Genomic DNA, 72,089 nt, shown 5'->3' with positions numbered 1-72,089 from the left:
ATTTTACAGTCTTCTGAACTTTTTACTAGTCAATGTATAATCCATACGTTTTAGCACTCTTACACAAACAATTCTTGACTAAAACAGTTAAAACTTTGCAAATATGTTGTTTTATGTATTGGCTACGACATGCAATTTTATTTTTGCTTAAAATTGTTTAGAAAAAATTTTACAGTCTTCTGAATTTTTTACATTAAAAAACACCTATGCTTGCTTTCGTCAATGTATAATCCATACGTTTTAGCACTCTTACACAAACAATTCTTGACTAAAACAGTTAAAACTTTGCAAATATGTTGTTTAATGTATTGGCTACGACACGCTTTTTTTATTTTTGCTTAAAATCGTTTAGAAAAAATTTAACAGTCTTCTGAACTTTTTACTAGTCAATGTATAATCAATACGTTTTAGCACTCTTACTCAAACAATTCTTGACTAAAACAGTTAAAACTTTGCAAATATGTTGTTAAATGTATTGGCTACGACACGTTTTTTTTATTTTTGCTTAAAATTGTTTAAAAAAAATTTTACGGTCTTCTGAACTTTTTACATTAAAAAACACCTATGCTTGCTTTCGTCAATGTATAATCCATACGTTTTAGCACTCTTACACAAACAATTCTTGACTAAAACAGTTAAAACTTTGCAAATATGTTGTTTAATGTATTGGCTACGACACGCTTTTTTTATTTTTGCTTAAAATTGTTTAGAAAAAATTTTACAGTCTTCTTAACTTTTTACTATTCAATGTATAATCCATACGTTTTAGCACTCTTACACAAACAATTCTTGACTAAAACAGTTAAAACTTTGCAAATATGTTGTTTAATGTATTGGCTACGACACGTTTTTTTATTTTTGCTTAAAATTGTTTAGAAAAAATTTTACAGTATTCTGAACTTTTTACATTAAAAAACACCTATGCTAGCTTTCGTCAATGTATAATCCATACGTTTTAGCACTCTTACACAAACAATTCTTGACTAAAACAGTTAAAACTTTGCAAATATGTTGTTTAATGTATTGGCTACGACACGCATTATTATTTATGCTTAAAATTTTTTAGAAAAAATTTTACAGTCTTTTGAACTTTTTACATTAAAAAACACCTATGCTTGCTTTCGTCAATGTATAATCCAAACGTTTTAGCACTCTTACACAAACAATTCTTGACTAAAACAGTTACAACTTTGCAAATATGTTGTTTAATGTATTGGCTACGACATGCTTTTTTTATTTTTGCTTAAAATTGTTTAGAAAAATTTTACAGTCTTCTGAACTTTTTACTAGTCAATGTATAATCCATACGTTTTAGCACTCTTACACAAACAATTCTTGACTAAAACAGTTAAAACTTTGCAAATATGTTGTTTTATGTATTGGCTACGACACGCTTTTTTTATTTCTGCTTAAAATTGTTTAGAAAAAATTTTACAGTCTTCTGAACTTTTTACATTAAAAAACACCTATGCTTGCTTTCGTCAATGTATAATCCATACGTTTTAGCACTCTTACACAAACAATTCTTGACTAAAACAGTTAAAACTTTGCAAATATGTTGTTTAATGTATTGGCTACGACACGCTTTTTTTATTTTTGCTTAAAATTGTTTGGAAAAAAATTTTACAGTCTTCTGAACTTTTTACTAGGCAATGTATAATCCATACGTTTTAGCACTCTTACACAAACAATTCTTGACTAAAACAGTTAAAACTTTGCAAATATGTTGTTTAATGTATTGGCTACGACATGCTTTTTTTATTTTTGCTTAAAATTGTTTAGAAAAATTTTTACAGTCTTCTGAACTTTTTACATTAAAAAACACCTATGCTTGCTTTCGTCAATGTATAATCCATACGTTTTAGCACTCTTACACAAACAATTCTTGACTAAAACAGTTAAAACTTTGCAAATATGTTGTTTAATGTATTGGCTACGACACGCTTTTTTTATTTTTGCTTAAAATTGTTTAGAAAAAATTTTACAGTCTTCTGAACTTTTTACATTAAAAAACACCTATGCTTGCTTTCGTCAATGTATAATCCATACGTTTTAGCACTCTTACACAAACAATTCTTGACTAAAACAGTTAAAACTTTGCAAATATGTTGTTTAATGTATTGGCTACAACATTTTTTATTTATTTTTGCTTAAAATTGTTTAGAAAAAATTTTACGGTCTTCTGAACTTTTTACATTAAAAAACACCTATGCTTGCTTTCGTCAATTTATAATCCATACGTTTTAGCACTCTTACACAAACAATTCTTGACTAAAACAGTTAAAACTTTGCAAATATGTTGTTTAATGTATTGGCTACGACACACTTTTTTTATTTTTGCTTAAAATTGTTTAGAAAAAATTTTACAGTCTTCTGAACTTTTTACTAGTCAATGTATAATTCATACGTTTTAGCACTCTTACACAAACAATTCTTGACTAAAACAGTTAAAACTTTGCAAATATGTTGTTTAATGTATTGGCTACGACATGCTTTTTTTATTTTTGCTTAAAATTGTTTAGAAAAAATTTTACAGTCTTCTGAACTTTTTACATTAAAAAACACCTATGCTTGCTTTCGTCAATGTATAATCCATACGTTTTAGCACTCTTACACAAACAATTCTTGACTAAAACAGTTAAAACTTTGCAAATATGTTGTTTAATGTATTGGCTACGACACGCTTTTTTTATTTTTGCTTAAAATCGTTTAGAAAAAATTTAACAGTCTTCTGAACTTTTTACTAGTCAATGTATAATCAATACGTTTTAGCACTCTTACTCAAACAATTCTTGACTAAAACAGTTAAAACTTTGCAAATATGTTGTTAAATGTATTGGCTACGACACGTTTTTTTTTATTTTTGCTTAAAATTGTTTAAAAAAAATTTTACGGTCTTCTGAACTTTTTACATTAAAAAACACCTATGCTTGCTTTCGTCAATGTATAATCCATACGTTTTAGCACTCTTACACAAACAATTCTTGACTAAAACAGTTAAAACTTTGCAAATATGTTGTTTAATGTATTGGCTACGACACGCTTTTTTTATTTTTGCTTAAAATTGTTTAGAAAAAATTTTACAGTCTTCTGAACTTTTTACTATTCAATGTATAATCCATACGTTTTAGCACTCTTACACAAACAATTCTTGACTAAAACAGTTAAAACTTTGCAAATATGTTGTTTAATGTATTGGCTACGACACGTTTTTTTATTTTTGCTTAAAATTGTTTAGTAAAAATTTTACAGTATTCTGAACTTTTTACATTAAAAAACACCTATGCTAGCTTTCGTCAATGTATAATCCATACGTTTTAGCACTCTTACACAAACAATTCTTGACTAAAACAGTTAAAACTTTGCAAATATGTTGTTTAATGTATTGGCTACGACACGCTTTTTTTATTTTTGCTTAAAATCGTTTAGAAAAAATTTTACAGTCTTCTGAACTTTTTACTAGTCAATGTATAATCCATACGTTTTAGCACTTTTACACAAACAATTCTTGACTAAAACAGTTAAAACTTTGCAAATATGTTGTTTAATGTATTGGCTACGACATGCTTTTTTTATTTTTGCTTAAAATTGTTTAGAAAAATTTTTACAGTCTTCTGAACTTTTTACATTAAAAAACACCTATGCTTGCTTTCGTCAATGTATAATCCATACGTTTTAGCACTCTTACACAAACAATTCTTGACTAAAACAGTTAAAACTTTGCAAATATGTTGTTTAATGTATTGGCTACGACACGCTTTTTTTATTTTTGCTTAAAATTGTTTAGAAAAAATTTTACGGTCTTCTGAACTTTTTACATTAAAAAACACCTATGCTTGCTTTCGTCAAGGTATAATCCATACGTTTTAGCACTCTTACACAAACAATTCTTGACTAAAACAGTTAAAACTTTGCAAATATGTTGTTTAATGTATTGGCTACGACACGCTTTTTTTATTTTTGCTTAAAATTGTTTAGAAAAAATTTTACAGTCTTCTGAACTTTTTACTAGTCAATGTATAATCCATACGTTTTAGCACTCTTACACAAACAATTCTTGACTAAAACAGTTAAAACTTTGCAAATATGTTGTTTAATGTATTGGCTACGACAGGTTTTTTTTATTTTTGCTTAAAATTGTTTAGAAATAATTTTACGGTCTTCTGAACTTTTTACTAGTCAATGTATAATCCATACGTTTTAGCACTCTTACACAAACAATTCTTGACTAAAACAGTTAAAACTTTGCAAATATGTTGTTTAATGTATTGGCTACGACACGCTTTTTTTATTTTTGCTTAAAATTGTTTAGAAAAAATTTTACGGTCTTCTGAACTTTTTACATTAAACAACACCTATGCTTGCTTTCGTCAATGTATAATCCATACGTTTTAGCACTCTTACACAAACAATTCTTGACTAAAACAGTTAAAACTTTGCAAATATGTTGTTTAATGTATTGGCTACGACACGCTTTTTTTATTTTTGCTTAAAATTGTTTAGAAAAAATTTTACAGTCTTCTGAACTTTTTACATTAAAATACACCTATGCTTGCTTTCGTCAATGTATAATCCATACGTTTTAGCACTCTTACACAAACAATTCTTGACTAAAACAGTTAAAATTTTGCAAATGTGTTGTTTAATGTATTGGCTACGACACGCTTTTTTTATTTTTGCTTAAAATTGTTTAGAAAAAATTTTACAGTCTTCTGAACTTTTTACTAGTCAATGTATAATCCATACGTCTTAGCACTCTTACACAAACAATTCTTGACTAAAACAGTTAAAACTTTGCAAATATGTTGTTTAATGTATTGGCTTCGACACGCTTTTTTTTTATTTTTGCTTAAAATTGTTTAAAAAATTTTTACAGTCTTCTGAACTTTTTACATTAAAAAATACCTATGCATGCTTTCGTCAAAGTATAATCCATACGTTTTAGCACTCTTACACAAACAATTCTTGACTAAAACAGTTAAAACTTTGCAAATATGTTGTTTAATGTATTGGCTACGACACGCTTTTTTTATTTTTGCTTAAAATTGTTTAGAAAAAATTTTACGGTCTTCTGAACTTTTTACATTAAAAAACACCTATGCTTGCTTTCGTCAATGTATAATCCATACGTTTTAGCACTCTTACACAAACAATTCTTGACTAAAACAGTTAAAACTTTGCAAATATGTTGTTTAATGTATTGGCTACGACACGCTTTTTTTATTTTTGCTTAAAATTGTTTAGAAAAAATTTTACAGTCTTCTGAACTTTTTACTAGTCAATGTATAATCCATACGTTTTAGCACTCTTACACAAACAATTCTTGTCTAAAACAGTTAAAACTTTCCAAATATGTTGTTTAATGTATTGGCTACGACACGCTTTTTTTATTTTTGCTTAAAATTGTTTAGAAAAAATTTTACAGTCTTCTGAACTTTTTACATTAAAAAACACCTATGCTTGCTTTCGTCAATGTATAATCCATACGTTTTAGCACTCTTACACAAACAATTCTTGACTAAAACAGTTAAAACTTTGCAAATATGTTGTTTAATGTGATGGCTACGACACGCTTTTTTTATTTTTGCTTAAAATTGTTTAGAAAAAATTTTACGGTCTTCTGAACTTTTTACATTAAAAAACACCTATGCTTGCTTTCGTCAATGTATAATCCATACGTTTTAGCACTCTTACACAAACAATTCTTGTCTAAAACAGTTAAAACTTTCCAAATATGTTGTTTAATGTATTGGCTACGACACGCTTTTTTTATTTTTGCTTAAAATTGTTTAGAAAAAATTTTACAGTCTTCTGAACTTTTTACATTAAAAAACACCTATGCTTGCTTTCGTCAATGTATAATCCATACGTTTTAGCACTCTTACACAAACAATTCTTGACTAAAACAGTTAAAACTTTGCAAATATGTTGTTTAATGTGATGGCTACGACACGCTTTTTTTATTTTTGCTTAAAATTGTTTAGAAAAAATTTTACGGTCTTCTGAACTTTTTACATTAAAAAACACCTATGCTTGCTTTCGTCAATGTATAATCCATACGTTTTAGCACTCTTACACAAACAATTCTTGACTAAAACAGTTAAAACTTTGCAAATATGTTGTTTAATGTATTATCTACGACACGCTTTTTTTTTTTTGCTTAAAATTGTTTAGAAAAAATTTTACGGTCTTCTGAACTTTTTACATTAAATAACACCTATGCTTGCTTTCGTCAATGTATAATCCATACGTTTTAGCACTCTTACACAAACAATTCTTGACTAAAACAGTTAAAACTTTGCAAATATGTTGTTTAATGTATTGGCTACGACACGCTTTTTTTATTTTTGCTTAAAATTGTTTAGAAAAAATTTTACAGTCTTCTGAACTTTTTACATTAAAATACACCTATGCTTGCTTTCGTCAATGTATAATCCATACGTTTTAGCACTCTTACACAAACAATTCTTGACTAAAACAGTTAAAATTTTGCAAATGTGTTGTTTAATGTATTGGCTACGACACGCTTTTTTTATTTTTGCTTAAAATTGTTTAGAAAAAATTTTACAGTCTTCTGAACTTTTTACTAGTCAATGTATAATCCATACGTCTTAGCACTCTTACACAAACAATTCTTGTCTAAAACAGTTAAAACTTTCCAAATATGTTGTTTAATGTATTGGCTACGACACGCTTTTTTTATTTTTGCTTAAAATTGTTTAGAAAAAATTTTACAGTCTTCTGAACTTTTTACATTAAAAAACACCTATGCTTGCTTTCGTCAATGTATAATCCATACGTTTTAGCACTCTTACACAAACAATTCTTGACTAAAACAGTTAAAACTTTGCAAATATGTTGTTTAATGTGATGGCTACGACACGCTTTTTTTATTTTTGCTTAAAATTGTTTAGAAAAAATTTTACGGTCTTCTGAACTTTTTACATTAAAAAACACCTATGCTTGCTTTCGTCAATGTATAATCCATACGTTTTAGCACTCTTACACAAACAATTCTTGACTAAAACAGTTAAAACTTTGCAAATATGTTGTTAAATGTATTATCTACGACACGCTTTTTTTTTTTTGCTTAAAATTGTTTAGAAAAAATTTTACAGTCTTCTGAACTTTTTACATTAAAAAACACCTATGCTTGCTTTCGTCAATGTATAATCCATACGTTTTAGCACTCTTACACAAACAATTCTTGACTAAAACAGTTAAAACTTTGCAAATATGTTGTTTAATGTATTGGCTACGACACGCTTTTTTTATTTTTGCTTAAAATTGTTTAGAAAAAATTTTACGGTCTTCTGAACTTTTTACATTAAAAAACACCTATGCTTGCTTTCGTCAATGTATAATCCATACGTTTTAGCACTCTTACACAAACAATTCTTGACTAAAACAGTTAAAACTTTGCAAATATGTTGTTTAATGTATTGGCTACGACACGCTTTTTTTATTTTTGCTTAAAATTGTTTAGAAAAAATTTTACAGTCTTCTGAACTTTTTACATTAAAATACACCTATGCTTGCTTTCGTCAATGTATAATCCATACGTTTTAGCACTCTTACACAAACAATTCTTGACTAAAACAGTTAAAATTTTGCAAATGTGTTGTTTAATGTATTGGCTACGACACGCTTTTTTTATTTTTGCTTAAAATTGTTTAGAAAAAATTTTACAGTCTTCTGAACTTTTTACTAGTCAATGTATAATCCATACGTCTTAGCACTCTTACACAAACAATTCTTGACTAAAACAGTTAAAACTTTGCAAATATGTTGTTTAATGTATTGGCTTCGACACGCTTTTTTTTTATTTTTGCTTAAAATTGTTTAAAAAATTTTTACAGTCTTCTGAACTTTTTACATTAAAAAATACCTATGCATGCTTTCGTCAAAGTATAATCCATACGTTTTAGCACTCTTACACAAACAATTCTTGACTAAAACAGTTAAAACTTTGCAAATATGTTGTTTAATGTATTGGCTACGACACGCTTTTTTTATTTTTGCTTAAAATTGTTTAGAAAAAATTTTACGGTCTTCTGAACTTTTTACATTAAAAAACACCTATGCTTGCTTTCGTCAATGTATAATCCATACGTTTTAGCACTCTTACGCAAACAATTCTTGACTAAAACAGTTAAAACTTTGCAAATATGTTGTTTAATGTATTGGCTACGACACGCTTTTTTTATTTTTGCTTAAAATTGTTTAGAAAAAATTTTACAGTCTTCTGAACTTTTTACTAGTCAATGTATAATCCATACGTTTTAGCACTCTTACACAAACAATTCTTGTCTAAAACAGTTAAAACTTTCCAAATATGTTGTTTAATGTATTGGCTACGACACGCTTTTTTTATTTTTGCTTAAAATTGTTTAGAAAAAATTTTACAGTCTTCTGAACTTTTTACATTAAAAAACACCTATGCTTGCTTTCGTCAATGTATAATCCATACGTTTTAGCACTCTTACACAAACAATTCTTGACTAAAACAGTTAAAACTTTGCAAATATGTTGTTTAATGTGATGGCTACGACACGCTTTTTTTATTTTTGCTTAAAATTGTTTAGAAAAAATTTTACGGTCTTCTGAACTTTTTACATTAAAAAACACCTATGCTTGCTTTCGTCAATGTATAATCCATACGTTTTAGCACTCTTACACAAACAATTCTTGACTAAAACAGTTAAAACTTTGCAAATATGTTGTTTAATGTATTATCTACGACACGCTTGTTTTTTTTTGCTTAAAATTGTTTAGAAAAAATTTTACAGTCTTCTGAACTTTTTACATTAAAAAACACCTATGCTTGCTTTCGTCAATGTATAATCCATACGTTTTAGCACTCTTACACAAACAATTCTTGACTAAAACAGTTAAAACTTTGCAAATATGTTGTTTAATGTATTGGCTACGACACACTTTATTTATTTTTGCTTAAAATTGTTTAGAAAAAATTTTACGGTCTTCTGAACTTTTTACATTAAAAAACACCTATGCTTGCTTTCGTCAATGTATAATCCATACGTTTTAGCACTCTTACACAAACAATTCTTGACTAAAACAGTTAAAACTTTGCAAATATGTTGTTTAATGTATTGGCTACGACACGCTTTTTTTATTTTTGCTTAAAATTGTTTAGAAAAAATTTTACAGTCTTCTGAACTTTTTACATTAAAATACACCTATGCTTGCTTTCGTCAATGTATAATCCATACGTTTTAGCACTCTTACACAAACAATTCTTGACTAAAACAATTAAAATTTTGCAAATGTGTTGTTTAATGTATTGGCTACGACACGCTTTTTTTATTTTTGCTTAAAATTGTTTAGAAAAAATTTTACAGTCTTCTGAACTTTTTACTAGTCAATGTATAATCCATACGTCTTAGCACTCTTACACAAACAATTCTTGACTAAAACAGTTAAAACTTTGCAAATATGTTGTTTAATGTATTGGCTTCGACACGCTTTTTTTTTATTTTTGCTTAAAATTGTTTAAAAAATTTTTACAGTCTTCTGAACTTTTTACATTAAAAAATACCTATGCATGCTTTCGTCAAAGTATAATCCATACGTTTTAGCACTCTTACACAAACAATTCTTGACTAAAACAGTTAAAACTTTGCAAATATGTTGTTTAATGTATTGGCTACGACACGCTTTTTTTATTTTTGCTTAAAATTGTTTAGAAAAAATTTTACGGTCTTCTGAACTTTTTACATTAAAAAACACCTATGCTTGCTTTCGTCAATGTATAATCCATACGTTTTAGCACTCTTACACAAACAATTCTTGACTAAAACAGTTAAAACTTTGCAAATATGTTGTTTAATGTATTTGCTACGACACGCTTTTTTTATTTTTGCTTAAAATTGTTTAGAAAAAATTTTACAGTCTTCTGAACTTTTTACTAGTCAATGTATAATCCATACGTTTTAGCACTCTTACACAAACAATTCTTGTCTAAAACAGTTAAAACTTTGCAAATATGTTGTTTAATGTATTGGCTATGACACGCTTTTTTTATTTTTGCTTAAAATTGTTTAGAAAAAATTTTACAGTCTTCTGAACTTTTTACATTAAAAAACACCTATGCTTGCTTTCGTCAATGTATAATCCATACGTTTTAGCACTCTTACACAAACAATTCTTGACTAAAACAGTTAAAACTTTGCAAATATGTTGTTTAATGTATTGGCTACGACACGCTTTTTTTATTTTTGCTTAAAATTGTTTAGAAAAAATTTTACAGTCTTCTGAACTTTTTACATTAAAATACACCTATGCTTGCTTTCGTCAATGTATAATCCATACGTTTTAGCACTCTTACACAAACAATTCTTGACTAAAACAGTTAAAATTTTGCAAATGTGTTGTTTAATGTATTGGCTACGACACGCTTTTTTTATTTTTGCTTAAAATTGTTTAGAAAAAATTTTACAGTCTTCTGAACTTTTTACTAGTCAATGTATAATCCATACGTCTTAGCACTCTTACACAAACAATTCTTGACTAAAACAGTTAAAAATTGCAAATATGTTGTTTAATGTATTGGCTTCGACACGCTTTTTTTTATTTTTGCTTAAAATTGTTTAAAAAATTTTTACAGTCTTCTGAACTTTTTACATTAAAAAATACCTATGCATGCTTTCGTCAAAGTATAATCCATACGTTTTAGCACTCTTACACAAACAATTCTTGACTAAAACAGTTAAAACTTTGCAAATATGTTGTTTAATGTATTGGCTACGACACGCTTTTTTTATTTTTGCTTAAAATTGTTTAGAAAAAATTTTACGGTCTTCTGAACTTTTTACATTAAAAAACACCTATGCTTGCTTTCGTCAATGTATAATCCATACGTTTTAGCACTTTTACACAAACAATTCTTGACTAAAACAGTTAAAACTTTGCAAATATGTTGTTTAATGTATTGGCTACGACACGCTTTTTTTATTTTTGCTTAAAATTGTTTAGAAAAAATTTTACAGTCTTCTGAACTTTTTACTAGTCAATGTATAATCCATACGTTTTAGCACTCTTACACAAACAATTCTTGTCTAAAACAGTTAAAACTTTGCAAATATGTTGTTTAATGTATTGGCTACGACACGCTTTTTTTATTTTTGCTTAAAATTGTTTAGAAAAAATTTTACAGTCTTCTGAACTTTTTACATTAAAAAACACCTATGCTTGCTTTCGTCAATGTATAATCCATACGTTTTAGCACTCTTACACAAACAATTCTTGACTAAAACAGTTAAAACTTTGCAAATATGTTGTTTAATGTATTGGCTACGACACGCTTTTTTTATTTTTGCTTAAAATTGTTTAGAAAAAATTTTACGGTCTTCTGAACTTTTTACATTAAAAAACACCTATGCTTGCTTTCGTCAATGTATAATCCATACGTTTTAGCACTCTTACACAAACAATTCTTGACTAAAACAGTTAAAACTTTGCAAATATGTTGTTTAATGTATTGGCTACGACACGCTTTTTTTATTTTTGCTTAAAATTGTTTAGAAAAAATTTTACAGTCTTCTGAACTTTTTACATTAAAATACACCTATGCTTGCTTTCGTCAATGTATAATCCATACGTTTTAGCACTCTTACACAAACAATTCTTGACTAAAACAGTTAAAATTTTGCAAATGTGTTGTTTAATGTATTGGCTACGACACGCTTTTTTTATTTTTGCTTAAAATTGTTTAGAAAAAATTTTACAGTCTTCTGAACTTTTTACTAGTCAATGTATAATCCATACGTCTTAGCACTCTTACACAAACAATTCTTGTCTAAAACAGTTAAAACTTTCCAAATATGTTGTTTAATGTATTGGCTACGACACGCTTTTTTTATTTTTGCTTAAAATTGTTTAGAAAAAATTTTACAGTCTTCTGAACTTTTTACATTAAAAAACACCTATGCTTGCTTTCGTCAATGTATAATCCATACGTTTTAGCACTCTTACACAAACAATTCTTGACTAAAACAGTTAAAACTTTGCAAATATGTTGTTTAATGTGATGGCTACGACACGCTTTTTTTATTTTTGCTTAAAATTGTTTAGAAAAAATTTTACGGTCTTCTGAACTTTTTACATTAAAAAACACCTATGCTTGCTTTCGTCAATGTATAATCCATACGTTTTAGCACTCTTACACAAACAATTCTTGACTAAAACAGTTAAAACTTTGCAAATATGTTGTTAAATGTATTATCTACGACACGCTTTTTTTTTTTTGCTTAAAATTGTTTAGAAAAAATTTTACAGTCTTCTGAACTTTTTACATTAAAAAACACCTATGCTTGCTTTCGTCAATGTATAATCCATACGTTTTAGCACTCTTACACAAACAATTCTTGACTAAAACAGTTAAAACTTTGCAAATATGTTGTTTAATGTATTGGCTACGACACGCTTTTTTTATTTTTGCTTAAAATTGTTTAGAAAAAATTTTACGGTCTTCTGAACTTTTTACATTAAAAAACACCTATGCTTGCATTCGTCAATGTATAATCCATACGTTTTAGCACTCTTACACAAACAATTCTTGACTAAAACAGTTAAAACTTTGCAAATATGTTGTTTAATGTATTGGCTACGACACGCTTTTTTTATTTTTGCTTAAAATTGTTTAGAAAAAATTTTACAGTCTTCTGAACTTTTTACATTAAAATACACCTATGCTTGCTTTCGTCAATGTATAATCCATACGTTTTAGCACTCTTACACAAACAATTCTTGACTAAAACAGTTAAAATTTTGCAAATGTGTTGTTTAATGTATTGGCTACGACACGCTTTTTTTATTTTTGCTTAAAATTGTTTAGAAAAAATTTTACAGTCTTCTGAACTTTTTACTAGTCAATGTATAATCCATACGTCTTAGCACTCTTACACAAACAATTCTTGACTAAAACAGTTAAAACTTTGCAAATATGTTGTTTAATGTATTGGCTTCGACACGCTTTTTTTTTATTTTTGCTTAAAATTGTTTAAAAAATTTTTACAGTCTTCTGAACTTTTTACATTAAAAAATACCTATGCATGCTTTCGTCAAAGTATAATCCATACGTTTTAGCACTCTTACACAAACAATTCTTGACTAAAACAGTTAAAACTTTGCAAATATGTTGTTTAATGTATTGGCTACGACACGCTTTTTTTATTTTTGCTTAAAATTGTTTAGAAAAAATTTTACGGTCTTCTGAACTTTTTACATTAAAAAACACCTATGCTTGCTTTCGTCAATGTATAATCCATACGTTTTAGCACTCTTACACAAACAATTCTTGACTAAAACAGTTAAAACTTTGCAAATATGTTGTTTAATGTATTGGCTACGACACGCTTTTTTTATTTTTGCTTAAAATTGTTTAGAAAAAATTTTACAGTCTTCTGAACTTTTTACTAGTCAATGTATAATCCATACGTTTTAGCACTCTTACACAAACAATTCTTGTCTAAAACAGTTAAAACTTTCCAAATATGTTGTTTAATGTATTGGCTACGACACGCTTTTTTTATTTTTGCTTAAAATTGTTTAGAAAAAATTTTACAGTCTTCTGAACTTTTTACATTAAAAAACACCTATGCTTGCTTTCGTCAATGTATAATCCATACGTTTTAGCACTCTTACACAAACAATTCTTGACTAAAACAGTTAAAACTTTGCAAATATGTTGTTTAATGTGATGGCTACGACACGCTTTTTTTATTTTTGCTTAAAATTGTTTAGAAAAAATTTTACGGTCTTCTGAACTTTTTACATTAAAAAACACCTATGCTTGCTTTCGTCAATGTATAATCCATACGTTTTAGCACTCTTACACAAACAATTCTTGACTAAAACAGTTAAAACTTTGCAAATATGTTGTTTAATGTATTATCTACGACACGCTTTTTTTTTTTTGCTTAAAATTGTTTAGAAAAAATTTTACAGTCTTCTGAACTTTTTACATTAAAAAACACCTATGCTTGCTTTCGTCAATGTATAATCCATACGTTTTAGCACTCTTACACAAACAATTCTTGACTAAAACAGTTAAAACTTTGCAAATATGTTGTTTAATGTATTGGCTACGACACACTTTTTTTATTTTTGCTTAAAATTGTTTAGAAAAAATTTTACGGTCTTCTGAACTTTTTACATTAAAAAACACCTATGCTTGCTTTCGTCAATGTATAATCCATACGTTTTAGCACTCTTACACAAACAATTCTTGACTAAAACAGTTAAAACTTTGCAAATATGTTGTTTAATGTATTGGCTACGACACGCTTTTTTTATTTTTGCTTAAAATTGTTTAGAAAAAATTTTACAGTCTTCTGAACTTTTTACATTAAAATACACCTATGCTTGCTTTCGTCAATGTATAATCCATACGTTTTAGCACTCTTACACAAACAATTCTTGACTAAAACAATTAAAATTTTGCAAATGTGTTGTTTAATGTATTGGCTACGACACGCTTTTTTTATTTTTGCTTAAAATTGTTTAGAAAAAATTTTACAGTCTTCTGAACTTTTTACTAGTCAATGTATAATCCATACGTCTTAGCACTCTTACACAAACAATTCTTGACTAAAACAGTTAAAACTTTGCAAATATGTTGTTTAATGTATTGGCTTCGACACGCTTTTTTTTTATTTTTGCTTAAAATTGTTTAAAAAATTTTTACAGTCTTCTGAACTTTTTACATTAAAAAATACCTATGCATGCTTTCGTCAAAGTATAATCCATACGTTTTAGCACTCTTACACAAACAATTCTTGACTAAAACAGTTAAAACTTTGCAAATATGTTGTTTAATGTATTGGCTACGACACGCTTTTTTTATTTTTGCTTAAAATTGTTTAGAAAAAATTTTACGGTCTTCTGAACTTTTTACATTAAAAAACACCTATGCTTGCTTTCGTCAATGTATAATCCATACGTTTTAGCACTCTTACACAAACAATTCTTGACTAAAACAGTTAAAACTTTGCAAATATGTTGTTTAATGTATTGGCTACGACACGCTTTTTTTATTTTTGCTTAAAATTGTTTAGAAAAAATTTTACAGTCTTCTGAACTTTTTACTAGTCAATGTATAATCCATACGTTTTAGCACTCTTACACAAACAATTCTTGTCTAAAACAGTTAAAACTTTGCAAATATGTTGTTTAATGTATTGGCTACGACACGCTTTTTTTATTTTTGCTTAAAATTGTTTAGAAAAAATTTTACAGTCTTCTGAACTTTTTACATTAAAAAACACCTATGCTTGCTTTCGTCAATGTATAATCCATACGTTTTAGCACTCTTACACAAACAATTCTTGACTAAAACAGTTAAAACTTTGCAAATATGTTGTTTAATGTATTGGCTACGACACGCTTTTTTTATTTTTGCTTAAAATTGTTTAGAAAAAATTTTACAGTCTTCTGAACTTTTTACATTAAAATACACCTATGCTTGCTTTCGTCAATGTATAATCCATACGTTTTAGCACTCTTACACAAACAATTCTTGACTAAAACAGTTAAAATTTTGCAAATGTGTTGTTTAATGTATTGGCTACGACACGCTTTTTTTATTTTTGCTTAAAATTGTTTAGAAAAAATTTTACAGTCTTCTGAACTTTTTACTAGTCAATGTATAATCCATACGTCTTAGCACTCTTACACAAACAATTCTTGACTAAAACAGTTAAAAATTGCAAATATGTTGTTTAATGTATTGGCTTCGACACGCTTTTTTTTATTTTTGCTTAAAATTGTTTAAAAAATTTTTACAGTCTTCTGAACTTTTTACATTAAAAAATACCTATGCATGCTTTCGTCAAAGTATAATCCATACGTTTTAGCACTCTTACACAAACAATTCTTGACTAAAACAGTTAAAACTTTGCAAATATGTTGTTTAATGTATTGGCTACGACACGCTTTTTTTATTTTTGCTTAAAATTGTTTAGAAAAAATTTTACGGTCTTCTGAACTTTTTACATTAAAAAACACCTATGCTTGCTTTCGTCAATGTATAATCCATACGTTTTAGCACTCTTACACAAACAATTCTTGACTAAAACAGTTAAAACTTTGCAAATATGTTGTTTAATGTATTGGCTACGACACGCTTTTTTTATTTTTGCTTAAAATTGTTTAGAAAAAATTTTACAGTCTTCTGAACTTTTTACTAGTCAATGTATAATCCATACGTTTTAGCACTCTTACACAAACAATTCTTGTCTAAAACAGTTAAAACTTTGCAAATATGTTGTTTAATGTATTGGCTACGACACGCTTTTTTTATTTTTGCTTAAAATTGTTTAGAAAAAATTTTACAGTCTTCTGAACTTTTTACATTAAAAAACACCTATGCTTGCTTTCGTCAATGTATAATCCATACGTTTTAGCACTCTTACACAAACAATTCTTGACTAAAACAGTTAAAACTTTGCAAATATGTTGTTTAATGTATTGGCTACGACACGCTTTTTTTATTTTTGCTTAAAATTGTTTAGAAAAAATTTTACGGTCTTCTGAACTTTTTACATTAAAAAACACCTATGCTTGCTTTCGTCAATGTATAATCCATACGTTTTAGCACTCTTACACAAACAATTCTTGACTAAAACAGTTAAAACTTTGCAAATATGTTGTTTAATGTATTGGCTACGACACGCTTTTTTTATTTTTGCTTAAAATTGTTTAGAAAAAATTTTACGGTCTTCTGAACTTTTTACATTAAAAAACACCTATGCTTGCTTTCGTCAATGTATAATCTATACGTTTTAGCACTCTTACACAAACAATTCTTGACTAAAACAGTTAAAACTTTGCAAATATGTTGTTTAATGTATTGGCTACGACACGCTTTTTTTATTTTTGCTTAAAATTGTTTAGAAAAAATTTTACAGTCTTCTGAACTTTTTACATTAAAAAACACCTATGCTTGCTTTCGTCAATGTATAATCTATACGTTTTAGCACTCTTACACAAACAATTCTTGACTAAAACAGTTAAAACTTTGCAAATATGTTGTTTAATGTATTGGCTACGACACGCTTTTTTTATTTTTGCTTAAAATTGTTTAGAAAAAATTTTACAGTCTTCTGAACTTTTTACATTAAAATACACCTATGCTTGCTTTCGTCAATGTATAATCCATACGTTTTAGCACTCTTACACAAACAATTCTTGACTAAAACAGTTAAAATTTTGCAAATGTGTTGTTTAATGTATTGGCTACGACACGCTTTTTTTATTTTTGCTTAAAATTGTTTAGAAAAAATTTTACAGTCTTCTGAACTTTTTACTAGTCAATGTATAATCCATACGTCTTAGCACTCTTACACAAACAATTCTTGACTAAAACAGTTAAAACTTTGCAAATATGTTGTTTAATGTATTGGCTTCGACACGCTTTTTTTTTATTTTTGCTTAAAATTGTTTAAAAAATTTTTACAGTCTTCTGAACTTTTTACATTAAAAAATACCTATGCATGCTTTCGTCAAAGTATAATCCATACGTTTTAGCACTCTTACACAAACAATTCTTGACTAAAACAGTTAAAACTTTGCAAATATGTTGTTTAATGTATTGGCTACGACACGCTTTTTTTATTTTTGCTTAAAATTGTTTAGAAAAAATTTTACGGTCTTCTGAACTTTTTACATTAAAAAACACCTATGCTTGCTTTCGTCAATGTATAATCCATACGTTTTAGCACTCTTACACAAACAATTCTTGACTAAAACAGTTAAAACTTTGCAAATATGTTGTTTAATGTATTGGCTACGACACGCTTTTTTTATTTTTGCTTAAAATTGTTTAGAAAAAATTTTACAGTCTTCTGAACTTTCTACTAGTCAATGTATAATCCATACGTTTTAGCACTCTTACACAAACAATTCTTGTCTAAAACAGTTAAAACTTTGCAAATATGTTGTTTAATGTATTGGCTACGACACGCTTTTTTTATTTTTGCTTAAAATTGTTTAGAAAAAATTTTACAGTCTTCTGAACTTTTTACATTAAAAAACACCTATGCTTGCTTTCGTCAATGTATAATCCATACGTTTTAGCACTCTTACACAAACAATTCTTGACTAAAACAGTTAAAACTTTGCAAATATGTTGTTTAATGTATTGGCTACGACACGCTTTTTTTATTTTTGCTTAAAATTGTTTAGAAAAAATTTTACGGTCTTCTGAACTTTTTACATTAAAAAACACCTATGCTTGCTTTCGTCAATGTATAATCCATACGTTTTAGCACTCTTACACAAACAATTCTTGACTAAAACAGTTAAAACTTTGCAAATATGTTGTTTAATGTATTATCTACGACACGCTTTTTTTTTTTTGCTTAAAATTGTTTAGAAAAAATTTTACAGTCTTCTGAACTTTTTACATTAAAAAACACCTATGCTTGCTTTCGTCAATGTATAATCCATACGTTTTAGCACTCTTACACAAACAATTCTTGACTAAAACAGTTAAAACTTTGCAAATATGTTGTTTAATGTATTGGCTACGACACGCTTTTTTTATTTTTGCTTAAAATTGTTTAGAAAAATTTTTACGGTCTTCTGAACTTTTTACATTAAAAAACACCTATGCTTGCTTTCGTCAATGTATAATCCATACGTTTTAGCACTCTTACACAAACAATTCTTGACTAAAACAGTTAAAACTTTGCAAATATGTTGTTTAATGTATTGGCTACGACACGCTTTTTTTATTTTTGCTTAAAATTGTTTAGAAAAAATTTTACAGTCTTCTTAACTTTTTACATTAAAAAACACCTATGCTTGCTTTTGTCAATGTATAATCCATACGTTTCAGCACTCTTACACAAACAATTCTTGACTAAAACAGTTAAAACTTTGCAAATATGTTGTTTAATTTATTGACTACGACACGCTTTTTTTATTTTTGCTGAAAAATGTTTAGAAAAAATTTTACGGTCTTCTGAACTTTTTACATTAAAAAACACCTATGCTTGCTTTCGTCAATGTATAATCCATACGTTTTAGCACTCTTACACAAACAATTCTTGACTAAAACAGTTAAAACTTTGCAAATATGTTTTTTAATGTATTGTCTACGACACGCTTTTTTTATTTTTGCTTGAAATTGTTTAGAAAAAATTTTACAGTCTTCTGAATTTTTTACTAGTCAATGTATAATCCATACGTTTTAGCACTCTTACACAAACAATTCTTGTCTAAAACAGTTAAAACTTTGCAAATATGTTGTTTAATGTATTGGCTACGACACGCTTTTTTTATTTTTGCTTAAAATTGTTTAGAAAAAATTTTACAGTCTTCTGAACTTTTTACATTAAAAAACACCTATGCTTGCTTTCGTCAATGTATAATCCATACGTTTTAGCACTCTTACACAAACAATTCTTGACTAAAACAGTTAAAACTTTGCAAATATGTTGTTTAATGTATTGGCTACGACACGCTTTTTTTATTTTTGCTTAAAATTGTTTAGAAAAAATTTTACGGTCTTCTGAACTTTTTACATTAAAAAACACCTATGCTTGCTTTCGTCAATGTATAATCCATACGTTTTAGCACTCTTACACAAACAATTCTTGACTAAAACAGTTAAAACTTTGCAAATATGTTGTTTAATGTATTGGCTACGACACGCTTTTTTTATTTTTGCTTAAAATTGTTTAGAAAAAATTTTACGGTCTTCTGAACTTTTTACATTAAAAAACACCTATGCTTGCTTTCGTCAATGTATAATCCATACGTTTTAGCACTCTTACACAAACAATTCTTGACTAAAACAGTTAAAACTTTGCAAATATGTTGTTTAATGTATTGGCTACGACACGCTTTTTTTATTTTTGCTTAAAATTGTTTAGAAAAAATTTTACAGTCTTCTGAACTTTTTACTAGTCAATGTATAATCCATACGTTTTAGCACTCTTACACAAACAATTCTTGTCTAAAACAGTTAAAACTTTGCAAATATGTTGTTTAATGTATTGGCTACGACACGCTTTTTTTATTTTTGCTTAAAATTGTTTAGAAAAAATTTTACAGTCTTCTGAACTTTTTACATTAAAAAACACCTATGCTTGCTTTCGTCAATGTATAATCCATACGTTTTAGCACTCTTACACAAACAATTCTTGACTAAAACAGTTAAAACTTTGCAAATATGTTGTTTAATGTATTGGCTACGACACGCTTTTTTTATTTTTGCTTAAAATTGTTTAGAAAAAATTTTACGGTCTTCTGAACTTTTTACATTAAAAAACACCTATGCTTGCTTTCGTCAATGTATAATCCATACGTTTTAGCACTCTTACACAAACAATTCTTGACTAAAACAGTTAAAACTTTGCAAATATGTTGTTTAATGTATTGGCTACGACACGCTTTTTTTATTTTTGCTTAAAATTGTTTAGAAAAAATTTTACGGTCTTCTGAACTTTTTACATTAAAAAACACCTATGCTTGCTTTCGTCAATGTATAATCCATACGTTTTAGCACTCTTACACAAACAATTCTTGACTAAAACAGTTAAAACTTTGCAAATATGTTTTTTAATGTATTGTCTACGACACGCTTTTTTTATTTTTGCTTGAAATTGTTTAGAAAAAATTTTACAGTCTTCTGAATTTTTTACTAGTCAATGTATAATCCATACGTTTTAGCACTCTTACACAAACAATTCTTGTCTAAAACAGTTAAAACTTTGCAAATATGTTGTTTAATGTATTGGCTACGACACGCTTTTTTTATTTTTGCTTAAAATTGTTTAGAAAAAATTTTACAGTCTTCTGAACTTTTTACATTAAAAAACACCTATGCTTGCTTTCGTCAATGTATAATCCATACGTTTTAGCACTCTTACACAAACAATTCTTGACTAAAACAGTTAAAACTTTGCAAATATGTTGTTTAATGTATTGGCTACGACACGCTTTTTTTATTTTTGCTTAAAATTGTTTAGAAAAAATTTTACGGTCTTCTGAACTTTTTACATTAAAAAACACCTATGCTTGCTTTCGTCAATGTATAATCCATACGTTTTAGCACTCTTACACAAACAATTCTTGACTAAAACAGTTAAAACTTTGCAAATATGTTGTTTAATGTATTGGCTTCGACACGCTTTTTTTATTTTTGCTTAAAATTGTTTAGAAAAAATTTTACGGTCTTCTGAACTTTTTACATTAAAAAACACCTATGCTTGCTTTCGTCAATGTATAATCCATACGTTTTAGCACTCTTACACAAACAATTCTTGACTAAAACAGTTAAAACTTTGCAAATATGTTGTTTAATGTATTGGCTACGACACGCTTTTTTTATTTTTGCTTAAAATTGTTTAGAAAAAATTTTACAGTCTTCTGAACTTTTTACTAGTCAATGTATAATCCATACGTTTTAGCACTCTTACACAAACAATTCTTGTCTAAAACAGTTAAAACTTTGCAAATATGTTGTTTAATGTATTGGCTACGACACGCTTTTTTTATTTTTGCTTAAAATTGTTTAGAAAAAATTTTACAGTCTTCTGAACTTTTTACATTAAAAAACACCTATGCTTGCTTTCGTCAATGTATAATCCATACGTTTTAGCACTCTTACACAAACAATTCTTGACTAAAACAGTTAAAACTTTGCAAATATGTTGTTTAATGTATTGGCTACGACACGCTTTTTTTATTTTTGCTTAAAATTGTTTAGAAAAAATTTTACGGTCTTCTGAACTTTTTACATTAAAAAACACCTATGCTTGCTTTCGTCAATGTATAATCCATACGTTTTAGCACTCTTACACAAACAATTCTTGACTAAAACAGTTAAAACTTTGCAAATATGTTGTTTAATGTATTGGCTACGACACGCTTTTTTTATTTTTGCTTAAAATTGTTTAGCTTGCTTTCGTCAATGTATAATCTATACGTTTTAGCACTCTTACACAAACAATTCTTGACTAAAACAGTTAAAACTTTGCAAATATGTTGTTTAATGTATTGGCTAGGACACGCTTTTTTTATTTTTGCTTAAAATTGTTTAGAAAAAATTTTACAGTCTTCTGAACTTTTTACATTAAAAAACACCTATGCTTGCTTTCGTCAATGTATAATCTATACGTTTTAGCACTCTTACACAAACAATTCTTGACTAAAACAGTTAAAACTTTGCAAATATGTTGTTTAATGTATTGGCTACGACACGCTTTTTTTATTTTTGCTTAAAATTGTTTAGAAAAAATTTTACAGTCTTCTGAACTTTTTACATTAAAATACACCTATGCTTGCTTTCGTCAATGTATAATCCATACGTTTTAGCACTCTTACACAAACAATTCTTGACTAAAACAGTTAAAATTTTGCTAATGTGTTGTTTAATGTATTGGCTACGACACGCTTTTTTTATTTTTGCTTAAAATTGTTTAGAAAAAATTTTACAGTCTTCTGAACTTTTTACTAGTCAATGTATAATCCATACGTCTTAGCACTCTTACACAAACAATTCTTGACTAAAACAGTTAAAACTTTGCAAATATGTTGTTTAATGTATTGGCTTCGACACGCTTTTTTTTTATTTTTGCTTAAAATTGTTTAAAAAATTTTTACAGTCTTCTGAACTTTTTACATTAAAAAATACCTATGCATGCTTTCGTCAAAGTATAATCCATACGTTTTAGCACTCTTACACAAACAATTCTTGACTAAAACAGTTAAAACTTTGCAAATATGTTGTTTAATGTATTGGCTACGACACGCTTTTTTTATTTTTGCTTAAAATTGTTTAGAAAAAATTTTACGGTCTTCTGAACTTTTTACATTAAAAAACACCTATGCTTGCTTTCGTCAATGTATAATCCATACGTTTTAGCACTCTTACACAAACAATTCTTGACTAAAACAGTTAAAACTTTGCAAATATGTTGTTTAATGTATTGGCTACGACACGCTTTTTTTATTTTTGCTTAAAATTGTTTAGAAAAAATTTTACAGTCTTCTGAACTTTCTACTAGTCAATGTATAATCCATACGTTTTAGCACTCTTACACAAACAATTCTTGTCTAAAACAGTTAAAACTTTGCAAATATGTTGTTTAATGTATTGGCTACGACACGCTTTTTTTATTTTTGCTTAAAATTGTTTAGAAAAAATTTTACAGTCTTCTGAACTTTTTACTAGTCAATGTATAATCCATACGTTTTAGCACTCTTACACAAACAATTCTTGACTAAAACAGTTAAAACTTTGCAAATATGTTGTTTAATGTATTGGCTACGACACGCTTTTTTTATTTTTGCTTAAAATTGTTTAGAAAAAATTTTACAGTCTTCTGAACTTTTTACATTAAAAAACACCTATGCTTGCTTTCGTCAATGTATAATCTATACGTTTTAGCACTCTTACACAAACAATTCTTGACTAAAACAGTTAAAACTTTGCAAATATGTTGTTTAATGTATTGGCTACGACACGCTTTTTTTATTTTTGCTTAAAATTGTTTAGAAAAAATTTTACAGTCTTCTGAACTTTTTACATTAAAATACACCTATGCTTGCTTTCGTCAATGTATAATCCATACGTTTTAGCACTCTTACACAAACAATTCTTGACTAAAACAGTTAAAATTTTGCTAATGTGTTGTTTAATGTATTGGCTACGACACGCTTTTTTTATTTTTGCTTAAAATTGTTTAGAAAAAATTTTACAGTCTTCTGAACTTTTTACTAGTCAATGTATAATCCATACGTCTTAGCACTCTTACACAAACAATTCTTGACTAAAACAGTTAAAACTTTGCAAATATGTTGTTTAATGTATTGGCTTCGACACGCTTTTTTTTTATTTTTGCTTAAAATTGTTTAAAAAATTTTTACAGTCTTCTGAACTTTTTACATTAAAAAATACCTATGCATGCTTTCGTCAAAGTATAATCCATACGTTTTAGCACTCTTACACAAACAATTCTTGACTAAAACAGTTAAAACTTTGCAAATATGTTGTTTAATGTATTGGCTACGACACGCTTTTTTTATTTTTGCTTAAAATTGTTTAGAAAAAATTTTACGGTCTTCTGAACTTTTTACATTAAAAAACACCTATGCTTGCTTTCGTCAATGTATAATCCATACGTTTTAGCACTCTTACACAAACAATTCTTGACTAAAACAGTTAAAACTTTGCAAATATGTTGTTTAATGTATTGGCTACGACACGCTTTTTTTATTTTTGCTTAAAATTGTTTAGAAAAAATTTTACAGTCTTCTGAACTTTCTACTAGTCAATGTATAATCCATACGTTTTAGCACTCTTACACAAACAATTCTTGTCTAAAACAGTTAAAACTTTGCAAATATGTTGTTTAATGTATTGGCTACGACACGCTTTTTTTATTTTTGCTTAAAATTGTTTAGAAAAAATTTTACAGTCTTCTGAACTTTTTACATTAAAAAACACCTATGCTTGCTTTCGTCAATGTATAATCCATACGTTTTAGCACTCTTACACAAACAATTCTTGACTAAAACAGTTAAAACTTTGCAAATATGTTGTTTAATGTATTGGCTACGACACACTTTTTTTATTTTTGCTTAAAATTGTTTAGAAAAAATTTTACGGTCTTCTGAACTTTTTACATTAAAAAACACCTATGCTTGCTTTCGTCAATGTATAATCCATACGTTTTAGCACTCTTACACAAACAATTCTTGACTAAAACAGTTAAAACTTTGCAAATATGTTGTTTAATGTATTATCTACGACACGCTTTTTTTTTTTTGCTTAAAATTGTTTAGAAAAAATTTTACAGTCTTCTGAACTTTTTACATTAAAAAACACCTATGCTTGCTTTCGTCAATGTATAATCCATACGTTTTAGCACTCTTACACAAACAATTCTTGACTAAAACAGTTAAAACTTTGCAAATATGTTGTTTAATGTATTGGCTACGACACGCTTTTTTTATTTTTGCTTAAAATTGTTTAGAAAAAATTTTACGGTCTTCTGAACTTTTTACATTAAAAAACACCTATGCTTGCTTTCGTCAATGTATAATCCATACGTTTTAGCACTCTTACACAAACAATTCTTGACTAAAACAGTTAAAACTTTGCAAATATGTTGTTTAATGTATTGGCTACGACACGCTTTTTTTATTTTTGCTTAAAATTGTTTAGAAAAAATTTTACAGTCTTCTTAACTTTTTACATTAAAAAACACCTATGCTTGCTTTTGTCAATGTATAATCCATACGTTTCAGCACTCTTACACAAACAATTCTTGACTAAAACAGTTAAAACTTTGCAAATATGTTGTTTAATTTATTGACTACGACACGCTTTTTTTATTTTTGCTGAAAAATGTTTAGAAAAAATTTTACGGTCTTCTGAACTTTTTACATTAAAAAACACCTATGCTTGCTTTCGTCAATGTATAATCCATACGTTTTAGCACTCTTACACAAACAATTCTTGACTAAAACAGTTAAAACTTTGCAAATATGTTTTTTAATGTATTGTCTACGACACGCTTTTTTTATTTTTGCTTGAAATTGTTTAGAAAAAATTTTACAGTCTTCTGAATTTTTTACATTAAAAAACACCTATGCTTGCTTTCGTCAATGTATAATCCATACGTTTTAGCACTCTTACACAAACAATTCTTGACTAAAACAGTTAAAACTTTGCAAATATGTTGTTTAATGTATTGGCTACGACACGCTTTTTTTATTTTTGCTTAAAATTGTTTAGAAAAAATTTTACGGTCTTCTGAACTTTTTACATTAAAAAACACCTATGCTTGCTTTCGTCAATGTATAATCCATACGTTTTAGCACTCTTACACAAACAATTCTTGACTAAAACAGTTAAAACTTTGCAAATATGTTGTTTAATGTATTGGCTACGACACGCTTTTTTTATTTTTGCTTAAAATTGTTTAGAAAAAATTTTACAGTCTTCTGAACTTTTTACATTAAAAAACACCTATGCTTGCTTTCGTCAATGTATAATCCATACGTTTTAGCACTCTTACACAAACAATTCTTGACTAAAACAGTTAAAACTTTGCAAATATGTTGTTTAATGTATTGGCTACGACACGCTTTTTTTATTTTTGCTTAAAATTGTTTAGAAAAAATTTTACGGTCTTCTGAACTTTTTACATTAAAAAACACCTATGCTTGCTTTCGTCAATGTATAATCCATACGTTTTAGCACTCTTACACAAACAATTCTTGACTAAAACAGTTAAAATTTTGCAAATGTGTTGTTTAATGTATTGGCTACGACACGCTTTTTTTTATTTTTGCTTAAAATTGTTTAGAAAAAATTTTACAGTCTTCTGAACTTTTTACTAGTCAATGTATAATCCATACGTTTTAGCACTCTTACACAAACAATTCTTGACTAAAACAGTTAAAACTTTGCAAATATGTTGTTTAATGTATTGGCTTCGACACGCTTTTTTTTATTTTAGCTTAAAATTGTTTAGAAAAATTTTTACAGTCTTCTGAACTTTTTACATTAAAAAATACCTATGCATGCTTTCGTCAAAGTATAATCGATACGTTTTAGCACTCTTACAGAAACAATTCTTGACTAAAACAGTTAAAACTTTGCAAATATGTTGTTTAATGTATTGGCTACGACACGCTTTTTTTATTTTTGCTTAAAATTGTTTAGAAAAAAATTTACGGTCTTCTGAACTTTTTACATTAAAAAACACCTATGTTGCTTTCGTCAATGTATAATCCATACGTTTTAGCACTCTTACACAAACAATTCTTGACTAAATTAGTTAAAACTTTGCAAATATGTTGTTTAATGTATTGGCTACGACACGCTTTTTTTATTTTTGCTTAAAATTGTTTAGAAAAAATTTTACAGTCTTCTGAACTTTTTACTAGTCAATGTATAATCCATACGTTTTAGCACTCTTACACAAACAATTCTTGTCTAAAACAGTTAAAACTTTGCAAATATGTTGTTTAATGTATTGGCTACGACACGCTTTTTTTATTTTTGCTTAAAATTGCTTAGAAAAAATTTTACAGTCTTCTGAACTTTTTACATTAAAAAACACCTATGCTTGCTTTCGTCAATGTATAATCCATACGTTTTAGCACTCTTACACAAACAATTCTTGACTAAAACAGTTAAAACTTTGCAAATATGTTGTTTAATGTATTGGCTACGACACGCTTTTTTTATTTTTGCTTAAAATTGTTTAGAAAAAATTTTACGGTCTTCTGAACTTTTTACATTAAAAAACACCTATGCATGCTTTCGTCAAAGTATAATCCATACGTTTTAGCACTCTTACAGAAACAATTCTTGACTAAAACAGTTAAAACTTTGCAAATATGTTGTTAATTGTATTGGCTACGACACGCTTTTTTTATTTTTGCTTAAAATTGTTTAGAAAAAATTTTACGGTCTTCTGAACTTTTTACATTAAAAAACACCTATGTTGCTTTCGTCAATGTATAATCCATACGTTTTAGCACTCTTACACAAACAATTCTTGACTAAATTAGTTAAAACTTTGCAAATATGTTGTTTAATGTATTGGCTACGACACGCTTTTTTTATTTTTGCTTAAAATTGTTTAGAAAAAATTTTACAGTCTTCTGAACTTTTTACTAGTCAATGTATAATCCATACGTTTTAGCACTCTTACACAAACAATTCTTGTCTAAAACAGTTAAAACTTTGCAAATATGTTGTTTAATGTATTGGCTACGACACGCTTTTTTTATTTTTGCTTAAAATTGCTTAGAAAAAATTTTACAGTCTTCTGAACTTTTTACATTAAAAAACACCTATGCTTGCTTTCGTCAATGTATAATCCATACGTTTTAGCACTCTTACACAAACAATTCTTGACTAAAACAGTTAAAACTTTGCAAATATGTTGTTTAATGTATTGGCTACGACACGCTTTTTTTATTTTTGCTTAAAATTGTTTAGAAAAAACTTTACGGTCTTCTGAACTTTTTACATTAAAAAACACCTATGCTTGCTTTCGTCAATGTATAATCCATACGTTTTAGCACTCTTACACAAACAATTCTTGACTAAAACAGTTAAAACTTTGCAAATATGTTGTTTAATGTATTATCTACGACACGCTTTTTTTTTTTGCTTAAAATTGTTTAGAAAAAATTTTACAGTCTTCTGAACTTTTTACATTAAAAAACACCTATGCTTGCTTTCGTCAATGTATAATCCATACGTTTTAGCACTCTTACACAAACAATTCTTGACTAAAACAGTTAAAACTTTGCAAATATGTTGTTTAATGTATTGGCTACGACACGCTTTTTTTATTTTTGCTTAAAATTGTTTAGAAAAAATTTTACGGTCTTCTGAACTTTTTACATTAAAAAACACCTATGCTTGCTTTCGTCAATGTATAATCCATACGTTTTAGCACTCTTACACAAACAATTCTTGACTAAAACAGTTAAAACTTTGCAAATATGTTGTTTAATGTATTGGCTACGACACGCTTTTTTTATTTTTGCTTAAAATTGTTTAGAAAAAATTTTACAGTCTTCTGAACTTTTTACATTAAAAAACACCTATGCTTGCTTTTTCTCAATGTATAATCCATACGTTTCAGCACTCTTACACAAACAATTCTTGACTAAAACAGTTAAAACTTTGCAAATATGTTGTTTAATTTATTGGCTACGACACGCTTTTTTTATTTTTGCTTGAAATTGTTTAGAAAAAATTTTACAGTCTTCTGAATTTTTTACATTAAAAAACACCTATGCTTGCTTTCGTCAATGTATAATCCATACGTTTTAGCACTCTTACACAAACAATTCTTGACTAAAACAGTTAAAACTTTGCAAATATGTTGTTTAATGTATTGGCTACGACATGCTTTTTTTATTTTTGCTTGAAATTGTTTAGAAAAAATTTTACAGTCTTCTGAATTTTTTACATTAAAAAACACCTATGCTTGCTTTCGTCAATGTATAATCCATACGTTTTAGCACTCTTACACAAACAATTCTTGACTAAAACAGTTAAAACTTTGCAAATATGTTGTTTAATGTATTGGCTACGACAAGCTTTTTTTTTTTTTGCTTAAAATTGTTTAGAAAAAATTTTACAGTCTTCTGAACTTTTTACTAGTCAATGTATAATCCATACGTTTTAGCACTCTTACACAAACAATTCTTGACTAAAACAGTTAAAACTTTGCAAATATGTTGTTAATGTATTGGCTACGACACGCTTTTTTTATTTTTGCTTAAAATTGTTTAGAAAAAATTTTACGGTCTTCTGAACTTTTTACATTAAAAAACACCTATGCTTGCTTTCGTCAATGTATAATCCATACGTTTTAGCACTCTTACACAAACAATTCTTGACTAAAACAGTTAAAACTTTGCAAATATGTTGTTTAATGTATTGGCTACGACACGCTTTTTTTATTTTTGCTTAAAATTGTTTAGAAAAAATTTTACAGTCTTCTGAACTTTTTACATTAAAAAACACCTATGCTTGCTTTTTCTCAATGTATAATCCATACGTTTCAGCACTCTTACACAAACAATTCTTGACTAAAACAGTTAAAACTTTGCAAATATGTTGTTTAATTTATTGGCTACGACACGCTTTTTTTATTTTTGCTTGAAATTGTTTAGAAAAAATTTTACAGTCTTCTGAATTTTTTACATTAAAAAACACCTATGCTTGCTTTCGTCAATGTATAATCCATACGTTTTAGCACTCTTACACAAACAATTCTTGACTAAAACAGTTAAAACTTTGCAAATATGTTGTTTAATGTATTGGCTACGACATGCTTTTTTTATTTTTGCTTGAAATTGTTTAGAAAAAATTTTACAGTCTTCTGAATTTTTTACATTAAAAAACACCTATGCTTGCTTTCGTCAATGTATAATCCATACGTTTTAGCACTCTTACACAAACAATTCTTGACTAAAACAGTTAAAACTTTGCAAATATGTTGTTTAATGTATTGGCTACGACACGCTTTTTTTTTTTTTGCTTAAAATTGTTTAGAAAAAATTTTACAGTCTTCTGAACTTTTTACTAGTCAATGTATAATCCATACGTTTTAGCACTCTTACACAAACAATTCTTGACTAAAACAGTTAAAACTTTGCAAATATGTTGTTAATGTATTGGCTACGACACGCTTTTTTTATTTTTGCTTAAAATTGTTTAGAAAAAATTTTACAGTCTTCTGAACTTTTTACATTAAAAAACACCTATGCTTGCTTTCGTCAATGTATAATCCATACGTTTTAGCACTCTTACACAAACAATTCTTGACTAAAACAGTTAAAACTTTGCAAATATGTTGTTTAATGTATTGGCTACGACACGCTTTTTTTATTTTTGCTTAAAATTGTTTAGAAAAAATTTTACGGTCTTCTGAACTTTTTACATTAAAAAACACCTATGTTTGCTTTCGTCAATGTATAATCCATACGTTTTAGCACTCTTACACAAACAATTCTTGACTAAAACAGTTAAAACTTTGCAAATATGTTGTTTGATGTATTGGCTACGACACGCTTTTTTTATTTTTGCTTAAAATTGTTTAGAAAAAATTTTACGGTCTTCTGAACTTTTTACATTAAAAAACACCTATGCTTGCTTTCGTCAATGTATAATCCATACGTTTTAGCACTCTTACACAAACAATTCTTGACTAAAACAGTTAAAACTTTGCAAATATGTTGTTTAATGTATTGGCTACGACACGCTTTTTTTATTTTTGCTTGAAATTGTTTAGAAAAATTTTTACAGTCTTCTGAACTTTTTACTAGTCAATGTATAATCCATACGTTTTAGCACTCTTACACAAACAATTCTTGACTAAAAAAGTTAAAACTTTGCAAAAATGTTGTTTAATGTATTGGCTACGACACGCTTTTTTTATTCTTGCTTGAAATTGTTTAAAAAAAATTTTACAGTCTTCTGAACTTTTTACTAGTCAATGTATAATCCATACGTTTTAGCACTCTTACACAAACAATTCTTGACTAAAACAGTTAAAACTTTGCAAATATGTTGTTTAATGTATTGGCTACGACAGGCTTTTTTTATTTTTGCTTAAAATTGTTTAGAAAAAATTTTACAGTCTTCTGAACTTTTTACATTAAAAAACACCTATGCTTGCTTTCGTCAATGTATAATCCATACGTTTTAGCACTCTTACACAAACAATTCTTGACTAAAACAGTTAAAACTTTGCAAATATGTTGTTTAATGGATTGGCTACGACAAGCTTTTTTTATTTTTGCTTAAAATTGTTTAGAAAAAATTTTACAGTCTTCTGAACTTTTTACTAGTCAATGTATAATCCATACGTTTTAGCACTCTTACACAAACAATTCTTGACTAAAACAGTTAAAACTTTGCAAATATGTTGTTTAATGTATTGGCTACGACACGCTTTTTTTATTTTTGCTTAAAATTGTTTAGAAAAAATTTTACAGTCTTCTGAACTTTTTACTAGTCAATGTATAATCCATACGTTTTAGCACTCTTACACAAACAATTCTTGACTAAAACAGTTAAAACTTTGCAAATATGTTGTTTAATGTATTGGCTACGACACACTTTTTTTTACTTTTGCTTAAAATTGTTTAGAAAAAATTTTACAGTCTTCTGAACTTTTTACATTAAAAAACACCTATGCTTGCTTTCGTCAATGTATAATCCATACGTTTTAGCACTCTTACACAAACAATTCTTGACTAAAACAGTTAAAACTTTGCAAATATGTTGTTTGATGTATTGGCTACGACAGGCTTTTTTTATTTTTGCTTAAAATTGTTTAGAAAAAATTTTACAGTCTTCTGAACTTTTTACATTAAAAAACACCTATGCTTGCTTTCGTCAATGTATAATCCATACGTTTTAGCACTCTTACACAAACAATTCTTGACTAAAACAGTTAAAACTTTGCAAATATGTTGTTTAATGGATTGGCTACGACAAGCTTTTTTTATTTTTGCTTAAAATTGTTTAGAAAAAATTTTACAGTCTTCTGAACTTTTTACTAGTCAATGTATAATCCATACGTTTTAGCACTCTTACACAAACAATTCTTGACTAAAACAGTTAAAACTTTGCAAATATGTTGTTTAATGTATTGGCTACGACACGCTTTTTTTATTTTTGCTTAAAATTGTTTAGAAAAAATTTTACAGTCTTCTGAACTTTTTACTAGTCAATGTATATTCCATACGTTTTAGCACTCTTACACAAACAATTCTTGTCTAAAACAGTTAAAACTTTGCAAATATGTTGTTTAATGTATTGGCTACGACACGCTTTTTTTATTTTTGCTTAAAATTGTTTAGAAAAAAGTTTACAGTCTTCTGAACTTTTTACATTAAAAAACACCTATGCTTGCTTTCGTCAATGTATAATCCATACGTTTTAGCACTCTTACACAAACAATTCTTGACTAAAACAGTTAAAACTTTGCAAATATGTTGTTTAATGTATTGGCTACGACACGCTTTTTTTATTTTTGCTTGAAATTGTTTAGAAAAAATTTTACAGTCTTCTGAACTTTTTACTAGTCAATGTATAATCCATACGTTTTAGCACTCTTACACAAACAATTCTTGACTAAAACAGTTAAAACTTTGCAAATATGTTGTTTAATGTATTGGCTACGAAAGGCTTTTTTTATTTTTGCTTAAAATTGTTTAGAAAAAATTTTACAGTCTTCTGAACTTTTTACATTAAAAAACACCTATGCTTGCTTTCGTCAATGTATAATCCATACGTTTTAGCACTCTTACACAAACAATTCTTGACTAAAACAGTTAAAACTTTGCAAATATGTGTTTAATGTATTGGCTACGACACGCTTTTTTTATTTTTGCTTAAAATTGTTTAGAAAAAATTTTACAGTCTTCTGAACTTTTTACTAGTCAATGTATAATCCATACGTTTTAGCACTCTTACACAAACAATTCTTGACTAAAACAGTTAAAACTTTGCAAATATGTTGTTTAATGTATTGGCTACGACACGCTTTTTTTATTTTTGCTTAAAATTGTTTAGAAAAAATTTTACAGTCTTCTGAACTTTTTACATTAAAAAACACCTATGCTTGCTTTCGTCAATGTATAATCCATACGTTTTAGCACTCTTACACAAACAATTCTTGACTAAAACAGTTAAAACTTTGCAAATATGTTGTTTAATGTATTGGCTACGACACGCTTTTTTTATTTTTGCTTATAATTGTTTAGAAAAAATTTTACGGTCTTCTGAACTTTTTACATTAAAAAACACCTATGTTTGCTTTCGTCAATGTATAATCCATACGTTTTAGCACTCTTACACAAACAATTCTTGACTAAAACAGTTAAAACTTTGCAAATATGTTGTTTAATGTATTGGCTACGACACGCTTTTTTTATTTTTGCTTGAAATTCTTTAGAAAAAATTTTACAGTCTTCTGAACTTTTTACTAGTCAATGTATAATCCATACGTTTTAGCACTCTTACACAAACAATTCTTGACTAAAAAAGTTAAAACTTTGCAAATATGTTATTTAATGTATTGGCTACGACACGCTTTTTTTATTTTTGCTTGAAATTGTTTAGAAAAAATTTTACAGTCTTCTGAACTTTTTACATTAAAAAACACCTATGCTTGCTTTCGTCAATGTATAATCCATACGTTTTAGCACTCTTACACAAACAATTCTTGACTAAAACAGTTAAAACTTTGCAAATATGTTGTTTAATGGATTGGCTACGACAAGCTTTTTTTATTTTTGCTTAAAATTGTTTAGAAAAAATTTTACAGTCTTCTGAACTTTTTACTAGTCAATGTATAATCCATACGTTTTAGCACTCTTACACAAACAATTCTTGACTAAAACAGTTAAAACTTTGCAAATATGTTGTTTAATGTATTGGCTACGACACGCTTTTTTTATTTTTGCTTAAAATTGTTTAGAAAAAATTTTACAGTCTTCTGAACTTTTTACATTAAAAAACACCTATGCTTGCTTTCGTCAATGTATAATCCATACGTTTTAGCACTCTTACACAAACAATTCTTGACTAAAACAGTTAAAACTTTGCAAATATGTTGTTTAATGTATTGGCTACGACACACTTTTTTTTATTTTTGCTTAAAATTGTTTAGAAAAAATTTTACAGTCTTCTGAACTTTTTACATTAAAAAACACCTATGCTTGCTTTCGTCAATGTATAATCCATACGTTTTAGCACTCTTACACAAACAATTCTTGACTAAAACAGTTAAAACTTTGCAAATATGTTGTTTGATGTATTGGCTACGACAGGCTTTTTTTATTTTTGCTTAAAATTGTTTAGAAAAAATTTTACAGTCTTCTTAACTTTTTACATTAAAAAACACCTATGCTTGCTTTCGTCAATGTATAATCCATACGTTTTAGCACTCTTACACAAACAATTCTTAAATAAAACAGTTAAAACTTTGCAAATATGTTGTTTAATGGATTGGCTACGACAAGCTTTTTTTATTTTTGCTTAAAATTGTTTAGAAAAAATTTTACAGTCTTCTGAACTTTTTACTAGTCAATGTATAATCCATACGTTTTAGCACTCTTACACAAACAATTCTTGACTAAAACAGTTAAAACTTTGCAAATATGTTGTTTAATGTATTGGCTACGACACGCTTTTTTTATTTTTGCTTAAAATTGTTTAGAAAAAATTTTACAGTCTTCTGAACTTTTTACTAGTCAATGTATATTCCATACGTTTTAGCACTCTTACACAAACAATTCTTGTCTAAAACAGTTAAAACTTTGCAAATATGTTGTTTAATGTATTGGCTACGACACGCTTTTTTTATTTTTGCTTAAAATTGTTTAGAAAAAATTTTACAGTCTTCTGAACTTTTTACATTAAAAAACACCTATGCTTGCTTTCGTCAATGTATAATCCATACGTTTTAGCACTCTTACACAAACAATTCTTGACTAAAACAGTTAAAACTTTGCAAATATGTTGTTTAATGTATTGGCTACGACACGCTTTTTTTATTTTTGCTTGAAATTGTTTAGAAAAAATTTTACAGTCTTCTGAACTTTTTACTAGTCAATGTGTAATCCATACGTTTTAGCACTCTTACACAAACAATTCTTGACTAAAACAGTTAAAACTTTGCAAATATGTTGTTTAATGTATTGGCTACGAAAGGCTTTTTTTATTTTTGCTTAAAATTGTTTAGAAAAAATTTTACAGTCTTCTGAACTTTTTACATTAAAAAACACCTATGCTTGCTTTCGTCAATGTATAATCCATACGTTTTAGCACTCTTACACAAACAATTCTTGACTAAAACAGTTAAAACTTTGCAAATATGTGTTTAATGTATTGGCTACGACACGCTTTTTTTATTTTTGCTTAAAATTGTTTAGAAAAATTTTTACAGTCTTCTGAACTTTTTACTAGTCAATGTATAATCCATACGTTTTAGCACTCTTACACAAACAATTCTTGACTAAAACAGTTAAAACTTTGCAAATATGTTGTTTAATGTATTGGCTACGACAGGCTTTTTTTATTTTTGCTTAAAATTGTTTAGAAAAAATTTTACAGTCTTCTGAACTTTTTACATTAAAAAACACCTATGCTTGCTTTCGTCAATGTATAATCCATACGTTTTAGCACTCTTACACAAACAATTCTTGACTAAAACAGTTAAAACTTTGCAAATATGTTGTTTAATGTATTGGCTACGACACGCTTTTTTTATTTTTGCTTAAAATTGTTTAGAAAAAATTTTACGGTCTTCTGAACTTTTTACATTAAAAAACACCTATGTTTGCTTTCGTCAATGTATAATCCATACGTTTTAGCACTCTTACACAAACAATTCTTGACTAAAACAGTTAAAACTTTGCAAATATGTTGTTTAATGTATTGGCTACGACACGCTTTTTTTATTTTTGCTTAAAATTGTTTAGAAAAAATTTTACGGTCTTCTGAACTTTTTACATTAAAAAACACCTATGTTTGCTTTCGTCAATGTATAATCCATACGTTTTAGCACTCTTACACAAACAATTCTTGACTAAAACAGTTAAAACTTTGCAAATATGTTGTTTAATGTATTGGCTACGACACGCTTTTTTTATTTTTGCTTGAAATTCTTTAGAAAAAATTTTACAGTCTTCTGAACTTTTTACTAGTCAATGTATAATCCATACGTTTTAGCACTCTTACACAAACAATTCTTGACTAAAAAAGTTAAAACTTTGCAAATATGTTATTTAATGTATTGGCTACGACACGCTTTTTTTATTTTTGCTTGAAATTGTTTAGAAAAAATTTTACAGTCTTCTGAACTTTTTACATTAAAAAACACCTATGCTTGCTTTCGTCAATGTATAATCCATACGTTTTAGCACTCTTACACAAACAATTCTTGACTAAAACAGTTAAAACTTTGCAAATATGTTGTTTAATGGATTGGCTACGACAAGCTTTTTTTATTTTTGCTTAAAATTGTTTAGAAAAAATTTTACAGTCTTCTGAACTTTTTACTAGTCAATGTATAATCCATACGTTTTAGCACTCTTACACAAACAATTCTTGACTAAAACAGTTAAAACTTTGCAAATATGTTGTTTAATGTATTGGCTACGACACGCTTTTTTTATTTTTGCTTAAAATTGTTTAGAAAAAATTTTACAGTCTTCTGAACTTTTTACATTAAAAAACACCTATGCTTGCTTTCGTCAATGTATAATCCATACGTTTTAGCACTCTTACACAAACAATTCTTGACTAAAACAGTTAAAACTTTGCAAATATGTTGTTTAATGTATTGGCTACGACACACTTTTTTTTATTTTTGCTTAAAATTGTTTAGAAAAAATTTTACAGTCTTCTGAACTTTTTACATTAAAAAACACCTATGCTTGCTTTCGTCAATGTATAATCCATACGTTTTAGCACTCTTACACAAACAATTCTTGACTAAAACAGTTAAAACTTTGCAAATATGTTGTTTGATGTATTGGCTACGACAGGCTTTTTTTATTTTTGCTTAAAATTGTTTAGAAAAAATTTTACAGTCTTCTGAACTTTTTACATTAAAAAACACCTATGCTTGCTTTCGTCAATGTATAATCCATACGTTTTAGCACTCTTACACAAACAATTCTTAAATAAAACAGTTAAAACTTTGCAAATATGTTGTTTAATGGATTGGCTACGACACGCTTTTTTTATTTTTGCTTAAAATTGTTTAGAAAAAATTTTACAGTCTTCTGAACTTTTTACTAGTCAATGTATAATCCATACGTTTTAGCACTCTTACACAAACAATTCTTGACTAAAACAGTTAAAACTTTGCAAATATGTTGTTTAATGTATTGGCTACGACACGCTTTTTTTATTTTTGCTTAAAATTGTTTAGAAAAAATTTTACAGTCTTCTGAACTTTTTACTAGTCAATGTATATTCCATACGTTTTAGCACTCTTACACAAACAATTCTTGTCTAAAACAGTTAAAACTTTGCAAATATGTTGTTTAATGTATTGGCTACGACACGCTTTTTTTATTTTTGCTTAAAATTGTTTAGAAAAAATTTTACAGTCTTCTGAACTTTTTACATTAAAAAACACCTATGCTTGCTTTCGTCAATGTATAATCCATACGTTTTAGCACTCTTACACAAACAATTCTTGACTAAAACAGTTAAAACTTTGCAAATATGTTGTTTAATGTATTGGCTACGACACGCTTTTTTTATTTTTGCTTGAAATTGTTTAGAAAAAATTTTACAGTCTTCTGAACTTTTTACTAGTCAATGTGTAATCCATACGTTTTAGCACTCTTACACAAACAATTCTTGACTAAAACAGTTAAAACTTTGCAAATATGTTGTTTAATGTATTGGCTACGAAAGGCTTTTTTTATTTTTGCTTAAAATTGTTTAGAAAAAATTTTACAGTCTTCTGAACTTTTTACATTAAAAAACACCTATGCTTGCTTTCGTCAATGTATAATCCATACGTTTTAGCACTCTTACACAAACAATTCTTGACTAAAACAGTTAAAACTTTGCAAATATGTGTTTAATGTATTGGCTACGACACGCTTTTTTTATTTTTGCTTAAAATTGTTTAGAAAAAATTTTACAGTCTTCTGAACTTTTTACTAGTCAATGTATAATCCATACGTTTTAGCACTCTTACACAAACAATTCTTGACTAAAACAGTTAAAACTTTGCAAATATGTTGTTTAATGTATTGGCTACGACAGGCTTTTTTTATTTTTGCTTAAAATTGTTTAGAAAAAATTTTACAGTCTTCTGAACTTTTTACATTAAAAAACACCTATGCTTGCTTTCGTCAATGTATAATCCATACGTTTTAGCACTCTTACACAAACAATTCTTGACTAAAACAGTTAAAACTTTGCAAATATGTTGTTTAATGTATTGGCTACGACACGCTTTTTTTATTTTTGCTTAAAATTGTTTAGAAAAAATTTTACAGTCTTCTGAACTTTTTACTAGTCAATGTATAATCCATACGTTTTAGCACTCTTACACAAACAATTCTTGACTAAAACAGTTAAAACTTTGCAAATATGTTGTTTAATGTATTGGCTACGACACGCTTTTTTTATTTTTGCTTAAAATTGTTTAGAAAAAATTTTACAGTCTTCTGAACTTTTTACTAGTCAATGTATATTCCATACGTTTTAGCACTCTTACACAAACAATTCTTGTCTAAAACAGTTAAAACTTTGCAAATATGTTGTTTAATGTATTGGCTACGACACGCTTTTTTTATTTTTGCTTAAAATTGTTTAGAAAAAATTTTACAGTCTTCTGAACTTTTTACATTAAAAAACACCTATGCTTGCTTTCGTCAATGTATAATCCATACGTTTTAGCACTCTTACACAAACAATTCTTGACTAAAACAGTTAAAACTTTGCAAATATGTTGTTTAATGTATTGGCTACGACACGCTTTTTTTATTTTTGCTTGAAATTGTTTAGAAAAAATTTTACAGTCTTCTGAACTTTTTACTAGTCAATGTGTAATCCATACGTTTTAGCACTCTTACACAAACAATTCTTGACTAAAACAGTTAAAACTTTGCAAATATGTTGTTTAATGTATTGGCTACGAAAGGCTTTTTTTATTTTTGCTTAAAATTGTTTAGAAAAAATTTTACAGTCTTCTGAACTTTTTACATTAAAAAACACCTATGCTTGCTTTCGTCAATGTATAATCCATACGTTTTAGCACTCTTACACAAACAATTCTTGACTAAAACAGTTAAAACTTTGCAAATATGTGTTTAATGTATTGGCTACGACACGCTTTTTTTATTTTTGCTTAAAATTGTTTAGAAAAAATTTTACAGTCTTCTGAACTTTTTACTAGTCAATGTATAATCCATACGTTTTAGCACTCTTACACAAACAATTCTTGACTAAAACAGTTAAAACTTTGCAAATATGTTGTTTAATGTATTGGCTACGACAGGCTTTTTTTATTTTTGCTTAAAATTGTTTAGAAAAAATTTTACAGTCTTCTGAACTTTTTACATTAAAAAACACCTATGCTTGCTTTCGTCAATGTATAATCCATACGTTTTAGCACTCTTACACAAACAATTCTTGACTAAAACAGTTAAAACTTTGCAAATATGTTGTTTAATGTATTGGCTACGACACGCTTTTTTTATTTTTGCTTAAAATTGTTTAGAAAAAATTTTACGGTCTTCTGAACTTTTTACATTAAAAAACACCTATGTTTGCTTTCGTCAATGTATAATCCATACGTTTTAGCACTCTTACACAAACAATTCTTGACTAAAACAGTTAAAACTTTGCAAATATGTTGTTTAATGTATTGGCTACGACACGCTTTTTTTATTTTTGCTTGAAATTATTTAGAAAAAATTTTACAGTCTTCTGAACTTTTTACTAGTCAATGTATAATCCATACGTTTTAGCACTCTTACACAAACAATTCTTGACTAAAAAAGTTAAAACTTTGCAAATATGTTATTTAATGTATTGGCTACGACACGCTTTTTTTATTTTTGCTTGAAATTGTTTAGAAAAAATTTTACAGTCTTCTGAACTTTTTACATTAAAAAACACCTATGCTTGCTTTCGTCAATGTATAATCCATACGTTTTAGCACTCTTACACAAACAATTCTTGACTAAAACAGTTAAAACTTTGCAAATATGTTGTTTAATGGATTGGCTACGACACGCTTTTTTTATTTTTGCTTAAAATTGTTTAGAAAAAATTTTACAGTCTTCTGAACTTTTTACTAGTCAATGTATAATCCATACGTTTTAGCACTCTTACACAAACAATTCTTGACTAAAACAGTTAAAACTTTGCAAATATGTTGTTTAATGTATTGGCTACGACACGCTTTTTTTATTTTTGCTTAAAATTGTTTAGAAAAAATTTTACAGTCTTCTGAACTTTTTACATTAAAAAACACCTATGCTTGCTTTCGTCAATGTATAATCCATACGTTTTAGCACTCTTACACAAACAATTCTTGACTAAAACAGTTAAAACTTTGCAAATATGTTGTTTAATGTATTGGCTACGACACGCTTTTTTTATTTTTACTTAAAATTGTTTAGAAAAAATTTTACGGTCTTCTGAACTTTTTACATTAAAAAACACCTATGCTTGCTTTCGTCAATGTATAATCCATACGTTTTAGCACTCTTACACAAACAATTCTTGACTAAAACAGTTAAAACTTTGCAAATATTTTGTTTAATGTATTGGCTACGACACGCTTTTTTTATTTTTGCTTGAAATTGTTTAGAAAAAATTTTACAGTCTTCTGAACTTTTTACTAGTCAATGTATAATCCATACGTTTTAGCACTCTTACACAAACAATTCTTGACTAAAACAGTTAAAACTTTGCAAATATGTTGTTTAATGTATTGGCTACGACAGGCTTTTTTTATTTTTGCTTAAAATTGTTTAGAAAAAATTTTACAGTCTTCTGAACTTTTTACATTAAAAAACACCTATGCTTGCTTTCGTCAATGTATAATCCATACGTTTTAGCACTCTTACACAAACAATTCTTGACTAAAACAGTTAAAACTTTGCAAATATGTGTTTAATGTATTGGCTACGACACGCTTTTTTTATTTTTGCTTAAAATTGTTTAGAAAAAATTTTACAGTCTTCTGAACTTTTTACTAGTCAATGTATAATCCATACGTTTTAGCACTCTTACACAAACAATTCTTGACTAAAACAGTTAAAACTTTGCAAATATGTTGTTTAATGTATTGGCTACGACACGCTTTTTTTATTTTTGCTTAAAATTGTTTAGAAAAAATTTTACAGTCTTCTGAACTTTTTACATTAAAAAACACCTATGCTTGCTTTCGTCAATGTATAATCCATACGTTTTAGCACTCTTACACAAACAATTCTTGACTAAAACAGTTAAAACTTTGCAAATATGTTGTTTAATGTATTGGCTACGACACGCTTTTTTTATTTTTGCTTAAAATTGTTTAGAAAAAATTTTACGGTCTTCTGAACTTTTTACATTAAAAAACACCTATGTTTGCTTTCGTCAATGTATAATCCATACGTTTTAGCACTCTTACACAAACAATTCTTAACTAAAACAGTTAAAACTTTGCAAATATGTTGTTTAATGTATTGGCTACGACACGCTTTTTTTATTTTTGCTTGAAATTCTTTAGAAAACATTTTACAGTCTTCTGAACTTTTTACTAGTCAATGTATAATCCATACGTTTTAGCACTCTTACACAAACAATTCTTGACTAAAAAAGTTAAAACTTTGCAAATATGTTATTTAATGTATTGGCTACGACACGCTTTTTTTATTTTTGCTTGAAAGTGTTTAGAAAAAATTTTACAGTCTTCTGAACTTTTTACATTAAAAAACACCTATGCTTGCTTTCGTCAATGTATAATCCATACGTTTTAGCACTCTTACACAAACAATTCTTGACTAAAACAGTTAAAACTTTGCAAATATGTTGTTTAATGGATTGGCTACGACAAGCTTTTTTTATTTTTGCTTAAAATTGTTTAGAAAAAATTTTACAGTCTTCTGAACTTTTTACTAGTCAATGTATAATCCATACGTTTTAGCACTCTTACACAAACAATTCTTGACTAAAACAGTTAAAACTTTGCAAATATGTTGTTTAATGTATTGGCTACGACACGCTTTTTTTATTTTTGCTTAAAATTGTTTAGAAAAAATTTTACAGTCTTCTGAACTTTTTACATTAAAAAACACCTATGCTTGCTTTCGTCAATGTATAATCCATACGTTTTAGCACTCTTACACAAACAATTCTTGACTAAAACAGTTAAAACTTTGCAAATATGTTGTTTAATGTATTGGCTACGACACGCTTTTTTTATTTTTACTTAAAATTGTTTAGAAAAAATTTTACGGTCTTCTGAACTTTTTACATTAAAAAACACCTATGCTTGCTTTCGTCAATGTATAATCCATACGTTTTAGCACTCTTACACAAACAATTCTTGACTAAAACAGTTAAAACTTTGCAAATATGTTGTTTAATGTATTGGCTACGACACGCTTTTTTTATTTTTGCTTGAAATTGTTTAGAAAAAATTTTACAGTCTTCTGAACTTTTTACTAGTCAATGTATAATCCATACGTTTTAGCACTCTTACACAAACAATTCTTGACTAAAACAGTTGAAACTTTGCAAATATGTTGTTTAATGTATTGGCTACGACAGGCTTTTTTTATTTTTGCTTAAAATTGTTTAGAAAAAATTTTACAGTCTTCTGAACTTTTTACATTAAAAAACACCTATGCTTGCTTTCGTCAATGTATAATCCATACGTTTTAGCACTCTTACACAAACAATTCTTGACTAAAACAGTTAAAACTTTGCAAATATGTTGTTTAATGTATTGGCTACGACACGCTTTTTTTATTTTTGCTTAAAATTGTTTAGAAAAAATTTTACAGTCTTCTGAACTTTTTACTAGTCAATGTATAATCCATACGTTTTAGCACTCTTACACAAACAATTCTTGACTAAAACAGTTAAAACTTTGCAAATATGTTGTTAAATGTATTGGCTACGACACGCTTTTTTTATTTTTGCTTAAAATTGTTTAGAAAAAATTTTACAGTCTTCTGAACTTTTTACATTAAAAAACACCTATGCTTGCTTTCGTCAATGTATAATCCATACGTTTTAGCACTCTTACACAAACAATTCTTGACTAAAACAGTTAAAACTTTGCAAATATGTTGTTTAATGTATTGGCTACGACACGCTTTTTTTATTTTTGCTTAAAATTGTTTAGAAAAAATTTTACGGTCTTCTGAACTATTTACATTAAAAAACACCTATGCTTGCTTTCGTCAATGTATAATCCATATGTTTTAGCACTCTTACACAAAAAATTCTTGACTAAAACAGTTAAAACTTTGCAAATATGTTGTTTAATGTATTGGCTACGACACGCTTTTTTTATTTTTGCTTAAAATTGTTTAGAAAAATTTTTACAGTCTTCTGAACTTTTTACTAGTCAATGTATAATCCATACGTTTTAGCACTCTTACACAAACAATTCTTGACTAAAACAGTTAAAACTTTGCAAATATGTTGTTTAATGTATTGGCTACGACACGCTTTTTTTATTTTTGCTTAAAAATGTTTAGAAAAATTTTTACAGTCTTCTGAACTTTTTACATTAAAAAACACCTATGCTTGCTTTCGTCAATGTATAATCCATACGTTTTAGCACTCTTACACAAACAATTCTTGACTAAAACAGTTCAAACTTTGCAAATATGTTGTTTAATGTATTGGCTACGACACGCTTTTTTTATTTTTGCTTAAAATTGTTTAGAAAAAATTTTACAGTCTTCTGAACTTTTTACATTAAAAAACACCTATGCTTGCTTTCTTCAATGTATAATCCATACGTTTTAGCACTCTTACACAAACAATTCTTGACTAAAACAGTTAAAACTTTGCAAATATGTTGTTTAATGTATTGGCTACGACACGCTTTTTTTATTTTTGCTTGAAATTGTTTAGAAAAAATTTTACAGTCTTCTGAACTTTTTACTAGTCAATGTATAATCCATACGTTTTAGCACTCTTACACAAACAATTCTTGACTAAAACAGTTAAAACTTTGCAAATATGTTGTTTAATGTATTGGCTACGAAAGGCTTTTTTTATTTTTGCTTAAAATTGTTTAAAAAAATTTTACAGTCTTCTGAACTTTTTACATTAAAAAACACCTATGCTTGCTTTCGTCAATGTATAATCCATACGTTTTAGCACTCTTACACAAACAATTCTTGACTAAAACAGTTAAAACTTTGCAAATATGTGTTTAATGTATTGGCTACGACACGCTTTTTTTATTTTTGCTTAAAATTGTTTAGAAAAAATTTTACAGTCTTCTGAACTTTTTACTAGTCAATGTATAATCCATACGTTTTAGCACTCTTACACAAACAATTCTTGACTAAAACAGTTAAAACTTTGCAAATATGTTGTTTAATGTATTGGCTACGACACGCTTTTTTTATTTTTGCTTAAAATTGTTTAGAAAAAATTTTACAGTCTTCTGAACTTTTTACATTAAAAAACACCTATGCTTGCTTTCGTCAATGTATAATCCATACGTTTTAGCACTCTTACACAAACAATTCTTGACTAAAACAGTTAAAACTTTGCAAATATGTTGTTTAATGTATTGGCTACGACACGCTTTTTTTATTTTTGCTTAAAATTGTTTAGAAAAAATTTTACAGTCTTCTGAACTTTTTACATTTAACAAACACCTATGCTTGCTTTCGTCAATGTATAATCCATACGTCTTAGCACTCTTACACAAACAATTCATGACTAAAACAGTTAAAACTTTGCAAATATGTGTTTAATGTATTGGCTACGACACGCTTTTTTTATTTTTGCTTAAAATTGTTTAGAAAAAATTTTACAGTCTTCTGAACTTTTTACTAGTCAATGTATAATCCATACGTTTTAGCACTCTTACACAAACAATTCTTGACTAAAACAGTTAAAACTTTGCAAATATGTTGTTTAATGTATTGGCTACGACACGCTTTTTTTATTTTCGCTTAAAATTGTTTAGAAAAAATTTTACAGTCTTCTGAACTTTTTACATTAAAAAACACCTATGCTTGCTTTCGTCAATGTATAATCCATACGTTTTAGCACTCTTACACAAACAATTCTTGACTAAAACAGTTAAAACTTTGCAAATATGTTGTTTAATGTATTGGCTACGACACGCTTTTTTTATTTTTGCTTAAAATTGTTTAGAAAAAATTTTACGGTCTTCTGAACTTTTTACATTAAAAAACACCTATGTTTGCTTTCGTCAATGTATAATCCATACGTTTTAGCACTCTTACACAAACAATTCTTGACTAAAACAGTTAAAACTTTGCAAATATGTTGTTTAATGTATTGGCTACGACACGCTTTTTTTAGTTTTGCTTGAAATTCTTTAGAAAAAATTTTACAGTCTTCTGAACTTTTTACTAGTCAATGTATAATCCATACGTTTTAGCTCTCTTACACAAACAATTCTTGACTAAAAAAGTTAAAACTTTGCAAATATGTTGTTTAATGTATTGGCTACGACACGCTTTTTTTATTTTTGCTTGAAATTGTTTAGAAAAAACTTTACAGTCTTCTGAACTTTTTACATTAAAAAACACCTATGCTTGCTTTCGTCAATGTGTAATCCATACGTTTTAGCACTCTTACACAAACAATTATTGACTAAAACAGTTAAAACTTTGCAAATATGTTGTTTAATGTATTGGCTACGACACGCTTTTTTTATTTTTGCTTAAAATTGTTTAGAAAAAATTTTACAGTCTTCTGAACTTTTTACTAGTCAATGTATAATCCATACGTTTTAGCACTCTTACACAAACAATTCTTGACTAAAACAGTTAAAACTTTGCAAATATGTTGTTTAATGTATTGGCTACGACACGCTTTTTTTATTTTTGCTTGAAATTGTTTAGAAAAAATTTTACAGTCTTCTGAACTTTTTACTAGTCAATGTATAATCCATACGTTTTAGCACTCTTACACAAACAATTCTTGACTAAAACAGTTAAAACTTTGCAAATATGTTGTTTAATGTATTGGCTACGACAGGCTTTTTTTATTTTTGCTTAAAATTGTTTAGAAAAAATTTTACAGTCTTCTGAACTTTTTACATTAAAAAACACCTATGCTTGCTTTCGTCAATGTATAATCCATACGTTTTAGCACTCTTACACAAACAATTCTTGACTAAAACAGTTAAAACTTTGCAAATATGTTGTTTAATGTATTGGCTACGACACGCTTTTTTTATTTTTGCTTAAAATTGTTTAGAAAAAATTTTACAGTCTTCTGAACTTTTTACTAGTCAATGTATAATCCATACGTTTTAGCACTCTTACACAAACAATTCTTGACTAAAACAGTTAAAACTTTGCAAATATGTTGTTTAATGTATTGGCTACGACACGCTTTTTTTATTTTTGCTTAAAATTGTTTAGAAAAAATTTTACAGTCTTCTGAACTTTTTACATTAAAAAACACCTATGCTTGCTTTCGTCAATGTATAATCCATACGTTTTAGCACTCTTACACAAACAATTCTTGACTAAAACAGTTAAAACTTTGCAAATATGTTGTTTAATGTATTGGCTACGACACGCTTTTTTTATTTTTGCTTGAAATTGTTTAGAAAAAATTTTACAGTCTTCTGAACTTTTTACTAGTCAATGTATAATCCATACGTTTTAGCACTCTTACACAAACAATTCTTGACTAAAACAGTTAAAACTTTGCAAATATGTTGTTTAATGTATTGGCTACGACACGCTTTTTTTATTTTCGCTTAAAATTGTTTAGAAAAAATTTTACAGTCTTCTGAACTTTTTACATTAAAAAACACCTATGCTTGCTTTCGTCAATGTATAATCCATACGTTTTAGCACTCTTACACAAACAATTCTTGACTAAAACAGTTAAAACTTTGCAAATATGTTGTTTAGTGTATTGGCTACGACACGCTTTTTTTATTTTTGCTTAAAATTGTTTAGAAAAAATTTTACGGTCTTCTGAACTTTTTACATTAAAAAACACCTATGTTTGCTTTCGTCAATGTATAATCCATACGTTTTAGCACTCTTACACAAACAATTCTTGACTAAAACAGTTAAAACTTTGCAAATATGTTGTTTAATGTATTGGCTACGACACGCTTTTTTTAGTTTTGCTTGAAATTCTTTAGAAAAAATTTTACAGTCTTCTGAACTTTTTACTAGTCAATGTATAATCCATACGTTTTAGCACTCTTACACAAACAATTCTTGACTAAAAAAATTAAAACTTTGCAAATATGTTGTTTAATGTATTGGCTACGACACGCTTTTTTTATTTTTGCTTGAAATTGTTTAGAAAAAATTTTACAGTCTTCTGAACTTTTTACATTAAAAAACACCTATGCTTGCTTTCGTCAATGTATAATCCATACGTTTTAACACTCTTACACAAACAATTATTGACTAAAACAGTTAAAACTTTGCAAATATGTTGTTTAATGTATTGGCTACGACACGCTTTTTTTATTTTTGCTTAAAATTGTTTAGAAAAAATTTTACAGTCTTCTGAACTTTTTACTAGTCAATGTATAATCCATACGTTTTAGCACTCTTACACAAACAATTCTTGACTAAAACAGTTAAAACTTTGCAAATATGTTGTTTAATGTATTGGCTACGACACGCTTTTTTTATTTTTGCTTAAAATTGTTTAGAAAAAATTTTACGGTCTTCTGAACTTTTTACATTAAAAAACACCTATGCTTGCTTTCGTCAATGTATAATCCATACGTTTTAGCACTCTTACACAAACAATTCTTGACTAAAACAGTTAAAACTTTGCAAATATGTTGTTTAATGTATTGGCTACGACACGCTTTTTTTATTTTTGCTTGAAATTGTTTAGAAAAAATTTTACAGTCTTCTGAACTTTTTACTAGTCAATGTATAATCAATACGTTTTAGCACTCTTACACAAACAATTCTTGACTAAAACAGTTAAAACTTTGCAAATATGTTGTTTAATGTATTGGCTACGACAGGCTTTTTTTATTTTTGCTTAAAATTGTTTAGAAAAAATTTTACAGTCTTCTGAACTTTTTACATTAAAAAACACCTATGCTTGCTTTCGTCAATGTATAATCCATACGTTTTAGCACTCTTACACAAACAATTCTTGACTAAAACAGTTAAAACTTTGCAAATATGTTGTTTAATGTATTGGCTACGACACGCTTTTTTTATTTTTGCTTAAAATTGTTTAGAAAAAATTTTACAGTCTTCTGAACTTTTTACTAGTCAATGTATAATCCATACGTTTTAGCACTCTTACACAAACAATTCTTGACTAAAACAGTTAAAACTTTGCAAATATGTTGTTTAATGTATTGGCTACGACACGCTGTTTTTATTTTTGCTTAAAATTGTTTAGAAAAAGTTTTACAGTCTTCTGAACTTTTTACTAGTCAATGTATAATCCATACGTTTTAGCACTCTTACACAAACAATTCTTGACTAAAACAGTTAAAACTTTGCAAATATGTTGTTTAATGTATTGGCTACGACACGCTTTTTTTATTTTTGCTTAAAAATGTTTAGAAAAAATTTTACAGTCTTCTGAACTTTTTACATTAAAAAACACCTATGCTTGCTTTCGTCAATGTATAATCCATACGTTTTAGCACTCTTACACAAACAATTCTTGACTAAAACAGTTAAAACTTTGCAAATATGTTGTTTAATGTATTGGCTACTACACGCTTTTTTTATTTTTGCTTAAAATTGTTTAGAAAAAATTTTACGGTCTTCTGAACTTTTTACATTAAAAAACACCTATGCTTGCTTTCGTCAATGTATAATCCATACGTTTTAGCACTCTTACACAAACAATTCTTGACTAAAACAGTTAAAACTTTGCAAATATGTTGTTTAATGTATTGGCTACGACACGCTTTTTTTATTTTTGCTTAAAATTGTTTAGAAAAAATTTTACGGTCTTCTGAACTTTTTACATTAAAAAGACCTATGCTTGCTTTCGTCAATGTATAATCCATACGTTTTAGCACTCTTACACAAACAATTCTTGACTAAAACAGTTAAAACTTTGCAAATATGTTGTTTAGAGTATTGGCTACGACACGCTTTTTTTTTTTTTGCTTAAAATTGTTTAGAAAAAATTTTACGGTCTTCTGAACTTTTTACATTAAAAAACACCTATGCTTGCTTTCGTCAATGTATAATCCATACGTTTTAGCACTCTTACACAAACAATTCTTGACTAAAACAGTTAAAACTTTGCAAATATGTTGTTTAATGTATTGGCTACGACACGCTTTTTTTATTTTTGCTTAAAATTGTTTAGAAAAAATTTTACAGTCTTCTGAACTTTTTACTAGTCAATGTATAATCCATACGTTTTAGCACTCTTACACAAACAATTCTTGACTAAAACAGTTAAAACTTTGCAAATATGTTGTTTAATGTATTGGCTACGACACGCTTTTTTTATTTTTGCTTAAAATTGTTTAGAAAAATTTTTACAGTCTTCTGAACTTTTTACATTAAAAAACACCTATGCTTGCTTTCGTCAATGTATAATCCATACGTTTTAGCACTCTTACACAAACAATTCTTGACTAAAACAGTTAAAATTTTGCAAATATGTTGTTTAATGTATTGGCTACGACACGCTCTTTTTATTTTTGCTTAAAATTGTTTAGAAAAAATTTTACAGTCTTCTGAACTTTTTACTAGTCAATGTATAATCCATACGTTTTAGCACTCTTACACAAACAATTCTTGACTAAAACAGTTAAAACTTTGCAAATATGTTGTTTAATGTATTGGCTACGACACGATTTTTTTATTTTAGCTTAAAATTGTTTAGAAAAAATTTTACGGTCTTCTGAACTTTTTACATTAAAAAACACCTATGCTTGCTTTCGTCAATGTATAATCCATACGTTTTAGCACTCTTACACAAACAATTCTTGACTAAAACAGTTAAAACTTTGCAAATATGTTGTTTAATGTATTGGCTACGACACGCTTTTTTTATTTTTGCTTAAAAATGTTTAGAAAAAATTTTACAGTCTTCTGAACTTTTTACATTAAAAAACACCTATGCTTGCTTTCGTCAATGTATAATCCATACGTTTTAGCACTCTTACACAAACAATTCTTGACTAAAACAGTTAAAACTTTGCAAATATGTTGTTTAATGTATTGGCTACGACACGCTTTTTTTATTTTTGCTTAAAATTGTTTAGAAAAAATTTTACAGTCTTCTGAACTTTTTACATTAAAAAACACCTATGCTTGCTTTCGTCAATGTATAATCCATACGTTTTAGCACTCTTACACAAACAATTCTTGACTAAAACAGTTAAAACTTTGCAAATATGTTGTTTAATGTATTGGCTACGACACGCTTTTTTATTTTTGCTTAAAATTGTTTAGAAAAAATTTTACGGTCTTCTGAACTTTTTACTAGTCAATGTATAATCCATACGTTTTAGCACTCTTACACAAACAATTCTTGACTAAAACAGTTAAAACTTTGCAAATATGTTGTTTAATGTATTGGCTACGACACGCTTTTTTTATTTTTGCTTAAAATTAGTTAGAAAAAATTTTACAGTCTTCTGAACTTTTTACATTAAAAAACACCTATGCTTGCTTTCGTCAATGTATAATCCATACGTTTTAGCACTCTTACACAAACAATTCTTGACTAAAACAGTTAAAACTTTGCAAATATGTTGTTTAATGTATTGGCTACGACACGCTTTTTTATTTTTGCTTTAAATTGTTTAGAAAAAATTTTACGGTCTTCTGAACTTTTTACATTAAAAAACACCTATGCTTGCTTTCGTCAATGTATAATCCATACGTTTTAGCACTCTTACACAAACAATTCTTGACTAAAACAGTTAAAACTTTGCAAATATGTTGTTTAATGGATTGGCTACGACAAGCTTTTTTTATTTTTGCTTAAAATTCTTTAGAAAAAATTTTACAGTCTTCTGAACTTTTTACTAGTCAATGTATAATCCATACGTTTTAGCACTCTTACACAAACAATTCTTGACTAAAACAGTTAAAACTTTGCAAATATGTTGTTTAATGTATTGGCTACGACACGCTTTTTTTATTTTTGCTTAAAATTGTTTAGAAAAAATTTTACGGTCTTCTGAACTTTTTACATTAAAAAACACCTATGCTTGCTTTCGTCAATGTATAATCCATACGTTTTAGCACTCTTACACAAACAATTCTTGACTAAAACAGTTAAAACTTTGCAAATATGTTGTTTAATGTATTGGCTACGACACGCTTTTTTTATTTTTGCTTAAAATTGTTTAGAAAAAATTTTACGGTCTTCTGAACTTTTTACTAGTCAATGTATAATCCATACGTTTTAGCACTCTTACACAAACAATTCTTGACTAAAACAGTTAAAACTTTGCAAATATGTTGTTTAATGTATTGGCTACGACACGCTTTTTTTATTTTTGCTTAAAATTGTTTAGAAAAAATTTTACAGTCTTCTGAACTTTTTACATTAAAAAACACCTATGCTTGCTTTCGTCAATGTATAATCCATACGTTTTAGCACTCTTACACAAACAATTCTTGACTAAAACAGTTAAAACTTTGCAAATATGTTGTTTAATGTATTGGCTACGACACGCTTTTTTATTTTTGCTTTAAATTGTTTAGAAAAAATTTTACGGTCTTCTGAACTTTTTACATTAAAAAACACCTATGCTTGCTTTCGTCAATGTATAATCCATACGTTTTAGCACTCTTACACAAACAATTCTTGACTAAAACAGTTAAAACTTTGCAAATATGTTGTTTAATGGATTGGCTACGACAAGCTTTTTTTATTTTTGCTTAAAATTCTTTAGAAAAAATTTTACAGTCTTCTGAACTTTTTACTAGTCAATGTATAATCCATACGTTTTAGCACTCTTACACAAACAATTCTTGACTAAAACAGTTAAAACTTTGCAAATATGTTGTTTAATGTATTGGCTACGACACGCTTTTTTTATTTTTGCTTAAAATTGTTTAGAAAAAATTTTACGGTCTTCTGAACTTTTTACATTAAAAAACACCTATGCTTGCTTTCGTCAATGTATAATCCATACGTTTTAGCACTCTTACACAAACAATTCTTGACTAAAACAGTTAAAACTTTGCAAATATGTTGTTTAATGTATTGGCTACGACACGCTTTTTTTATTTTTGCTTAAAATTGTTTAGAAAAAATTTTACGGTCTTCTGAACTTTTTACTAGTCAATGTATAATCCATACGTTTTAGCACTCTTACACAAACAATTCTTGACTAAAACAGTTAAAACTTTGCAAATATGTTGTTTAATGTATTGGCTACGACACGCTTTTTTTATTTTTGCTTAAAATTAGTTAGAAAAAATTTTACAGTCTTCTGAACTTTTTACATTAAAAAACACCTATGCTTGCTTTCGTCAATGTATAATCCATACGTTTTAGCACTCTTACACAAACAATTCTTGACTAAAACAGTTAAAACTTTGCAAATATGTTGTTTAATGTATTGGCTACGACACGCTTTTTTTATTTTTGCTTAAAATTGTTTAGAAAAAATTTTACGGTCTTCTGAACTTTTTACATTAAAAAACACCTATGCTTGCTTTCGTCAATGTATAATCCATACGTTTTAGCACTCTTACACAAACAATTCTTGACTAAAACAGTTAAAACTTTGCAAATATGTTGTTTAATGGATTGGCTACGACAAGCTTTTTTTATTTTTGCTTAAAATTGTTTAGAAAAAATTTTACAGTCTTCTGAACTTTTTACTAGTCAATGTATAATCCATAAGTTTTAGCACTCTTACACAAACAATTCTTGACTAAAACAGTTAAAACTTTGCAAATATGTTGTCTAATGTATTGGCTACACATGCTTTTTTTATTTTTGCTTAAAATTGTTTAGAAAAAATTTTACGGTCTTCTGAACTTTTCACATTAAAAAACACCTATGCTTGCTTTCGTCAATGTATAATCCATACGTTTTAGCACTCTTACACAAACAATTCTTGACTAAAACAGTTAAAATTTTGCAAATATGTTGTTTAATGTATTGGCTACGACACGCTTTTTTTATTTTTGCTTAAAATTGTTTAGAAAAAATTTTACAGTCTTCTGAACTTTTTACTAGTCAATGTATAATCCATACGTTTTAGCACTCTTACACAAACAATTCTTAACTAAAACAGTTAAAACTTTGCAAATATGTTGTTTAATGTATTGGCTACGACATTTATTTTTTATTTCTGCTTAAAATTGTTTAGAATAAATTTTACAGTCTTCTGAACTTTTTACATTAAAAAACACCTATGCTTGCTTTCGTCAATGTATAATCCATACGTTTTAGCACTCTTACACAAACAATTCTTGACTAAAAGAGTTAAAACTTTGCAAATATGTTGTTTAATGTATTGGCTACGACACGCTTTTTTTTTTTTGTTAAAATTGTTTAGAAAAAATTTTACAGTCTTCTGAACTTTTTACATTAAAAAACACCTATGCTTGCTTTCGTCAATGTATAATCCATACGTTTTAGCACTCTTACACAAACCATTCTTGACTAAAACAGTTAAAACTTTGCAAATATGTTGTTTAATGTATTGGCTACGACATGCTACTTTTATTTTTGCTTAAAATTGTTTAGAAAAAATTTTACAGTCTTCTGAACTTTTTACATTAAAAAACACCTATGCTTGCTTTCGTCAATGTATAATCCATACGTTTTAGCACTCTTACACAAACAATTCTTGACTAAAACAGTAAAAACTTTGCAAATATGTTGTTTAATGTATTGGCTACGACACGCTTTTTTTATTTTTGCTTAAAATTGTTTAGAAAAAATTTTACAGTCTTCTGAACTTTTTACTAGTCAATGTATAATCCATACGTTTTAGCACTCTTACACAAACAATTCTGTCTAAAACAGTTTAAACTTTGCAAATATGTTGTTTAATGTATTGGCTACGACACGCTTTTTTATTTTTGTTAAAATTGTTTAGAAAAAATTTTACAGTCTTCTGAATATTTTACATTAAAAAACACCTATGCTTGCTTTCGTCAATGTATAATCCATACGTTTTAGCACTCTTACACAAACAATTCTTGACTAAAACAGTTAAAACTTTGCAAATATGTTGTTTAATGTATTGGCTACGACATGCTACTTTTATTTTTGCTTAAAATTGTTTAGAAAAAATTTTACAGTCTTCTGAACTTTTTACATTAAAAAACACCTATGCTTGCTTTCGTCAATGTATAATCCATACGTTTTAGCACTCTTACACAAACAATTCTTGACTAAAACAGTTAAAACTTTGCAAATATGTTGTTTAATGTATTGGCTACGACACGCTTTTTTTATTTTTGCTTAAAATTGTTTAGAAAAAATTTTACGGTCTTCTGAACTTTTTACATTAAAAAACACCTATGCTTGCTTTCGTCAATGTATAATCCATACGTTTTAGCACTCTTACACAAACAATTCTTGACTAAAACAGTTAAAACTTTGCAAATATGTTGTTTAATATATTGGCTACGACACGCTTTTTTTATTTTTGCTTAAAATTGTTCAGAAAAAATTTTACAGTCTTCTGAACTTTTTACATTAAAATACACCTATGCTTGCTTTCGTCAATGTATAATCCATACGTTTTAGCACTCTTACACAAACAATTCTTGACTAAAACAGTTAAAACTTTGCAAATATGTTGTTTAATGTATTGGCTACGACACGCTTTTTTTATCTTAAAATTGTTTAGAAAAAATTTTACGGTCTTCTGAACTTTTTACATTAAAAAACACCTATGCTTGCTTTCGTCAATGTATAATCCATACGTTTTAGCACTCTTACACAAACAATTCTTGACTAAAACAGTTAAAACTTTGCAAATATGTTGTTTAATATATTGGCTACGACACGCTTTTTTATTTTTGCTTAAAATTAAATTGTTCAGAAAAAATTTTACAGTCTTCTGAACTTTTTACATTAAAATACACCTATGCTTGCTTTCGTCAATGTATAATCCATACGTTTTAGCACTCTTACACAAACAATTCTTGACTAAAACAGTTAAAACTTTGCAAATATGTTGTTTAATGTATTGGCTACGACACGCTTTTTTTATCTTAAAATTGTTTAGAAAAAATTTTACGGTCTTCTGAACTTTTTACATTAAAAAACACCTATGCTTGCTTTCGTCAATGTATAATCCATACGTTTTAGCACTCTTACACAAACAATTCTTGACTAAAACAGTTAAAACTTTGCAAATATGTTGTTTAATGGATTGGCTACGACAAGCTGTTTTTATTTTTGCTTAAAATTGTTTAGAAAAAATTTTACAGTCTTCTGAACTTTTTACTAGTCAATGTATAATCCATACGTTTTAGCACTCTTACACAAACAATTCTTGACTAAAACAGTTAAAACTTTGCAAATATGTTGTTTAATGTATTGGCTACGACACGCTTTTTTTATTTTTGCTTAAAATTGTTTAGAAAAAATTTTACGGTCTTCTGAACTTTTTACATTAAAAAGACCTATGCTTGCTTTCGTCAATGTCTAATCCATACGTTTTAGCACTCTTACACAAACAATTCTTGACTAAAACAGTTAAAACTTTGCAAATATGTTGTTTAATGTATTGGCTACGACACGCTTTTTTTATTTTTGCTTAAAATTGTTTAGAAAAAATTTTACGGTCTTCTGAACTTTTTACATTAAAAAACACCTATGCTTGCTTTCGTCAATGTATAATCCATACGTTTTAGCACTCTTACACAAACAATTCTTGACAAAAACAGTTAAAATTTTGCAAATGTGTTGTTTAATGTATTGGCTACGACACGCTTTTTTTATTTTTGCTTAAAATTGTTTAGAAAAAATTTTACAGTCTTCTGAACTTTTTACTAGTCAATGTATAATCCATACGTTTTAGCACTCTTACACAAACAATTCTTGAGTAAAACAGTTAAAACTTTGCAAATATGTTGTTTAATGTATTGGCTACGACACGCTTTTTTTTATTTTTGCTTAAAATTGTTTAGAAAAAATTTTACAGTCTTCTGAACTTTTTACATTAAAAAACACCTATGCATGCTTTCGTCAAAGTATAATCCATACGTTTTAGCACTCTTACACAAACAATTCTTGACTAAAACAGTTAAAACTTTGCAAATATGTTGTTTAATGTATTTGCTACGACACGATTTTTTTATTTTTGCTTAAAATTGTTTAGAAAAAATTTTACGGTCTTCTGAACTTTTTACATTAAAAAACACCTATGCTTGCTTTCGTCAATGTATAATCCATACGTTTTAGCACTCTTACACAAACAATTCTTGACTAAAACAGTTAAAACTTTGCAAATATGTTGTTTAATGTATTGGCTACGACACGCTTTTTTTATTTTTGCTTAAAATTGTTTAGAAAAATTTTTACAGTCTTCTGAACTTTTTACTAGTCAATGTATAATCCATACGTTTTAGCACTCTTACACAAACAATTCTTGTCTAAAACAGTTAAAACTTTGCAAATATGTTGTTTAATGTATTGGCTACGACACGCTTTTTTTATTTTTGTTAAAATTGTTTAGAAAAAATTTTACAGTCTTCTGAACTTTTTACATTAAAAAACACCTATGCTTGCTTTCGTCAATGTATAATCCATACGTTTTAGCACTCTTACACAAACAATTCTTGACTAAAACAGTTAAAACTTTGCAAATATGTTGTTTAATGTATTGGCTACGACAGCCTTTTTTTATTTTTGCTTAAAATTGTTTAGAAAAAATTTTACGGTCTTCTGAACTTTTTACATTAAAAAACACCTATGCTTGCTTTCGTCAATGTATAATCCATACGTTTTAGCACTCTTACACAAACAATTCTTGACTAAAACAGTTAAAACTTTGCAAATATGTTGTTTAATGTATTGGCTACGACACGCTTTTTCTTTTTTTGCTTAAAATTGTTTAGAAAAAATTTTACAGTCTTCTGAACTTTTTACATTAAAAAACACCTATGCTTGCTTTTGTCAATGTATAATCCATACGTTTTAGCACTCTTACACAAACAATTCTTGACTAAAACAGTTAAAACTTTGCAAATATGTTGTTTAATGTATTGGCTACGACACGCTTTTTTTATTTTTGCTTAAAATTGTTTAGAAAAAATTTTACGGTCTTCTGAACTTTTTACATTAAAAAACACCTATGCTTGCTTTCGTCAATGTATAATCCATACGTTTTAGCACTCTTACACAAACAATTCTTGACTAAAACAGTTAAAACTTTGCAAATATGTTGTTTAATGTATTGGCTACGACACGCTTTTTTTATTTTTGCTTAAAATTGTTTAGAAAAAATTTTACAGTCTTCTGAACTTTTTACATTAAAAAACACCTATGCTTGCTTTCGTCAATGTATAATCCATACGTTTTACCACTCTTACACAAACAATTCTTGACTAAAACAGTTAAAACTTTGCAAATATGTTGTTTAATTTATTGGCTACGATACGCTTTTTTTATTTTTGCATAAAAATGTTTAGAAAAAAATTTACGGTCTTCTGAACTTTTTACATTAAAAAACACCTATGCTTGCTTTCGTCAATGTATAATCCATAAGTTTTAGCACTCTTACACAAACAATTCTTGACTAAAACAGTTAAAACTTTGCAAATATGTTGTTTAATGTATTGGCTACGACACGCTTTTTTTATTTTTGCTTAAAATTGTTTAGAAAAAATTTTACAGTCTTCTGAACTTTTTACTAGTCAATGTATAATCCATACGTTTTAGCACTCTTACACAAACAATTCTTGACTAAAACAGTTAAAACTTTGCAAATATGTTGTTTAATGTATTGGCTACGACACGCATTTTTTATTTTTGCTTAAAATTGTTTAGAAAAAATTTTACAGTCTTCTGAACTTTTTACATTAAAAAACACCTATGCTTGCTTTCGTCAATGTATAATCCATACGTTTTAGCACTCTTACACAAACAATTCTTGACTAAAACAGTTAAAACTTTGCAAATATGTTGTTTAATGTATTGGCTACGACGTGCTTTTTTTATTTTTGCTTAAAATTGTTTAGAAAAAATTTTACGGTCTTCTGAACTTTTTACATTAAAAAACACCTATGCTTGCTTTCGTCAATGTATAATCCATACGTTTTAGCACTCTTACACAAACAATTCTTGACTAAAACAGTTAAAACTTTGCAAATATGTTGTTTAATGTATTGGCTACGACACGCTTTTTTTATTTTTGCTTAAAATTGTTTAGAAAAACTTTTACAGTCTTCTGAACTTTTTACTAGTCAATGTATAATCCATACGTTTTAGCACTCTTACACAAACAATTCTCGACTAAAACAGTTAAAACTTTGCAAATATGTTGTTTAATGTATTGGCTACGACACGCTTTATTTATTTTTGCTTAAAATTGTTTAGAAAAAATTTTACAGTCTTCTGAACTTTTTACATTAAAAATCACCTATGCTTGCTTTCGTCAATGTATAATCCATACGTTTTAGCACTCTTACACAAACAATTCTTGACTAAAACAGTTAAAACTTTGCAAATATGTTGTTTAATGTATTGGCTACGACACGCTTTTTTTATTTTTGCTTAAAACTGTTTAGAAAAAGTTTTACAGTCTTCTGAACTTTTTATATTAAAAAACACCTATGCTTGCTTTCGTCAATGTATAATCCATACGTTTTAGCACTCTTACACAAACAATTCTTGACTAAAACAGTTAAAATTTTGCAAATATGTTGTTTAATGTATTGGCTACGACACGCTTTTTTTATTTTTGCTTAAAATTGTTTAGAAAAAATTTTACAGTCTTCTGAACTTTTTACTAGTCAATGTATAATCCATACGTTTTAGCACTCTTACACAAACAAATCTTGACTAAAACAGTTAAAACTTTGCAAATATGTTGTTTAATGTATTGGCTACGACACGCTTTTTTTATTTTTGCTTAAAATTGTTTAGAAAAAATTTTACAGTCTTCTGAACTTTTTACATTAAAAAACACCTATGCTTGCTTTCGTCAATGTATAATCCATACGTTTTAGCACTCTTACACAAACAATTCTTGACTAAAAGAGTTAAAACTTTGCAAATATGTTGTTTAATGTATTGGCTACGACACACTTTTTTTATTTTTGCTTAAAATTGTTTAGAAAAAATTTTACAGTCTTCTGAACTTTTTACATTAAAAAACACCTATGCTTGCTTTCGTCAATGTATAATCCATACGTTTTAGCACTCTTACACAAACAATTCTTGACTAAAACAGTTAAAACTTTGCAAATATGTTGTTTAATGTATTGGCTACGACACGCTTTTTTTATTTTTGCTTAAAATTGTTTAGAAAAAATTTTACAGTCTTCTGAACTTTTTACATTAAAAAACACCTATGCTTGCTTTCGTCAATGTATAATCCATACGTTTTAGCACTCTTACACAAACAATTCTTGACTAAAAGAGTTAAAACTTTGCAAATATGTTGTTTAATGTATTGGCTACGACACGCTTTTTTTATTTTTGCTTAAAATTGTTTAGAAAAAATTTTACGGTCTTCTGAACTTTTTACATTAAAAAACACCTATGCTTGCTTTCGTCAATGTATAATCCATACGTTTTAGCACTCTTACACAAACAATTCTTGACTAAAACAGTTAAAACTTTGCAAATATGTTGTTTAATGTATTGGCTACGACGTGCTTTTTTTATTTTTGCTTAAAATTGTTTAGAAAAAATTTTACAGTCTTCTGAACTTTTTACTAGTCAATGTATAATCCATACGTTTTAGCACTCTTTACACAAACAATTCTTGACTAAAACAGTTAAAACTTTGCAAATATGTTGTTTAAAATATTGGCTACGACACACTTTTTTTATTTTTGCTTAAAATTGTTTAGAAAAAATTTTACAGTCTTCTGAACTTTTTACATTAAAAAACACCTATGCTTGCTTTCGTCAATGTATAATCCATACGTTTTAGCACTCTTACACAAACAATTCTTGACTAAAAGAGTTAAAACTTTGCAAATATGTTGTTTAATGTATTGGCTACGACACGCTTTTTTTATTTTTGCTTAAAATTGTTTAGAAAAAATTTTAAGATCTTCTGAACTTTTTACATTCAAAAACACCTATGCTTGCTTTCGTCAATGTATAATCCATACGTTTTAGCACTCTTACACAAACAATTCTTGACTAAAACAGTTAAAACTTTGCAAATATGTTGTTTAATGTATTGGCTACGACACGCTTTTTTTATTTTTGCTTATAATTGTTTAGAAAAAATTTTACAGTCTTCTGAACTTTTTACAATAAAAAACACCTATGCTTGCTTTCGTCAATTTATAATCCATACGTTTTAGCACTCTTACACAAACAATTCTTGACTAAAACAGTTAAAACTTTGCAAATATGTTGTTTAATGTATTGGCTACGACACGCTTTTTTTATTTTTGCTTAAAATTGTTTAGAAAAAATTTTACAGTCTTCTGAACTTTTTACATTAAAAAACACCTATGCTTGCTTTCGTCAATGTATAATCCATACGTTTTAGCACTCTTACACAAACAATTCTTGACTAAAACAGTTAAAACTTTGCAAATATGTTGTTTAATGTATTGGCTACGACACGCTTTTTTTATTTTTGCTTAAAATTGTTTAGAAAAAATTTTACGGTCTCCTGAACTTTTTACATTAAAAAACACCTATGCTTGCTTTCGTCAATGTATAATCCATACGTTTTAGCACTCTTACACAAACAATTCTTGACTAAAACAGTTAAAACTTTGCAAATATGTTGTTTAATGTATTGGCTACGACACGCTTTTTTTATTTTTGCTTAAAATTGTTTAGAAAAAATTTTACAGTCTTCTGAACTTTTTACATTAAAAAACACCTATGCTTGCTTTCGTCAATGTATAATCCATACGTTTTACCACTCTTACACAAACAATTCTTGACTAAAACAGTTAAAACTTTGCAAATATGTTGTTTAATTTATTGGCTACGATACGCTTTTTTTATTTTTGCATAAAAATGTTTAGAAAAAAATTTACGGTCTTCTGAACTTTTTACATTAAAAAACACCTATGCTTGCTTTCGTCAATGTATAATCCATACGTTTTAGCACTCTTACACAAACAATTCTTGACTAAAACAGTTAAAACTTTGCAAATATGTTGTTTAATGTATTGGCTACGACACGCTTTTTTTATTTTCGCTTAAAATTGTTTAGAAAAAATTTTACAGTCTTCTGAACTTTTTACTAGTCAATGTATAATCCATACGTTTTAGCACTCTTACACAAACAATTCTTGACTAAAACAGTTAAAACTTTGCAAATATGTTGTTTAATGTATTGGCTACGACACGCATTTTTTATTTTTGCTTAAAATTGTTTAGAAAAAATTTTACAGTCTTCTGAACTTTTTACATTAAAAAACACCTATGCTTGCTTTCGTCAATGTATAATCCATACGTTTTAGCACTCTTACACAAACAATTCTTGACTAAAACAGTTAAAACTTTGCAAATATGTTGTTTAATGTATTGGCTACGACGTGCTTTTTTTATTTTTGCTTAAAATTGTTTAGAAAAAATTTTACGGTCTTCTGAACTTTTTACATTAAAAAACACCTATGCTTGCTTTCGTCAATGTATAATCCATACGTTTTAGCACTCTTACACAAACAATTCTTGACTAAAACAGTTAAAACTTTGCAAATATGTTGTTTAATGTATTGGCTACGACACGCTTTTTTTATTTTTGCTTAAAATTGTTTAGAAAAACTTTTACAGTCTTCTGAACTTTTTACTAGTCAATGTATAATCCATACGTTTTAGCACTCTTACACAAACAATTCTTGACTAAAACAGTTAAAACTTTGCAAATATGTTGTTTAATGTATTGGCTACGACACGCTTTATTTATTTTTGCTTAAAATTGTTTAGAAAAAATTTTACAGTCTTCTGAACTTTTTACATTAAAAATCACCTATGCTTGCTTTCGTCAATGTATAATCCATACGTTTTAGCACTCTTACACAAACAATTCTTGACTAAAACAGTTAAAACTTTGCAAATATGTTGTTTAATGTATTGGCTACGACACGCTTTTTTTATTTTTGCTTAAAACTGTTTAGAAAAAGTTTTACAGTCTTCTGAACTTTTTATATTAAAAAACACCTATGCTTGCTTTCGTCAATGTATAATCCATACGTTTTAGCACTCTTACACAAACAATTCTTGACTAAAACAGTTAAAATTTTGCAAATATGTTGTTTAATGTATTGGCTACGACACGCTTTTTTTATTTTTGCTTAAAATTGTTTAGAAAAAATTTTACAGTCTTCTGAACTTTTTACTAGTCAATGTATAATCCATACGTTTTAGCACTCTTACACAAACAAATCTTGACTAAAACAGTTAAAACTTTGCAAATATGTTGTTTAATGTATTGGCTACGACACGCTTTTTTTATTTTTGCTTAAAATTGTTTAGAAAAAATTTTACAGTCTTCTGAACTTTTTACATTAAAAAACACCTATGCTTGCTTTCGTCAATGTATAATCCATACGTTTTAGCACTCTTACACAAACAATTCTTGACTAAAAGAGTTAAAACTTTGCAAATATGTTGTTTAATGTATTGGCTACGACACGCTTTTTTTATTTTTGCTTAAAATTGTTTAGAAAAAATTTTACAGTCTTCTGAACTTTTTACATTAAAAAACACCTATGCTTGCTTTCGTCAATGTATAATCCATACGTTTTAGCACTCTTACACAAACAATTCTTGACTAAAACAGTTAAAACTTTGCAAATATGTTGTTTAATGTATTGGCTACGACACGCTTTTTTTATTTTTGCTTAAAATTGTTTAGAAAAAATTTTACAGTCTTCTGAACTTTTTACATTAAAAAACACCTATGCTTGCTTTCGTCAATGTATAATCCATACGTTTTAGCACTCTTACACAAACAATTCTTGACTAAAAGAGTTAAAACTTTGCAAATATGTTGTTTAATGTATTGGCTACGACACGCTTTTTTTATTTTTGCTTAAAATTGTTTAGAAAAAATTTTACGGTCTTCTGAACTTTTTACATTAAAAAACACCTATGCTTGCTTTCGTCAATGTATAATCCATACGTTTTAGCACTCTTACACAAACAATTCTTGACTAAAACAGTTAAAACTTTGCAAATATGTTGTTTAATGTATTGGCTACGACGTGCTTTTTTTATTTTTGCTTAAAATTGTTTAGAAAAAATTTTACAGTCTTCTGAACTTTTTACTAGTCAATGTATAATCCATACGTTTTAGCACTCTTACACAAACAATTCTTGACTAAAACAGTTAAAACTTTGCAAATATGTTGTTTGAAATATTGGCTACGACACGCTTTTTTTATTTTTGCTTAAAATTGTTTAGAAAAAATTTTACAGTCTTCTGAACTTTTTACATTAAAAAACACCTATGCTTGCTTTCGTCAATGTATAATCCATACGTTTTAGCACTCTTACACAAACAATTCTTGACTAAAAGAGTTAAAACTTTGCAAATATGTTGTTTAATGTATTGGCTACGACACGCTTTTTTTATTTTTGCTTAAAATTGTTTAGAAAAAATTTTAAGATCTTCTGAACTTTTTACATTCAAAAACACCTATGCTTGCTTTCGTCAATGTATAATCCATACGTTTTAGCACTCTTACACAAACAATTCTTGACTAAAACAGTTAAAACTTTGCAAATATGTTGTTTAATGTATTGGCTACGACACGCTTTTTTTATTTTTGCTTATAATTGTTTAGTAAAATTTTACAGTCTTCTGAACTTTTTACAATAAAAAACACCTATGCTTGCTTTCGTCAATTTATAATCCATACGTTTTAGCACTCTTACACAAACAATTCTTGACTAAAACAGTTAAAACTTTGCAAATATGTTGTTTAATGTATTGGCTACGACACGCTTTTTTTATTTTTGCTTAAAATTGTTTAGAAAAAATTTTACAGTCTTCTGAACTTTTTACATTAAAAAACACCTATGCTTGCTTTCGTCAATGTATAATCCATACGTTTTAGCACTCTTACACAAACAATTCTTGACTAAAACAGTTAAAACTTTGCAAATATGTTGTTTAATTTATTGGCTACGACACGCTTTTTTTATTTTTGCTTAAAATTGTTTAGATAAAATTTTACGGTCTTCTGAACTTTTTACATTAAAAAACACCTATGCTTGCTTTCGTCAATGTATAATCCATACGTTTTAGCACTCTTACACAAACAATTTTTGACTAAAACAGTTAAAACTTTGCAAATATGTTGTTTAATGTATTGGCTACGACACGCTTTTTTTATTTTTGCTTAAAATTGTTTAGAAAAAATTTTACAGTCTTCTGAACTTTTTACTAGTCAATGTACAATCCATACGTTTTAGCACTCTTACACAAACAATTCTTGACTAAAACAGTTAAAACTTTGCAAATATGTTGTTTAATGTATTGGCTACGACACGCTTTTTTTATTTTTGCTTAAAATTGTTTAGAAAAAATTTTACAGTCTTCTGAACTTTTTACTAGTCAATGTATAATCCATACGTTTTAGCACTCTTACACAAACAATTCTTGACTAAAACAGTTAAAACTTTGCAAATATGTTGTTTAATGTATTGGCTACGACACGCTTTTTTTATTTTTGCTTAAAATTGTTTAGAAAAAATTTTACAGTCTTCTGAACTTTTTACTAGTCAATGTATAATCCATACGTTTTAGCACTCTTACACAAACAATTCTTGACTATAACAGTTAAAACTTTGCAAATATGTTATTTAATGTATTGGCTACGACACGCTTTTTTTATTTTTGCTTAAAATTGTTTAGAAAAAATTTTACGGTCTTCTGAACTTTTTACATTAAAAAACACCTATGCTTGCTTTCGTTAATGTATAATCCATACGTTTTAGCACTCTTACACAAACAATTCTTGACTAAAACAGTTAAAACTTTGCAAATATGTTGTTTAATGTATTGGCTACGACACGCTTTTTTTATTTTTGCTTAAAATTGTTTAGAAAAAATTTTACAGTCTTCTGAACTTTTTACTAGTCAATGTATAATCCATACGTTTTAGCACTCTTACACAAACAATTCTTGAGTAAAACAGTTAAAACTTTGCAAATATGTTTTTTTATGTATTGGCTACGACACGTTTTTTTATTTTTGCTTAAAATTGTTTAGAAAAAATTTTACAGTCTTCTGAACTTTTTACATTAAAATACACCTATGCTTGCTTTCGTCAATGTATAATCCATACGTTTTAGCACTCTTACACAAACAATTCTTGACTAAAACAGTTAAAACTTTGCAAATATGTTGTTTAATGTTTTGGCTACGACACGCTTTTTTTATTTTTGCTTAAAATTGTTTAGAAAAAATTTTACAGTCTTCTGAACTTTTTACTAGTCAATGTATAATCCATACGTTTTAGCACTCTTACACAAACAATTCTTGACTAAAACAGTTAAAACTTTGCAAATATGTTGTTTAATGTATTGGCTACGACACGCTTTTTTTATTTTTGCTTAAAATAGTTTAGAAAAAGTTTACAGTCTTCTGAACTTTTTACATTAAAAAACACCTATGCTTGCTTTCGTCAATGTATTATCCATACGTTTTAGCACTCTTACACAAACAATTCTTGACTAAAACAGTTAAAACTTTGCAAATATGTTGTTTAATGTATTGGCTACGACACGCTTTTTTTATTTTTGCTTAAAATTGTTTAGAAAAAATTTTACAGTCTTCTGAACTTTTTACATTAAAAAACACCTATGCTTGCTTTCGTCAATGTATAATCCATACGTTTTAGCACTCTTACACAAACAATTCTTGACTAAAACAGTTAAAACTTTGCAAATATGTTGTTTAATTTATTCGCTACGACACGCTTTTTTTATTTTTGCTTAAAATTGTTTAGATAAAATTTTAAGGTCTTCGGAACTTTTTACATTAAAAAACACCTATGCTTGCTTTCGTCAATGTATAATCCATACGTTTTAACACTCTTACACAAACAATTCTTGACTAAAACAGTTAAAACTTTGCAAATATGTTGTTTAATGTATTGGCTACGACACGCTTTTTTTATTTTTGCTTAAAATTGTTTAGAAAAAATTTTACAGTCTTCTGAACTTTTTACTAGTCAATGTATAATCCATACGTTTTAGCACTCTTACACAAACAATTCTTGACTAAAACAGTTAAAACTATGCAAATATGTTGTTTAATGTATTAGCTACGACACGCTTTTTTTATTTTTGCTTAAAATTGTTTAGAAAAAATTTTACGGTCTTCTGAACTTTTTACATTAAAAAACACCTATGCTTGCTTTCGTCAATTATAATCCATACGTTTTAGCACTCTTACACAAACAATTCTTGACTAAAACAGTTAAAATTTTGCAAATATGTTGTTTAATGTATTGGCTACGTCACGCTTTTTTATTTTTGCTTAAAATTGTTTAGAAAAAATTTTACAGTCTTCTGAACTTTTTACTAGTCAATGTATAATCCATACGTTTTAGCACTCTTACACAAACAATTCTTGACTAAAACAGTTAAAACTTTGCAAATATGTTGTTTAATGTATTGGCTACGACACGCTTTTTTTATTTTTGCTTAAATAGTTTAGAAAAAATTTTACGGTCTTCTGAACTTTTTACATTAAAAAACACCTATGCTTGCTTTCGTCAATGTATAATCCATACGTTTTAGCACTCTTACACAAACAATTCTTGACTAAAACAGTTAAAACTTTGCAAATATGTTGTTTAATGTATTGGCTACGACACGCTTTTTTTATTTTTGCTTAAAATTGTTTAGAAAAAATTTTACGGTCTTCTGAACTTTTTACTAGTCAATGTATAATCCATACGTTTTAGCACTCTTACACAAACAATTCTTGACTAAAACAGTTAAAACTTTGCAAATATGTTGTTAATTGTATTGGCTACGACACGCTTTTTTTATTTTTGCTTAAAATTGTTTAGAAAAAACTTTACAGTCTTCTGAACTTTTTACATTAAAAAACACCTATGCTTGCTTTCGTCAATGTATAATCCATTCGTTTTAGCACTCTTACACAAACAATTCTTGACTAAAACAGTTAAAACTTTGCAAATATGTTGTTTAATGTATTGGCTACGACACGCTTTTTTTATTTTTGCTTAAAATTGTTTAGAAAAAATTTTACAGTCTTCTTAACTTTTTACTAGTCAATGTATAATCCATACGTTTTAGCACTCTTACACAAACAATTCTTGACTAAAACAGTTAAAACTTTGCAAATATGTTGTTAAATGTATTGGCTACGACATGCTTTTTTTATTTTTGCTTAAAATTGTTTAGAAAAAATTTTACGGTCTTCTGAACTTTTTACACTAAAAAACACCTATGCTTGCTTTCGTCAATGTATAATCCATACGTTTTAGCACTCTTACACAAACAATTCTTGACTAAAACAGTTAAAACTTTGCAAATATGTTGTTTAATGTATTTGCTACGACAAGCTTTTTTTATTTTTGCTTAAAATTGTTTAGAAAAAATTTTACAGTCTTCTGAACTTTTTACTAGTCAATGTATAATCAATACGTTTTAGCACTCTTACACAAACAATTCTTGACTAAAACAGTTAAAACTTTGCAAATATGTTGTTCAATGTATTGGCTACGACACGCTTTTTTTTATTTTTGCTTAAAATTGTTTAGAAAAAATTTTACAGTCTTCTGAACTTTTTACTAGTCAATGTATAATCCATACGTTTTAGCAGTCTTACACAAACAATTTTTGACTAAAACAGTTACAACTTTGAAAATATGTTGTTTAATGTATTGGCTACGACACGCTTTTTTTATTTTTGCTTAAAATTGTTTAGAAAAAATTTTACAGTCTTCTGAACTTTTTACTAGTCAATGTATAATCCATACGTTTTAGCACTCTTACACAAACAATTCTTGACTAAAACAGTTAAAACTTTGCAAATATGTTGTTTAATGTATTGGCTACGACACGCTTTTTTTATTTTTGCTTAAAATTGTTTAGAAAAAATTTTACAGTCTTCTTAACTTTTTACTAGTCAATGTATAATTTATACGTTTTAGCACTCTTACACAAACAATTCTTGACTAAAACAGTTAAAACTTTTCAAATATGTTCTTAAATGTATTGGCTACGACATGCTTTTTTTATTTTTGCTTAAAATTGTTTAGAAAAAATTTTACGGTCTTCTGAACTTTTTACACTAAAAAACACCTATGCTTGCTTTCGTCAATGTATAATCCATACGTTATAGCACTCTTACACAAACAATTCTTGACTAAAACAGTTAAAACTTTGCAAATATGTTGTTTAATGTATTGGCTACGACACGCTTTTTTTATTTTTGCTTAAAATTGTTTAGAAAAAATTTTACGGTCTTCTGAACTTTTTACATTAAAAAACACCTATGCTTGCTTTCGTCAATGTATAATCCATACGTTTTAGCACTCTTACACAAACAATTCTTGACTAAAACAGTTAAAACTTTGCAAATATGTTGTTAAATGTATTGGCTACGACATGCTTTTTTTATTTTTGCTTAAAATTGTTTAGAAAAAATTTTACGGTCTTCTGAACTTTTTACACTAAAAAACACCTATGCTTGCTTTCGTCAATGTATAATCCATACGTTTTAGCACTCTTACACAAACAATTCTTGACTAAAACAGTTAAAACTTTGCAAATATGTTGTTTAATGTATTTGCTACGACAAGCTTTTTTTATTTTTGCTTAAAATTGTTTAGAAAAAATTTTACAGTCTTCTGAACTTTTTACTAGTCAATGTATAATCAATACGTTTTAGCACTCTTACACAAACAATTCTTGACTAAAACAGTTAAAACTTTGCAAATATGTTGTTCAATGTATTGGCTACGACACGCTTTTTTTTATTTTTGCTTAAAATTGTTTAGAAAAAATTTTACAGTCTTCTGAACTTTTTACTAGTCAATGTATAATCCATACGTTTTAGCAGTCTTACACAAACAATTTTTGACTAAAACAGTTACAACTTTGAAAATATGTTGTTTAATGTATTGGCTACGACACGCTTTTTTTATTTTTGCTTAAAATTGTTTAGAAAAAATTTTACAGTCTTCTGAACTTTTTACTAGTCAATGTATAATCCATACGTTTTAGCACTCTTACACAAACAATTCTTGACTAAAACAGTTAAAACTTTGCAAATATGTTGTTTAATGTATTGGCTACGACACGCTTTTTTTATTTTTGCTTAAAATTGTTTAGAAAAAATTTTACAGTCTTCTTAACTTTTTACTAGTCAATGTATAATTTATACGTTTTAGCACTCTTACACAAACAATTCTTGACTAAAACAGTTAAAACTTTTCAAATATGTTCTTAAATGTATTGGCTACGACATGCTTTTTTTATTTTTGCTTAAAATTGTTTAGAAAAAATTTTACGGTCTTCTGAACTTTTTACACTAAAAAACACCTATGCTTGCTTTCGTCAATGTATAATCCATACGTTATAGCACTCTTACACAAACAATTCTTGACTAAAACAGTTAAAACTTTGCAAATATGTTGTTTAATGTATTGGCTACGACACGCTTTTTTTATTTTTGCTTAAAATTGTTTAGAAAAAATTTTACGGTCTTCTGAACTTTTTACATTAAAAAACACCTATGCTTGCTTTCGTCAATGTATAATCCATACGTTTTAGCACTCTTACACAAACAATTCTTGACTAAAACAGTTAAAACTTTGCAAATATGTTGTTTAATGTATTGGCTACGACAAGCTTTTTTTATTTTTGCTTAAAGTTGTTTAGAAAAAATTTTACAGTCTTCTGAACTTTTTACTAGTCAATGTATAATCCATACGTTTTAGCACTCTTACACAAACAAATCTTGACTAAAACAGTTAAAACTTTGCAAATATGTTGTTCAATGTATTGGCTACGACACGCTTTTTTTTATTTTTGCTTAAAATTGTTTAGAAAAAATTTTACAGTCTTCTGAACTTTTTACTAGTCAATGTATAAACCATACGTTTTAGCAGTCTTACACAAACAATTCTTGACTAAAACAGTTACAACTTTGAAAATATGTTGTTTAATGTATTTGCTACGACACGCTTTTTTTATTTTTGCTTAAAATTGTTTAGAAAAAATTTTACAGTCTTCTGAACTTTTTACTAGTCAATGTATAATCCATACGTTTTAGCACTCTTACACAAACAATTCTTGACTAAAACAGTTAAAACTTTGCAAATATGTTGTTTAATGTATTGGCTACGACACGCTTTTTTTATTTTTGCTTAAAATTGTTTAGAAAAAATTTTACAGTCTTCTGAACTTTTTACATTTAAAAAGACCTATGCTTGCTTTCGTCAATGTATAATCCATACGTTTTAGCACTCTTACACAAACAATTCTTGACTAAAACAGTTAAAACTTTGCAAATATGTTGTTTAATGTATTGGCTACGACACGCTTTTTTATTTTTGCTTAAAATTGTTTAGAAAAAATTTTACGGTCTTCTGAACTTTTTACATTAAAAAACACCTATGCTTGCTTTCGTCAATGTATAATCCATACGTTTTAGCACTCTTACACAAACAATTCTTGACTAAAACAGTTAAAACTTTGCAAATATGTTGTTAAATGTATTGGCTACGACACGCTTTTTTTATTTTTGCTTATGATTGTTTAGAAATATTTTACAGTCTTCTGAACTTTTTACTAGTCAATGTATAATCACTACGTTATAGCACTCTTACACAAACAATTCTTGACTAAAACAGTTAAAACTTAGCAAATATGTTGTTTAATATTATGGCTACGACACGCTTTTTTTTATTTTTGCTTAAAATTGTTTAGAAAAAATTTTACAGTCTTCTGAACTTTTTACATTAAAAAACACCTATGCTTGCTTTCGTCAATGTATAATCCATACGTTTTAGCACTCTTACACAAACAATTCTTGACTAAAACAGTTAAAACTTAGCAAATATGTTGTTTAATGTATTGGCTACGACACGTTTTTTTTATTTCTGCTTAAAATTGTTTAGAAAAAATTTTACGGTCTTCTGAACTTTTTACATTAAAAAACACCTATGCTTGCTTTCGTCAATGTATAATCCATACGTTTTAGCACTCTTACCAAACAATTCTTGACTAAAACAGTTAAAACTTTACAAATATGTTGTTTAATGTATTGGCTACGACACGCTTTTTTTATTTTTGCTTAAAATTGTTTAGAAAAAACTTTACAGTCTTCTGAACTTTTTACATTAAAAAACACATATGCTTGCTTTCGTCAATGTATAATCCATACGTTTTAGCACTCTTACACAAACAATTCTTGACTAAAACAGTTAAAACTTTGCAAATATGTTGTTTAATGTATTGGCTACGACAAGCTTTTTTTATTTTTGCTTAAAGTTGTTTAGAAAAAATTTTACAGTCTTCTGAACTTTTTACTAGTCAATGTATAATCCATACGTTTTAGCACTCTTACACAAACAAATCTTGACTAAAACAGTTAAAAGTTTGCAAATATGTTGTTCAATGTATTGGCTACGACACGCTTTTTTTTATTTTTGCTTAAAATTGTTTAGAAAAAATTTTACAGTCTTCTGAACTTTTTACTAGTCAATGTATAAACCATACGTTTTAGCAGTCTTACACAAACAATTCTTGACTA

This window comes from Thalia democratica, chromosome 4 (genome assembly GCF_965202585.1).
Source record: "Thalia democratica chromosome 4, ktThaDemo2.hap1.1, whole genome shotgun sequence".
NCBI lineage: Eukaryota > Metazoa > Chordata > Thaliacea > Salpida > Salpidae > Thalia > Thalia democratica.
Note: the sequence above shows the minus strand (reverse complement) of the source record.